Source organism: Pseudopodoces humilis, chromosome 26, assembly GCF_049639895.1.
Source record: "Pseudopodoces humilis isolate 2021_Gansu_Grassland_sample_001 chromosome 26, ASM4963989v1, whole genome shotgun sequence".
NCBI lineage: Eukaryota > Metazoa > Chordata > Aves > Passeriformes > Paridae > Pseudopodoces > Pseudopodoces humilis.
The window spans coordinates 3,892,880-3,953,827 of NC_142225.1; the positions used below are offsets into that span (position 1 = coordinate 3,892,880).

The 60,948-nt window shown below is 56.1% G+C and overlaps 4 protein-coding genes across 7 annotated transcripts in view; 1 reads left to right on the forward strand and 3 right to left on the reverse strand.

Moving 5' to 3' along the window:
• The window catches only part of MDFI (MyoD family inhibitor), a 16,237-nt gene extending 6,320 nt beyond the window's left edge, over positions 1–9,917 (forward strand). Inside the window, exons 2-4 of the mRNA XM_088067184.1 lie at positions 4,495–4,677; positions 8,101–8,355; positions 8,678–9,917. Of these exons, the coding sequence (XP_087923310.1) occupies positions 4,495–4,677; positions 8,101–8,355; positions 8,678–8,934 (695 nt within the window). The 3' untranslated portion in view covers positions 8,935–9,917. The remainder of the gene's footprint in view (positions 1–4,494; positions 4,678–8,100; positions 8,356–8,677) is intronic.
• Positions 9,918–33,616: 23,699 nt separating this feature from the next.
• TFEB (transcription factor EB) lies at positions 33,617–48,698 on the reverse strand. Of its 2 annotated transcripts, none has more exons than XM_005529344.3 (9): positions 48,232–48,698; positions 38,250–38,494; positions 37,925–38,179; positions 37,755–37,835; positions 37,069–37,189; positions 36,874–36,930; positions 36,429–36,504; positions 36,156–36,303; positions 33,617–35,842 (listed from the first exon to the last, which is right to left on the reverse strand). In XM_005529344.3, the coding sequence occupies exons 2-9, from the start codon at positions 38,442–38,444 to the stop codon at positions 35,402–35,404; spliced, it is 1,374 nt and encodes a 457-aa protein (XP_005529401.1). In that variant the 5' UTR covers positions 38,445–38,494; positions 48,232–48,698; the 3' UTR covers positions 33,617–35,401. The 2 variants fall into 2 exon arrangements, with proteins under 2 accessions (XP_005529401.1, XP_087923191.1); XM_088067065.1 differs by lacking the exon at positions 48,232–48,698 and adding an exon at positions 44,838–45,071.
• A 2,087-nt stretch (positions 48,699–50,785) lies between these two features.
• LOC102107560 (pepsin B-like) lies at positions 50,786–55,246 on the reverse strand. Of its 3 annotated transcripts, XM_088067067.1 has the most exons (10): positions 54,964–55,246; positions 54,626–54,730; positions 53,950–54,100; positions 53,431–53,548; positions 53,126–53,244; positions 52,306–52,505; positions 51,931–52,053; positions 51,705–51,849; positions 51,192–51,290; positions 50,787–51,024 (listed from the first exon to the last, which is right to left on the reverse strand). In XM_088067067.1, exons 2-10 carry the CDS (start codon positions 54,679–54,681, stop codon positions 50,872–50,874), a joined length of 1,164 nt encoding a protein of 387 aa, XP_087923193.1. In that variant the 5' UTR covers positions 54,682–54,730; positions 54,964–55,246; the 3' UTR covers positions 50,787–50,871. The 3 variants fall into 3 exon arrangements, with proteins under 3 accessions (XP_087923194.1, XP_087923193.1, XP_005529399.2); XM_088067068.1 differs by lacking the exon at positions 54,626–54,730 and having other exon boundaries at positions 50,786–51,024; XM_005529342.3 differs by having other exon boundaries at positions 54,626–55,246.
• A 768-nt stretch (positions 55,247–56,014) lies between these two features.
• Positions 56,015–60,611, reverse strand: LOC102107379 (pepsin B-like). Its single transcript, XM_088067066.1, has 9 exons — positions 60,532–60,611; positions 59,632–59,785; positions 59,151–59,268; positions 58,133–58,251; positions 57,620–57,819; positions 57,354–57,476; positions 57,076–57,220; positions 56,404–56,502; positions 56,015–56,167 (listed from the first exon to the last, which is right to left on the reverse strand). The coding sequence occupies exons 1-9, from the start codon at positions 60,585–60,587 to the stop codon at positions 56,015–56,017; spliced, it is 1,167 nt and encodes a 388-aa protein (XP_087923192.1). The 5' UTR covers positions 60,588–60,611.
• Between the last annotated feature and the right edge of the window lie 337 nt (positions 60,612–60,948).

Sequence of the window (60,948 nt, forward strand, 5' to 3'; positions counted from 1 at the left end):
AATAGGCCAGGCAGGCACTTGGTTGGGCCAGGAGAAGCAGGAGAGATCTCAGGCTGGTTTTATCTGCATGAAAAGGAGAGCAGAGCGCTCCCAGGGCGAACAGAGCCGAGCTGCCTCCATCCAGCATTCCCTGCTCCCCGTCCAGCCGTTCCCAAGGGATTAAAGGCAGGGAGAAGGAGCTCTCCTGGGTGTCCCCAGGCTGGCAGGAGCTGCACCCCTTGGTTTTGGGTGCTCCCCAAGAGCTCAGATGTGGATCCAGATGTGCTGAGACCCCTTTTGGTCGGCACCCAACACCTGCCTGTCCAAGGGACGGGAATTGTGTCCACATTCCCCAATCCAGCCCCTCTTTAGCTCCTTGTTGGAGAAGTTTTCCTCCCTTTCTGTCCGTCCCTGGGACTGTGGACGTGCCCATCCCTCTCCTGCCACCAGATTCCTCCCCTCAGAGCCAAAGGGACTTGGGAGGAACAGGGACAGGGAAATGAGACCCCAGGATCCGTGAGGATCATCAGCCAGAGCCCAGGAACGCTGAGCAGGAGCCACGGGACACTCTGGGTGGGTTTGATCCCAAACCACGGCTCCAGCTTTGCGTCTTCCCACATCCTCTGGAGCTCTGGGCACCACGGCCAGCTGGGAGAAGGGAATCCGCAGGTTTGGGGGAGCTGTGGCTCGTGTTTGTGCTGCTGGAGAAGCTCTGCCTCATCCCAGCTCCCTCCAGGATGCCGCTCCTGCCTTTTGCTTGTCCAGCCCTTTGGGAATGCTGAGCTCAGCTCATCAGGAACTCCGTGTGCTTCCCACCCAGAGCACAAAGAGCTTTTCCCCCTCATCAGAGCCCCTGAAGCTCCCACATTCCCCAGGGCCTCCCTGCATTCCCAGAGGGATGTTGGTACTTTGGACTTTGCAGGAATTTTACGGGATCCTCAGTTACAGCATGAAACCTTCCAGCTTCTCTGCATCCCTCCTCTTTCCTCTCCTATTTTCCCACCCCCCTGATGGACTTTGGAGCTCACTGACATCTCGGGACTTCCATGACGGATGGATTTGGACCTTGGGATTGGGGAGAATAATCAGAAAACCAGCTCCATGTGCATGTCCTGGGCTTGGCAAAAGAAAGTAGCTTCACATCTATCAATTCCCTGATCTCTGGTACCTTAGGGCAGTGCTGTGATTGATTGAAGCTGAAATTACTGTTTTTGAATGCCTCGTTACCTCTGTTCCCAAAAACCAGAGCTCTGAGCCACCCCCACATCTCCCTTGTGCTTGGGGAGCAGAGGCTTGGACTCACCCCAGGCTCTGAGCAGGATTTGGCCTGGCCAGGAAGAGTCTGGGGCTGCAGGAGTTTGGGAAAAAAGCGAGAGAAGTCCCATCCCAAAGGCCGGCTCACCTTAGGGCTTTTCCTGGGCTCGTGGTTGGTTTTAAACCTGTTGGGTTCAGGCCAGGACTGGTCCCGTTCTGGGGCAGCAGGGGAGGGAAGGAACCGGTCCCTGCTCTGCCGGGAGAAGGGGAGAAGGGATCCAGGGCCCTCAGCTTGGCAGGGCACCCCTGGAGCAGGGATTGGGGCAATTTAAAGGAGAGGGAGCTGGGAGCTGTGGGATGAGCCTGTGCCAGTGATGGAAGGGTCTGTTCACCTCTCCCTGTGCCAGCAGAGCCGCTGCCTCTTCCTGGGGGCATTTTGGGAGCATTTCCCAGGACATTCCCTGAGCATTCCCAGGACATTCCCTCTGCATTCCCTGAGCATTCCCTCTGCACTTCCCAGGACATTCCCTGAGCATTCCCAGGGCATTCCCTCTGCACTTCCCAGGACATTCCCTCTGCATTCCCTGAGCATTCCCTCTGCACTTCCCAGGACATTCCCTGAGCATTCCCAGGACATTCCCTCTGCATTCCCTGAGCATTCCCTCTGCACTTCCCAGGACATTCCCTGAGCATTCCCAGGACATTCCCTCTGCATTCCCTGAGCATTCCCTCTGCACTTCCCAGGACATTCCCTGAGCATTCCCAGGGCATTCCCTCTGCACTTCCCAGGACATTCCCTGAGCATTCCCAGGACATTCCCTGAGCATTCCCAGGACATTCCCTCTGCATTCCCAGGACATTCCCTCTGCATTCCCAGGGCATTCCCTCTGCATTCCCTGAGCATTCCCTCTGCATTCCCAGGACATTCCCTCTGCATTCCCAGGACATTCCCTCTGCATTCCCAGGACATTCCCTCTGCACTTCCCAGGACATTCCCTCTGCATTCCCAGGACATTCCCTCTGCATTCCCAGGACATTCCCTCTGCATTCCCTGTGGATCTTGAGGGGCAGGGGGCTTTGGGCAGGAGCCTGTGGGGTCTGTGCTGAGCCCACTCGTGTCCAGTTTCAGGGGTCAGGCTGTGACCCCTGGGCAGGCAGAGCCTTTCCCACCCCATTCCCAGGGGGAGCTGGGGGTCAGCACCATCCCCACGTTCCCCGTGGCCCTGCAGCAGCTGGGATGTGAGGCTGGGAAGGATCAACTTACCCAAACTTCATTCCTGCCTATTTCTGTCCCTCTCCTGGCCAGCTTGTTCCCGGGGGAGTTAATTTAATTGCCACCTTCCTCGCTGCGTGGCTGTGGTTGTGTGTGAGCCCTTGTGCAGGGTAATTACAAGTGTGGACACGGCAGGAACGAGCCTGGGCTCCATCCCAGCCAGAGCAGCACCCTGGATATCCCTATGGATCCATCCAGCCGGGGCTGCTGCTGTCCCACAGAGCTCCAGACTGGTCTCATCCCCAGGAAAGGGCACAGAGCGGGCAAGGGATGCTCTGGAGGCAGCACAGAGTGGCAGGGACAGGGATCTGCTGGAGCTCTCCCTGTGCCAGCCCTTCTCCTGCTGCTGCACCCGATTTTCCAGCTCTCTTTCCCAATCTCTGACCTGCAGGGAAGGGGAGCTGGTGATGATGTGGCTGTTCTGAGCATTCCTGGGGGGTTTTAAGCCCTGAACATGCTCTGGGCATCTCACAGCAGAAACCAGAACTCCTGTTCCTTCCCAGGGACTCTGTGGGAGCTTCACCCTCTGTGCCGGGCCCTGGACACCTCTGGCTCCACTCAGAGCTCCTCATCCCTCAGGATTTCACGTTTGGCTTTGGATCAGGGCTGGCTTGGGCCAGTCCAGGTTGGGACATGACAGAGGCTGTGGATGCAGCAATGTGTGGATGTTATTCACCCCCACACCCACGGGGAGATGACAGCCTGCTCTCCTCCCCTCTCCATTTTGCTCCAGGCTTTCCAGAGCCATGGGAATGGCTTTTCTCCCATCTGGGGCTTGCACACTCACGCTCCATTGGGATTTGGAGCCAATGCTGGTGTGCAAAATTCAGCTGGAGCTGCTGGATTTCCCCTGGTTGAGCCCCAAAATCTCCTCACCCATGAGAGCTGTGAGCAGGGCTCTGTGCTGGGGTGAATTTTTCTTCCCACAAAATCTCAGGAGCTCCAGCACCCCGGGCTGGATCTGCCCCCTGGGGAGGGCAGAGGGGAAACTGAGGCACATGGATGACTTTGGAAGGTCTTGTGGAGCTGGGAGACCCCTGGAGAGCTTCTCCAGACCGGCTGCAGCCCCTCTGCTGCATTTCCAGGCTCCCACTGATCCCGGGGCGCAGCTGGAACCCCCCAACTTCCCTCCTTAGGCTCCTTTTAGTTATCCGTAATTGCCCTCCTTCCTGCTGGGCTCTGGTGTGCGGGAGCCTGGTTTTATCGAGGATAATGAAGTGTCCCAGGTCTCTTTCCCCCTTCCCCTCCCCTCCCTGCAGGACTCCTGTTACAGCCAGGGCAATTATGGCTCTGCTCTCCCTCCCTCTGCCCAGCCTATAATTTAGTTTTATATAAAGTGCGCTCCAGCCCCTGTTGTGCAAGACGTTGCTATTCCGAGGGCTGGGCAGAGGGCTGGGGTGGCGGGGAGGGGGCTGGGGCAGCGTGGAATCGCACCGAGCCCCACCTCGAGCACCCCAAATTCCCCGTGGGATGGAGCCGCCAGCCCCCAGCAGCGCTGGAGGTGGTCCTGCCTTCTCCCGGCTTTCTGCGGGGGGGTGTTCGGTACCGGGATTTCTCCCGTGGAGAATAACTCGGCTCCTTTCAGGCTTTTCCCGTCCCATCGAGGGGTCCTGCAGGGGTTCCTGCTGCTCCAGAGCGCAGGAGGATGAGGGAAGGTGGCAGCCAGCTCCCGCAGGGAAGACAGTGGCCCTTTCATGGGAAGCGGGATGAAAAATCCAGCTTGAGCTGCTGAGTGTAACCAGATCCCGTGGCTTTTTGGAGAAGGAATGTGAGAGTTTGGGAGGCTTTTCGGGATGGCGCTGCAGCGGGGTGAGCAGCTGCCCAGTGATGCAGCCCCCGCGGTGCTCCAGCTCTTGCCCCGCTCTGTGTGCGATGGGGACGGGAATCAGAGCCCCGACACCCTGCCCGGTGCCAGGGACAGTGCCGGGGCCGGCCTGGGAGCTTGGCTGACCCCGGGGAGCTCAGCTCTAACCCCGTTTCTCTTGCAGAGGTGGCTGAGCCCTCGCTCCCTGTCCCGAGGCCGATCCCAGCGCTGCCCCCGGTGGAGCCCCGGCCGCCCGCCCGCCCCGCGGTGCCGAAGAAGGAGAAACCCCTGGGAGGTGACAAATCCCCAGCGGTGCTGAGGAAAGGCCCCCGGGCCGAGCTCTGCGGCGCTCCCGAAGCTGTGACATGTGAGTGTTTCCCTCGGTGCCAGCTCGGACACGGCCGGACCCTCTCCCTGCGCTGCTGCCGCCGCCTCAGCTGCGGCGGGACTCATCAAAAAGCCGGGCAGAGGTGGGAACCCGGCTCCTCCTCGCTTTGTTCCTCCCCACATCAGAGCTCGAACCCAGCTTGAGTCACCCGCAGAGGCGAAAGTGAAGGGCGGCACCCGAGGTGGCTCCCGGTGCCCTCGGAGGAGGAGCGGGGGCAGCTGGAGCTGCCTTGGGAAGGGTTGGGGTCCCCTGGGAAAGGGATGAGCCTGCTCGGGAAAGGGGCTGGATGGAGCATCCCCCAGAACCCCTGGAAGTAGGAGAGAGGACACCCACAAAGAACGTTTTTGTGGGCACAGCCGTGAGGTATTTCCGTGGGCACTGCCCCGGGATGTCCCCATGGCACAGTCCCGGGATGTCCCCATGGCACAGTCCCGGGATGTCCCCATGGCACAGCCCCGGGATGTCCCCATGGCACAGCCCCGGGATGTCCCGGTGTCACAGCCCCGGGATGTCCCCATGGCACAGCCCCGGGATGTCCCGGTGTCACAGCCCCGGGATGTCCCCATGGCACAGCCCCGGGATGTCCCGGTGTCACAGCCCCGGGATGTCCCCATGGCACAGCCCCGGGATGTCCCCATGTCACAGCCCCGGGATAGGGCTGCAGCAGCCGCTCGCTGGAGCTGGGACAGTTCTCCCCTTGCCGAGTGCAGGCCAGGGCTGAGGCCGAGCCGGGCTGTCCCCTCTGAGCTGTTTCTGCTGCAGGCGGTGGCGGGGCCCGGCAGCGCCTCCCCAAATCCGCTGCCGGTGTCCCCGCCGTGAGAAGGCCGGGCTGGGGCGGGCAGGCTGCGGCCGAGGTGCCCCCGCTCCGTCCCCCGGTGCAGGGCTGGGAGAGCGGAGCCGGCAGATGTGGGAGGCTCTCCTGGAGCCGTCCATCCCTGCCTGGCCGCCAGCCCGGATCCCAGGGTTTCGCTCCCGGGCTGCCATTCCCTTTCTGCTGGATGCGGACCCGCAGCTTCCCCTTCCGAGGGGCGTAAAGGGATGAGGGCGGCTGGGAACGGGGCTGCCCCTGCGGAGAGCGGGCAGGGGAGGGGAGAGGGAGGCGAAATGCGGGCGCTGCGGCGGGGAGAGCGCACGTTTCCTGTGGCGGAGCCCTCGCACAGCATCTGGGAGCTGGGCCGGCTGCCCACAGACATTCTGCACGCCTGAGTCACACCGCAGCCGCTGCACGGACCCTCCCCAGCCCAGCCCAGCCCCCCGGCCGCCCCCCACGGGCCCCGGGCTGGCAGGGATTTGGGCACTCTCCTCTTGCTGCTGGGTGAAGGGACCTTCCCCTCTCCTCGCCGGGAAATGAGCAGCGTCACCTCTGGTGTCCCCCGCTCCTCACTGCACTGCTCTTGCGGGGTTCACCATTGGTTTTTTGGGGTTATTCCCCTTTTGGAAGGACCTGGGGACCACATTTAGGCTCTCCCATGGGATGGTGGCATTGCCGTGCCAGTCTGGCTCGGGAGGGACCGGGCAGAAGGGGCTGTGGGGTGCAAGGTCACTTCCTTGCCCACCAATACCAGGACTGGCCCGCTCCACTCAGCACTGCTGCTCGAATCCAGTTTTCCAGCATTTTGGAACACTGGGATTGTGGCTTTGGGAGTCTGTGTGTTGAGTTTCAGGCAGGAGCAGCAGCAGATGCGGGCGGCCACAACATTCCAAGCCCTGGCAGTGGCTCAGGGAGGGTCCCAGCAGGGGGACCCCGGTGATGCTGCCCTGGGATAGGGTGGGGGGATCCAAACCCAAAGCGAACATCCAGGAGGTTTTGGGGTATTGAAGAGCTGGAGACAGGCAATTTTCCCCAAAATCCTGGTTTTCAAGGGCTGGTCTCCCCACTCCTGCCCAGACTCCCACATTACTGGGGAGCTGGAGGTGCCTCTTTGAGAAGAGCTTTGGCCCCATGTTTTAAAGGCTGTCCTAAGAAAATGGAATCTATTTTCCCTAACTTTGAGGGGGGGGATTCCTGGCTGCCTTTGTCTCCCCCTCGCCGGAGCCAGAGCGTGATTTTGATTTACAAACAGTTTAATCTGAGGAATGCAGCGAAATGGGGAGCGCCAAGTGCATCCTGCTGCAATCCCAGAGAATCCAGCTGCCGTCTGAGGCTGCTGAGCTGCTGCTGGCTCCCTCTGAACTCAGCCCCTGCCCGGCTCCCTGCGGGCTCAGCCCCTTCCCGTCACAGCCCTGGGCACCGTGGTCATCCTCGGAGCCATCTCTGTGCACACACGAGGCAGGAGAGGGCACTGCACAAGGGTACACAGGAATTGAACACTCCATGCGGTTTTTAGGGAGAGGAGACAATTCCTGTTTTATCCAAGACCTGTTTTCTGTCTCCCCAGTCTCCTATCATCCAGCCCACTCTTCCCGCTCAGCTCTGGTTATTTTAAGTTCCCTTCCCAGTGGGTTTCAAGGACCAAGCTCCCAGTTTAACCTTTCTGAGCAGCCCGAGCCTGGGCTTGGTAAAACCAAGCACTGGGACCATCCACTCGTGTCTTTCACGTATTTTATTTTCACCTTCCATCTGTTTTATTTTCGTGGATGCAGGACAGGGACCGCCTGTGCCTGCTCCACCCCTGTGTTCCCCCATGCCCTGCACAGAAAGCAGCTCCTGTTCCCTGGTGCCAAGAGGTGCCTTTGCCCTCGAGCCTCTCTCCTGAATCATCCCTTGTTTACTGCCATGGGAGAGGAAAATCAAAGTTTGGCCAAAGATTTGATTTTATTTGTGGCATTCCTGAGGAGGATGATGGGTGCTGGAGCCCCGTTCCTTGTGCTGGTTCCCAGCCCTCTCCCAGAGCACCACGGACACCGGGCAAGGGGCTGAGCCACCCCTCTGGCTCTGGCAGTGTCCTGGCAGGACATGGGGCTGCAGTGGGAGAGGCTGGAGGGACAGACACAGCACTGAGTTATTTTCCTCCTCCTGCAGAGAAGTTCAGCCAGAGGTTGGGGAGACCTCAAGGAAGTGGCCGGTTCCTGCAGGGCTGGGGAGAGGAGCAGGCTGGCTCTGCAGTGGTGCCTCATCTCTGACTTTACAGAGGGCAGTGGGGACATCCAGGAGCTCTGTCCGGCAGTCTTGGTGGCTTCATCCCTCCTGCCTCTTCCTTCAGGTCCTCTGATGAGTTTCAGCACATCCTTCATAACAAATCTTCATTTCATGCCTTCCACTCTCTGGAGCCTTTGCCTCCTTCCCTCCAGCCACTTTTTCCACATCTCCTGTTCCATCTCCATCCTCTCGATCCATCAGCATCACCTCCTGGCCACCCCATGTCCAGCTGGGGACCGAATTCCCGTTTTTCTCCAGGGTCTGGGCACGCCTTTCTCCCGGCGGAGAGGGCAAGGGGGGTAACACGCTGCTCTCTCCTCCAGGCCAGCCCCAGGTGCGGCCACCCCCGCAGCCCCCCGGGCCCTGCACCCTCCTGCTGCCCAACGGCGCCGGGCGGGGGCCGGACCCGGCCAGTGCCAACGGGGAGACGGGGAACGGGACCTGCCGGGCCGTGCCCAGCGTGCAGAAACCTCACCGAAAGCTGCAGTCACACCACTCTATCAACAGCCAGAGCAGCAAGAAGAGCAAGGGCAGCTCCAAGTCACCCTCTTCCCACATCCCCATTGAGGCGCAGGAAGGTACTGCCTGTCCCCTGGGGGTCTCTTTCCAGTCATTCTCCTCGGGCCCCTCATCCCTTGGGATCCCTTGGGTGGCATCCCCCGAGCCCAGTGGGACCCCCGGACCCTCCTGGCATCCTCTGGCTGAGCGGGGCCATCTCCCATCCTCCAAAATTGGTCTCTCTTGAGGGCTGAGTGTTAAGGGAGATCTCCGGGGCAGTGGCTGCCTCCTGATCCCTTTTCCCCTCCCTTCTGTGGATTCCCGGGGGAGGATTTCCACCTTGTGCTGCTCCCCCAGCATCCCCCGTGCCGGGCGCTGTCTCACCCGCGCGTTCCTCCCCAGACTGCTGCGTCCACTGCATCCTCTCCTGCCTCTTCTGCGAGTTCCTGACCCTCTGCAACATCGTGCTGGACTGTGCCACCTGCGGCTCCTGCACCTCCGAGGACTCCTGCATCTGCTGCTGCTGCTGCAACTCGGGCGAGTGCGCGGACTGCGACCTGCCCTGCGACATGGACTGCGGCATCATCGACGCGTGCTGCGAGTCCGCCGACTGCCTGGAGATCTGCATGGAGTGCTGCGGGCTCTGCTTCTCCTCCTGAGGGGCTCCCCTGGGCCGGGGGACCCGCGCTGGGACCCCCCAGGCTCCCCCGCAGCGGGCGAGGCTCCGGCCAGTCCCTCGGGAAAGCTCACGGAGGAGGAGAGCGAATCCCCCCCTGGAATCCTCGTCCTTGGAGCCGGATCCTGCCCGGGGAAGGGTGAACCCAGGCACGGCGGGGGCTCTGGCAGTGTCCTGTCCTGCTCTACCTCTGCCTGCACCGGGGCACCGCGGGAGCCTCCTGCCACCTGAGCCGAGAGCAGGAGCACCCATCCTGCAGAGCCACCCTGGGGCCTTGGGGACAGCCCTGTCCTACAGAGCCACCCTGGGGTTTTGGGGACAGCCCTGTCCTGCAGAGCCACCCTGGAGCCTTGGGGACAGCCCTGTCCTGCAGAGCCACCCTGAATCAAAGCCTTGGGGACAGCCCCGTCCTGCAGAGCCACCCTGAATCAAAGCCTTGGGGACAGCCCTGTCCTGCAGAGCCATTCCAGGGCCTTGGGGACAGCCCTGTCCTGCAGAGCCACCCTGGGGCCTTGGGGACAGCCCTGTCCTGCAGAGCCACCCTGGGGCCTTGGGGACAGCCCCGTCCCGCTGCCAATGCCCCAGGACTGCTCTGCGGGCAGCACTGCAGGGGGTGGCACAGAGCATCCCCCTCCAGGGACATCACCAAGGACACCTCCAAGGCTGGGTGACCCCCGGGCACCGGGAGATGCTGGAGCCTCCAGCCCGGCTGGGGGACACGTCCTGCCAGGGCCCCCTGCCCTCGGTAGCCAAGTGCAATACCCGCAGCCTGTCCCCCTCCCGGGAGGAAGCTTTACCTGCAGCCGGAGCCGTCACCGAGCTGTCACCCAGCTCCGCGTGTCCCAGGCTCGGCTGGTGCCAAATGACCCCCAGCAGTTGCTGGCCCCGTGCCACCATCCCGAGGACAGAGGTGGTGGCTGGGTTGGGGTGGCAGACACGCCGCTGACGGGCTGGGGAGACGGGAAGTGTCCCGGTATTTGATATTATTTTTGTTCCTTTTTACTGTAAATAAAGGTCTTTCTTCATTTCTGACTGGCGGCTGGCCCGGGACGCGCTGTGCGGGGCACTCCCTGGAGACTGAGGCTCCGTGTCCCCTGTCCCTGCTCCCAGCTGGCTTTGGGGACATGGGACAGGTCAGTGAAAGCCCCAGGGTGCTCCTGTTTGCTCCTTGTGCTGGGAAGGAAAATGCAAGAGCTCTCTCTGTCCTTGGCTCCAGGGAACAGGTGAGGTCCTGAAGTGCCCCGGCTCCCCTGGGACAAACCCTGGCTGCGCTGTCCCACCCCCCCCGCAATGTTCCTTGCTCCGGGCTGCTTCACCAGCCCCAGGAGCAAATTCCCAAAGGAGAAAATTAATTATACCAATTCCTAGCGGAAGGGCCGGGGCTGGTCAGGTTGCAGCCCTTGGAATTTGGGTGGCTTTGGCCACTCCTGCAGCCCCCCAAGCCCTGGGTGAGACCCCCACCCGTGCCAGGGTCAGGGAGCACGACCCCACAGCGGGGTCTCGCTGCCCCTGGAAAGGCTGGGCTGGCCCGGCTCAGCTGCTGCCTGGGCTGGAGCTGAAGGAGGAGGGAAAAACACTTAAAAACCGAGGCCAAATGGGTCAGTTGGTCACGGCGACAAGGGCTGCTTCGGGATCTGGGCTCGCTGCCCTCCGGCGCTGCCGCTCAGCCGGGAATCCTATTTTTAGTGGTGAGCAAGAGCCCGGCACTGTGCAAGTGCACAGAGGGGACGAGGATGGTGCGGGCAGCCTTCCTCCACCCCACACAGCGCAGGGACGGCTGGGGGTGCTGCCTTTGGGTTTTACCCCTCACTAAAGCGGCGAGGACCGGGGGTGGGACGCACATCCCTGCCCAGCCCGGCACAGACGGGATCGGGGCCCCATGCGGCACTCGCAGGGTCGGTCAGAGCTTTTCCACAGGCTCCGGCCGAGGCTCTGCTCCAAACCCTTCGCATCCTTGGCACGGAGGCCCGGAGGCGCTGGCCTTCCCCGGCCTGGCCTCGCTTCTGCTGCTAATTAGGGAGCTTGGAGCTGGCAGGGCTGCTCCCACCAGCCGCAGTCGCTTAATGGGGAACAGATTCCCCCGGTGCGGGAGGGCCCTGAGGGCTGGCCGGGCCCTGTGTGGTTGAGTTTGGGGTGGGCTGGGGGTCACACACACCCCAAACCTCCTCCTGCTGCTGCTCCTCAGTCCTCCAGCCCTTTTAATGCTGCTCCCGAGGGAGCAGGTCCCCATCCAGAGCAGGAGGTGGGGAGCAGGGATGGGATCCTGGCATGTTTTCCTCGATGGATGTGATGTTCAGGCCTGTGAATGGACTTTAGTGACAGCTGCCTTTGAGAAAATACGAGTAAAAGAGCAATAATCAGCTCAGGGCTACCCAGATCTCTACCCTCTGCAAAGCCTCCCTCGGAGAGCTGTTCCCACCTTTGGCAGCGGCTCCTCGGGGCTCGAAGCTGAAGGGGGCGAAGGCAGATTTATTTCAGTCCTGACCCCAAACCTGAGGCACGTTCCCTGCCCTGAGCAGTGCTGGCTGCTCTGCTCATGCCCCAGGAGCTGCTGGAAATCCCAGGGCTGGTTCTGGGATTGATGGATCAGAGCAGGGAATGACAAACCAGAGTGAACTCAAGTCCCTGCAAGGGCTTTGGAAGCCGAATTAAACCCTTCCTCTGGATTCAAGTTGGCACTGGCCATCCCGGTTGCAAAACACTGGGCAAGGCAAGAGTTAAACCCCCCTGCCTGGGAATTAATTAACAACAGATGTGCTTGGTTTTAACTAATTACTCTCCTGCCAGCACTCGGTTTTTATGGTTTTCTCAGAGTTGGAGCACCATGCCCACTCCAGTACTGACCCTGCTGGCTTTTCCTGGGCACCTTGGGCTTCCTTGCCCTCCTTCCCCAGCCTGGCTGGCCCCAAGTTTGATGTTTTAAATGAAACAATTCTGTGAAATTGGCTAAAATCCATTAAAATTCCGGTCACCTAAATCAGCATTGCTGGGATTTTGGTGCAGGATCCCCCCCAGCGCTCCCTGGGGTGGGCAGTGCCTGACCCTGGCCATGGGGGTTTCCTTTTCCTACAATCCCTGCTGGGGATTGATTATTCCTGGGGCATTGGAGGTCTTAATGATGGGAACTCATTGTTTAATTGCTGATGGATTCCAGGGGCTGCTGAGCCTGTTGTGGGTGCAGCCAGGGGGACAGAGGGACAACGGGAGGCTTGGAAGTTCTGCAGGCAGGTGTGAAACCCCTGGGATCTGGAGCTGGCTCATCCCCACTGCCCTGATCTCTCCGGACACCCCATTTTTCCATGGATGGAGCAGCTCGGGATGAGCCCCACATTTGGCTGCTCCTTTGGTGGGGAGGGCTGTCAGCAGCCTGGGCTATTTCTGTCCTCAATCACGATCAATAAAACGGGAGAGGATTTTTTATTTTCCACTCCAAATACTTTCTCCATCCTGTTTCCTCCCAGTTCACACGGCGGACTGGGGAGCGCTCCAGCAAGGAGGCCCACGGAGCCTTTTCCTCCTCCTCCTCCTCTTCATCCTCCTCCTCCTCCTCTTCATCCTCCTCCTCCTCCTCCTCATGCCAACACAACTCCCACTCCTGCTCTGTACCACCCCGAAATTCCCTTGCAATTCCCTGCAAGCCAAGGGGCAGGTTCAGCTGGGGGCCGGCAGCGAGCCCTCGCACACGTGCGTGCGCACACACTCACACGTAAAAGAAAACACCCCCAGAGCCAAAGGGGAAAAAAAAAAAACCCTAAAATAAAATAAACCCGGTTTTTGGAAGGCAGAGCAGCTCATGTAATCCCAGGTTCTGGCAGGATGGGGGACGGGAGACGACTGCAGTCTATTAAACTTCCTTTGAGAACCTGCCAGACTGACAACAGCTGGAAGGAATTAACATTTCGGGTCCACCAGCTCCTCTCCTCGCTTTCACCCTTCCCCAAAAGCCAGCTCCAGGCCAGAGGCCCGGCAGCATCACTTTTTCCCACTCCCTGATGTCCCACAGTCTCTGGCCGGAGCCGATTCCTTTAATCCTGAACCTGCCAGAAGCGTGAGCATCCTCTGAATGAAAAATCCAGCGCCTGTGCTGGCACCAGCCCCCAGGCTGGGTCTGAGGTTCATCCCCAAAAACTGGGACAAACACCAGGATGGGAAGGGTTTGCTGGATGTGTTTGTTGTGGCTTTGGGGTGAAACTTTAGGAGCTGTCCCCAACTCGGGTGTGCTGCCCCTTGGCTCCGTGTGCCGGGAGCTTGGCAGGATTTGGCTGAGGGGAGCAGGGTGGGATGGCCCTGGAGCAGAAATCCCCCAAAATTCCCGAGTTTTGAGGGGAAGGGCAGAGATTCCCCAAAATTCCCAAGTTTCGAGGGGAAGGGCAGAGATTCCCCAAAATTCCCAAGTTTCGAGGGGAGGGGGTGCAGGAGCTGTCTGGAATCTGGCAGATTCCAGAGGCTGGGCTGCCAAAAGGCACCGAGCCCGGAGGCTGCGACCCAAACCAGAGCAGAGATCCCCACGTTGGGCTTTGCTACCAAGTTGGAGGAGGAAAATTCGGGAATGTTCCCATTAACCCTCTCCTGGTTCCTGGGAGAAGTCTCAGCTTCACTCACCGTCAGCTTGGAGAGGGGTCTGCAATCCCAAGGGACACAATGGGAAAATCGGGATGTGCAGAACAGCTGGATCCATGGAGAAATGGGTGTGTGATTATTCCCAAGCACAAAAATCCAGGGATCCCACTGGGTTTGATGCCAAAGGGAGGTCGGAACCCAGGTGTGGGAGATCTGGAGGGACCCACGGATCCCATCCTGCTCCGGTGGGGATTCCCATCATCCAGGAATATCCTGGAGCTCGGTGCCAGCGGGGACCAGGTGGGGAATTCAAGGGAGTTTTCCAGAGGTCAGGAAAACAGGAGGGACAAAGAGGAATTCCAGGAATTAGTGGAGGGCTCGGAGTGCGATCCGGCTGCCCAGGGAATTCCTGACTTGGGAATTCCAGCTCCTGGCCCAGCAGCACCAGTTACACCCACTGGGCTCCCAGTTCCGGGCACTGGGTCCTGCCTGGACTGGGAATCATCACCGAGAAAATCGATGGATTCCAGTTCTGTGTTTATTAAAGAATTCCTTGATTTATTAAGGAATCCCTTGATTTATTAAGGAATTTCTTGATTTATTAAGGAATCCCTTGATTTATTAAGGAATCCCTTGATTTATTAAGGAATTCCTTGATTTATTAAGGAATCCCTTGATTTATTAAGGAATCCCTTGATTTATTAAGGAATTTCTTGATTTATTAAGGAATCCCTTGATTTATTAAGGAATCCCTTGATTTATTAAGGAATTTCTTGATTTATTAAGGAATCCCTTGATTTATTAAGGAATCCCTTGATTTATTAAGGAATCCCTTGATTTATTAAGGAATTCCTTGATTTATTAAGGAATCCCTTGATTTATTAAGGAATTCCTTGATTTATTAAGGAATCCCTTGATTTATTAAGGAATTTCTTGATTTATTAAGGAATTCCTTGATTTATTAAGGAATCCCTTGATTTATTAAGGAATTTCTTGATTTAATAAGGAATCCCTTGATTTATTAAGGAATACCTTGATTTATTAAGGAATCCCTTGATTTATTAAGGAATCCCTTGATTTATTAAGGAATTTCTTGATTTATTAAGGAATTCCTTGTTCTATTAAGACATTCATTATTTTATTAAGGAATTTCTTATTTATTAAGGAATTTCTTGATTTATTAAGCAATTTTTTGTTCTGTGAAGAAATTCCGTGATTTATTACGGAATTTCTTGAGTTATAAAGGACTTTCTTGTTTATTAAAGCATTTCTTGTTTATTAAAGAATTCTTTGATTTATTAAGGAATTTTTGATTCATTAAGGGATTTCTTGTTCTATGAAGACATTCATTATTATATTAAAGAATTTCTTGTTTATTAAGGAATTTCTTAATTTCTTAAAGAATTTCTTGCTTCATTAAGGAATTCCTTAATTTATTAAGAATTTTCTTGAGTTATAAAGGAATTTCTTCTTTATTAAAGCATTTCTTGTTAAGGAATTTCCTGATTCATTTAGAGATTTTTTGATTTATTAAGGAATTTCTTTCCCTGCTGGAAAATCCTTCAGCCGAGTGGCTTTGGAGCATCCCCTCATCCCAGCTTTTTCCAGCTTTTCCAGAGCTTTTTCCAACTTTTCCAGAGCTTTTTCCAGGCAGCCCCTCAGGAAGAGGAGCCTCCCAAACCCAAATAGTGATTTCCTGCCGTGTTGTTTTCCTTGGGAAGTTGGAGAGGGGTTGGGATTTGGGAATATCTGGGAGCTGGATTTGAAGGGAATTAAGGGGAATGTTTTGGGAGGAGGAAAATTTGGTTCTGGTTTTAGCCCTACGCAGGTTAAACTGAGTTATGGGGTGGAAAAAAAATATATTAAAAATAGATATATTCTATTTTAAAAAATATTATATTTAAATATTATTTTAATATTATATTATAATATATAAATTATAATATATAAATATAAATATTATATTTAAATATATTTAAAATAATTATATTGCAAATATTAATATTAATATACAATATAAAATATATAATATATACTATATAATATACAATATAAAATATAAAATATATAATATATAATATAAAATATATAATATTATATATATAATATATAATATATAATATATAATAGATAATATATAATAGATAATATATAACATCTAATACATAATATATAATATATAAAATATAATATATAAATATAATATATAATATATAATATATAATATATAATATATAATATATAATATATAATATATATTTTAAAACAATATAATATTTAAATACTATATTAAAATATTATATTAAATATTATATTAAAACATTGCATTAAATATTATATTAAAATATTGCATTAAAATATATTAAACTCTGATATTAGAACGTTATATCAAAATATTATATTTAAATATTATGGTAAAATATCTTATATTGGACGTGATATTAAAATTTGTTCTCTAAAATATATTCTATCAAAATCTATAGAAATAAATAAGAAAAGAATTATAATAAAAATAAGTATTATGTATACATTATACATATTATACATATGTATATATTATAGACTTATGTAAAAATATAATATTAAATCCAACATATATTAACAATTAAATACATATTTACATTTATACATAGATTGTCTCATATATATATATTTTGCATAAATATGAATTTTTCTATGCTCATCCAGTGATATTTTATATGCATACACACATACATATATATACATATTCTATTTTTTAATTGATATCTTTATGTGTACACAAATATATATAGCTATTTTATATCTATATTTATATGCATATGTATGCATTTATATATTTATGTATATATACATTTTATATCGTTTAAATATATATTTTCATATATTTATATTTATATATATCATTTCATTTCATTTCATTTCTGTTTTTATTTTATTTTATTTTATTTTATTTTGTTTAATTTAATTTAATTTAATTTAATTTTATTTTATTTCATTTAATTTCATTTCTGTTTTTATTTTACTTTATTTTGTTTTATTTTATTTTATTTTGTTTTATTTTATTTTATTTTATTTTATTTTATTTTATTTTATTTTATTTTACTTAATTTCATTTCATTTCATTTCATTTCTATTTTTATTTTATTTTATTTTATTCTCACTCCATTGCTATTATATCTATGACACGTATTATATATTATATATATTTTCTATATTATATCTATGATATAATATATATTATATAGAATATCTTTTTAGATGTGATATCTATTCTGTATCTAATATGCATATATATTATATATAATATAAACTATCTATATTAGATATATTAATTATATTATTTTATATATTATTTATATCTATCTTGTTTGGGATGTTAATATATTATTTTTATTTTTATTCGTATTTATATTTATATTTATATTTATATTTATATTTATATTTATAGTTATAGTTATAGTTATAGTTATATAGTTATATAGTTATATAGTTAAATATTTCTATTTATATCTATATCTATTTATATATTTGTTTTTATTTTTATTTTTATTTTTATTTTTATTTTTATTTTTATTTTTATTTTTATTTTTATTTTTATTTTGTACAACTCCCTCTTTCCCCACCCTGGCTCTCTGCATTCCCTGTTTCCTTCGGCTCCATCCTCTCTGGGATCCCTTTCCTTGTGGATGGGTGGGTTTCCCTCAGCTCTGAAATGCCTGGAAATTTCCATGGAATTTCCATGGAAAGCCGAACCTCCCGTCCCATTCCAGGCTGGGCAATCCTGGAGCTGCCATTTGGGATTTGCTGGAGGCATCCTGGCAGCTCCCATCCCATTCCCATCCCATTCCCATCCCATCCCATTCCCATCCCATCCCATTCCAATCCCATTCCCATCCCATTCCCATCCCATCCCATTCCAATCCCATTCCCATCCCATTCCCATCCCATTCCCATCCCATCCCATTCCAATCCCACCCCATTCCCATCCCATCCCATTCCAATCCCATTCCAATCCCATTCCCACCCCATTGCCATCCCATTCCCATCCCATTCCCATTCCCATTGCCATCCCATTCCCATCCCATTCCCATTCCCATTCCCATCCCATTCCCATTCCCATTGCCATCCCATTGCCATCCCATTCCCATCCCATTCCCATCCCATTCCCATTCCCACCCCATTCCCATCCCATTCCCATTCCCACCCCATTGCCATCCCATTCCCATCCCATTGCCATTCCCATTCCCATCCCATCCCATTCCAATCCCATTCCAATCCCATTCCAATCCCATTCCCACCCCATTCCCATCCCATTCCATTCCAATCCCATTCCCATTCCCGTTCCCACCCCATTGCCATCCCATTCCCATCCCATCCCATTCCAATCCCATTCCAATCCCATTCCCACCCCATTCCCATCCCATTCCAATCCCATTCCCACCCCATTCCCATTCCATTCCCATCCCATTCCAATCCCATTCCAATCCCATTCCCATCCCATTCCCACCGACCCGTGCCCCACCCGGTGAAATCCAAGGAAAGATTTTAATTCCAGGTTCTTTAGGGAGCCTCATCCCCCGATCCCATCAATCCCACATCACACCCCAGAAATTGTCCTTAGGGAATTCCTGTCCCCATCCCAAACCCGGCGCTTTGGGACGCGCTTTTCCCACCTTGGTGCTCCCGCTCCGCCCCGGATTTGGGGTTTTGCTGAGGATTTTGAGGGAATTCTCGGGAATTCCACAGATTTTCCGGCTGTGCTTTTCCACTTTTATCCCTCTTGGAGCTTCCCAAACCTTCCCTGTGCCAGCCAGGAAGAGGAGCTGCTCCCAAAACCCATCCAGAATAAGCGATTTGGGATTTCTGGGGATTTGGGATTTTTGGGGAATAAGCGGCTCCCGCAGGAGCCGTTCCCCAAATATCCCCCAAATCCCAAACTCGTGAATTCATGGATCTCAGCTTCCAACACTGTCACCCTCCGAGGTGCGAAGTCCTTGGGATGCTCCCACCTGGCAGATCCCAAATTCCCGGGATTCCAGGCAGGTTTATTCCAGGCAGGATGCTGCCCTCTAGTGAAGCCGCCACCAGTCCGCCCAGTCCGCCCAGAGCGCTCGGACTGGGACAGAAAAGATCCTTGGAAAAATCAAGGAGGGGAAGGGAAAAAAAGGAAATCCGAGAAAAAATTAAGGGGAAAATGAAAAATAAAGGGGGAAAAAAATCAAGGAGAAAATCAAGGACAAATCAAGGGGAAAAATTAATTAAAAATCAACGAGAAAATCAAGGGGGAAAGCAAGGGAAAAGCAAGGGAAAATCAAGGGAAAATCAAGGGAAAATCAAAGGGAATATCAAGGGGAAATCAAGGGAAAATCAAGGGGGAAATAAAAGGAAATATCAAGGGAAAATCAAGGGAAAATCAAAGGGAAAATCAAGGAAAAATCAAAGGAAATATCAAGGGGAAAACCAAGGGGACAACCAAGGGGAAATCAAGGAAAATTCAAGTGAAAGATCAAGGGAAAATCAAGGGAAAATCAAGGGGGAAATAAAGGAAAAATCAAGGGGGAAATAAATGAAAAATCAAGGAAAAATCAAAGGGAAAATCAAGGAAAAATCAAAGGAAAATCAAAGGGAATATCAAAGGGAAAACCAAGGGGAAATCAAGGAAAATTCAAGTGGAAAATCAAGGCAAAATCAAGGGAAAATCAAGGGAAAATCAAGGGGGAAATAAAGGAAAAATCAAGGGAAAAATCAAGGAAAAATCAAGGGAAAAATAAAAGAAAAATCAAAGAAAAATCAAAGGGAAAGAATCGAGGGAAATGAAGACACGAGGGTCACGTTTTCATTCCAGAGAGCGGCTGCAGCTCCTCTGGAGACACCCCTGGAATGAACATAGATTTCACCCAGCTTGATTTGAAGCAGTTTTTAGCTTTTAAAAACCCAAATAAATGATTTTATGGGAGTTTAAAGGGGCTGAAGTGGGGGCAGTTTGACCCCCAGAATGAGGTTCCCTGGTATTTGAAGTGGGTTGAGCAGCCTTGAAGCTCTAAAACCGTTTAAAAGTTATTTTTAAGTGCTTCATTTTTAATTAAATACATTAAAATTTAATTATCTGGACACTCAGCACCACTCGGGGAGGATGGAAGAGGAGATTGTGGTGCCCACATTGTCCAGGTGGGCAGGGGACAGAAAAACTCCTCAGAAACCCCCAAAAAATTCCTAATCCATGGCAGGAAAATAATCCCTGCACTTGGTTTTTGGCTGATTCCTTCTGGTTTTAGCCCAAACAGGGTGGCAGATTCACAGAGCTGAGCTGGCACCTTAAATATTCCAGAAATCTTGGTTTTTAGGGAAATAAAAAATGAAAGTTGGCTGTTAATCGGTACCAGCCTCGAGAACTCCCTGCAGTGGAATGTGGAGGAATGAATAAAAGTAGTGAGAAACGGGGAGGGGGAGGAGGAAAAAAAGAATAAAAGAATAAAATAAAATCTATCAAGTTCTTCTTTTGCCACCATCCCAGAGTATAAAAGGGGAAAAAAACATAAAAACTCCATCCCTTTGTCCCCTCCCTTGCCCTCTACAAAAAAATTTAATTAAAATTTAGCAAGAGAGAAGGGGGGGGGGGAGGAAAAAAAAAATTAAAAAAAAAAAAATACACGGGGTTTTTAGCTTTAAAAAAAAGCAAGAAGATCCTTAACAAAGGCCATAATATTAGCAGGGCTGATTCGTCAGCTGCTACCTGATAATCTCGAGTTGAGCGAGCTTTATTAACGTTGGAAGCCTCGGCTCTTTGTTAATTACGGGCTTTGCTAATGATTTGGAATATTGGCCGGTTCTGGGGGATGTTGATGAATAGAGACCTCGCCAAGATTTATTCCTAATTATCTCATTTGTCTCCCTCCATTACTTTTTATGGCTGAAATTTATGGAGCTATTACCGGGGACCTCGCTGCGGCTCCGAGATGATTTGGGAGAAGAGAGATGTTTAATAATAATAACAATAATAATAATAATAAAAAGCTGGATTAATAGGAAAGCGATTGCAGAGAGGCAGGAGGTGGGGGCTGCTCCTGGGGCGACCCCAGGGGTGGGTCCTGGGAGGGAGAAATGTCCTTGCTCAGCAGCCAAGGGGTGTCTGGGATGCTGGAAAAGTTGGGAAATTCCTCCTGGCACCTGTAAGAGTTGGGGAACTCCTTTGGAAAGAGAAATCCAGCAGGGTTTTCCCCAAGGCTTTCCTCATCCCGGTCTCCTTCTTCCCCCCCAAATGATGCTCTTGAGCTTCTGGGATGTTCTGGCTCCTGATCCACCCTAAAGCTGAAATTTGTCACCCCAAAAGTGTCCCAGAGTCACACATTTAACCCCAGCGCTGCCATTTCCAACCTCATCCCAATAAAACAATCCAGTGGTTGAATATCTGACACCTCTGGATGTGCATCAGGGAATTTCCTGTGTCCCCATGAGAGATTTTGGTGACCCCCTTGCAGTGACAAGTCCCATCTGCCACATCCAGCCCCAAAAATCCAGAGGTTTTCCCAGCAGTTTTCCCCATCCTGGTCTCCTCCCTCCCCTCCAAGTGATTCTTTCACTCCTGATCCCCCCCAAAGCTGAAATTTGTCACCTCAAAAGTGCCCTGGATTCACTCCTTTAACCTCAGTGCTGCCATTTCCAACCTCATCCCAATAAAACAATCCAGTGGTTGAATATCTGACACCTCTGGATGTGCATCAGGGAATTTCCTGTGTTCCCAAGAGGGATTTTGGTGGCTGTAGAAGTGACAAGTCCCATCCGCCACATCCAGCCCCAAAAACCCAAAGGTTTTCCCAGCAAACCAACCCTTTGCTCCCACCCCATCCTGAACCCCCAGCCCCTTCATTACCCTGCAAAAAGCAATTGGGATTTTTCCTCTCAGCTGTGCTGGGGATTCACTCTCTCCCAGATTTTCCCAGCAGACATTTTGCCAATCCTATGGAATTTGCCGCACAAAGGAGAGCCAGGGCTGCACTGTATCTCCGTGGAGTATTATTCCTCTATCTTCCAGCGTGTAAACCTACTCTCATCCCCATAAGAGGCCTCACACAAAACATCAAAGGCAGCCAGACTTTCATGGAAAGAAGGGTTTTGCTTCTTTATTTTTATTTTTTTTATTTATTCTTTCCCTTTTTTTATTTTTTTTTAATTTGAAATTTGCGGATCCAGAAGGAGAAGCTGCATTCCCGCCCAGGAATGCAGATTAAAATAACTACCCACAGCTGGTTTCATTAGCCAAAAGGGGAGAAATAAAAATCCAAATGAGCCTTAGGGATTTGAGGAACTCCAAATTGCAGAGTTGCTTGTGGTGGGAACGGGGACAGGAGCGTCCCAACACATCCCAGGGATGGGACAAGCACAGGTGACGAGAAATCCAAGGAGGATGAGGGAGCTGTTTCTTCCTCCAGGTTGCTGCTGGATATTCCTGGTTGGGAGCACCGCAGGGATTTGGGTTGGAGTTGGGATTGATGGCTCTGGATGGGGCAGGGATGGACCTGGGGGCACCCAACCCTGCAGAATCCTGTGAATCTGCACCTAAATCCAGTGTCCCAGCACAGGGGGCCACAACAAACCCGGCACCAGGCTCAGATCCCCCATCCCCATTTTCCCCTCCTGCCTGTGGTGATGCCAACGGCACCGGCTGAGGATCGGGATTGGGATGAGGAAAAGGATCAGGATCAGGACAAGGATCAGGACAAGGATCAGGATCGGGCAGGGATTGGGATCAGGATAAGGATGGGGACAAGGATCAGGATGAGGATCAGGATCAGGATTGGGACAAGGACCAGGATGAGGATTGGGATGAGGATCGGGACAAGGATCTAGATGAGGATCAGGATAAGGATCAGGATTGGGATGAGAATAAGGATTTTGATCGCGTGAGGATTGGGATCAGGATAAGGATGGGGACGAGGATCAGGATGAGGATGAGGATCGGGATCAGGCTCAGCCTGGGAGTGAAGCACCCCCTTCCCACCCGAGCTGCAGCCCCATCAACACAGATGGCAAAATCTAAATGTTATGATAAGGTATTTCTCCCAAATTTCCATCTTAATAGAATTACGAGCCTGTAATTACCCTACAAGCCTGAAAACCTGCCGGAATCCCAATTAGGAATCTGAGGACATAATTGGCCCCTAATTAGAAAGATTTGTCAAATGAGCACAATTTGCTCACCTCTTCTTTTTTTTTTTTTTTTTCTCCTTTTTCCTCCCCCCTTTTCTTTCCCTCCCCTTTTCCCCCTGGTGAAAATACAGATATTTTCTTTCCCCCTCCACCTCTTTCCCCATAAACACGGGGCTGCAATCCCAGCTGCACATCCCGTTCCTCCAGGCTCTTGGGAAAGACGGGCTCTGCAGCAGGTGTTGGGCCACTTTTATTTTTTTAAATTTCCTGGAAAACTGCACAATTAAAAAGAAAGAAAAAAATTATTAAAAAATACATTAAGAAAAAACAGAGAGGGAGAGACCTGGAAAACTCCAGGCTTGTTTCCCTGTGAGGATGGGCACCGTGGGCTGCTTGGGGTGGGGAGGGAGAGGCTGGGGCAGATTTTGGGGATGTGGAGAAGGTGGAAAAAGAGAGCATCACCCCATGGCTGCCATTCCCTGTGGGTTTTGGGAAGCAGAGACTGGGATGGAGCACCCCTGGTTACCCCATGGCAGTGGCACAGGTGGATCTGGGTAATTCCTCTCCCAAAATCCAGATTTGGAGGTTAAGCACGGTGGCAGGCACTGAGCCATGCTGATCCACAATCCTGGAATCCTGCGGTGTCCATGGAGGGGTGAAATCCACCCCAGGAGCAAAGCCAGGATGCCCAGGCAGGTCAGAGCACCCAGACACCCCCATGTGCCCATTTGGGGGTGGGATTGACCCTCTCCCCTGCAAAGGAGTGAACAAATGAAAGCCTGAGGGGGTTTGGGGCTCATCCTGGAGGAGCTGGAATGGGGATGGATTTCATCACCAGCAACCCCAAGGAGCCCTCCCAACCCCTCCACAGGTGTGCCTGCACCCCATCCCTATCCCAAATCCCACCTGGAGCCCCTTCCCGTGCCACATGCTGGCAGCACAACCCATCCTCATCCCCATCCTCGTCCTCATCCCCATCTCCATCCTCATCCCCATCTCCATCCCCATCTCCATCCTCATCCCCATCCTCATCCCCATCTCCATCCTCATCCCAATCCCCATCCCCATCCTCATCTCCATCTCCATCCTCATCCCAATGCCCATCCTCATCTTCATCCTCCTCCTCCCCATCCCCATCCTCCTCCTCCTCCCACCAGCACCTCTTTAGTTAAAAGCGACAACAGGAGGGGAGGGATGGGGGGGGCAAAGGGGGAAGCCTGGTTTTCCTAATTAACAATTAGCACAGAGTGTGCTGCTAATTATGTGGTTCCATGTAATTAAGAAGCTAATTAGTGCAGTGTCAATTAAGATTTAATTAGTACCCTTGTCAAAAATACTTGAAAGCGCCGTTTATATGCGAGTACTTCAATATTTCAATGGTCACGATCCCGGCGGCGCGGGGAGCGCCGGCTCCCGAGCCTGGGAACAGCGATCCCGACTTTATTGATATTGTCCTTTAAAACCTGCCACGTGTGTCCTGTCAGCCACCTGGAGCGATTCTGCAGGCAGCTGGGGACACGGCAGGGCTCGGCTCCCCGCCGGGATGGGGGTGTTGGTGTCCCCGGGGATGCTCCAGGTGGGTGTGGAGCATCCCTCACCTGTGGAAGCCGCAGCTGCAGGGCCCTGGTGCTTGGCACATGGGGCTGGCAGGGATTTCTCCACCTCCCAGCAAGCCAAGGCCATCCCCAGGGAGCTTCCTTGGTTCCCAAATCAGCACTGATTTTGGGATGTTGGATTTTGTACATCCAAGTGATTTTATCCTTAAAATCGTTCCTGCTGCTTCTGAAGGTGACAGCAGCAAATCTGTGTTGTTCCAGCCTGGAAAAGAGCGGAGCAGCTGGATCACAGTGTCCCCAAAGGGACACCTCGGGGGGGCTGTGCCTGAAGCTGCTGCTCCTCCAAGCTCTGGGCACAAAGGTGGGACAAGAAAAGTTCCCAAAAATCCTTGGGAACCACAGGCAGAGCAAGGAGGAGGCGAGAAGGGAGGCTGGGAATAACAATCACCCCAGCTGGGAAAAGCCTCCCCTGGTCTGTGCCTGGCCCTGGCCGTGCTCCTCGGGATCACCCAGGAATTCCTCACGTCGGGAATGGCGTGGGCTGAGGCAGGAGGAGGAAAGGAAGAAATATGTGGAGGGCTCTGGAGGCTTCAGGAGGCACATAAAGCAAAACCCCCCTCCACAAACACGCCAAGGGAACCTCGGCAGTTTGTAAATCATCCCCTGCCAGCCCGGAGACGATGGAGCAGAGCCAGAGGTCGGGATTTTTCAAGGGGAAGGTGCAGGGCTGTTTGCAGGGAGTGACTTCGGATGTGCCATGGGATGGGACAAGGCTTCCCAAGCTCCACATTCCCTGGGAGTCATTCCATGGTGGTTCCAGGAGCTGCTGGTGTGTTCTCCTCCAGAAAACCCCCAGGAAATGATCCATGTGTAAATCCAGGAGCACACTGCTGCAAAGCCAGTGTCAGGAAATCAGCCTGGCGCCCTCAGGGAGCTCTTTGCCACCTATTTCGGGTATAAATTCATTTTATTCAGCTTTTTAGCTTGCTTTGGGACCAGGTTGTTGCCCCAAGCAGCCCCAGAGAATATCCAAGCTAGAGCCCTCTCCTCACGCACATCCCAAATCCCCGTATCCCACAAACATCTTTGGCACATTCACCAACCATCCCACCCCTTCCCCAGCAAAAATCACAACAAATTAACAACTCAAGCACAGTCTGGGAGGTTTCTGACCTCAAGGAAGTTCGGGAAGCTCCATCCACCAGAGATGCTCCATTGGGCTCCAGGCTGGACCCTTGGCCTGGCACGGAGCTGTTTCCCGGGGGTAAGGACAGGAGGACAGATTTCCCATCCCAGCAGGAGGAGCTGCTCAGGAGCTGCTGTTTTATGGGATCATTTTGCAGCCGAGCTCTGTTTGTGCACTTTGGGGACTCAACACCACAGCCAGAGCGAGGTCCTGCTCACAAACTGGTTTTCATCTGCCCAAGGACCATGGGCCACATTCCACGAACCACCTCATTCCCAAACCTCCTCGAGGCCAGAAACTTCCCAGTCCACGCTGGACTCCATCATTTCTTGTTGTTTCCTGCTGAGGATGTGGGCAGAGGGGCACGTGTGGGGTCATCAGCTCCTTAAGGGGCAGAAAGGACATGAGGGATGGAGCAGCTCATCCTAAACAGCCACAGCCACCCCGCTGGAGCCAAACCTGGCACAGCCACCGCTCTGCAGTGCCACAGGAGGGGATGGGAGGTCTGGGGAGCACAGAGGACACCCAGGAGAGGCTGGGATGTTTTATTCTCTTTCCCTTTCTCTGTCTCCTCTGCCCTGGATGGAGCAGCTCATCCTCAAAGAGCCACAAGCATCACACCTGGAGCCAAACCTGGCACAGCCACCTCTCTGGAGCGGCACAGGAGGGGATGGGAGGTCTGGGGAGCACAGAGAACGCCCAGGAGGGGCTGAGAATTTTTATTCCGCTTTTCTTTCTCTGTCTCCTCTGCCCTGGATGGAGCAGCTCATCCTCAACCATCACCCATCCTATAGAGCAAAACCTGGCAAAGGCACCGCTCTGGAGAGGCACAGGAGGGGATGGGAGGTCTGGGGAGAACAGAGGACACCCAGGAGGGGCTGAGATTTTTTATTCCCTTTCCCTTTTTCCTCTGCACTGCCCTGGATGGAGCAGCTCATCCTCAAAGAGCCACAAGCATCACACCTGGAGCCAAACCTGGCACAGCCACCACTCTGGAGTGGCACAGGAAGGGATGAGGAGGTCTGGGGAGCACAGAGAACGCCCAGGAGGGGCTGAGATGTTTTATTCCCTTTCCCTTTCTCTGTCTCCTCTGCCCTGGATGGAGCAGCTCATCCTCAAAGAGCCACAACCATCACACCTGGAGCCAAACCTGGCACAGCCACCGCTCTGGAGCGGCACAGGAGGGGATGAGGAGCTTGGGGAGCACTGAGAACACCCAGGAGGGGCTGGGATTTTTTCCCCATTCTCCCTTTTTCCCTCCCCCCTGCCTCGGCCGCGGCTGAGCCGCTGCTCTCCCACAACGGCTGCCAAAATACAGCGAGACAGGGTATAATTACAGACACTTACTGCGGCCATTACACCACCAGCACGGGCTGCGCAAAGTGACACACGACCCGTCAACTCCTTATTCACGCCATTAAGGGGGCTCATTAGCATCTTCGCTCAGAAGCAAAATTACCCTCACTGCTCATTTCAAGATGTCATAAATTTTAATTTAGGACCCAAAGATAGCACAATGGGAGCGGAGCTGGCTCTCTCCCGGCAGCCGCTGGCTGGCTGAGGGAGGTGGAGGTGGTGGGAGGGAGGTGGTGGGGTTGGAGGGGGAGGAAAGAGGAATGAAAGCCTTGGTTTGATAAAAGATGGTGTGGGGTTTTTGAGGAGAGATGGGGAAGGAGGGAAGAGATGTGCCCAAAGGCCTGGGAAGTTCTCCGTCCTCTTGGAAGCAGTGGAGGAGGAGGAGAAGGAGGAGGGATGAGGGATGAGGGATGAACATTTCTGAGAGGAGCGGGAGAGCAGGGGCAGTGCGGGTTTGGAGCACAGCCCTTGTGAATCCCCTTCTTCACGAGGCTGCTCCATCCCTGGAAGTGCCCAAGGCCAGGCTGGGATTGTGGAAGGTGCGAGGTTCCTTCAAACCCAAACAATCCAACCATTCCATGACCCAGCAGCATCACCCAGGGCTGGGCACTGGATTTTTTGGGGAAAATCCCCAAAACCCCTCAGAGGGAGATCAGGAAGGTGGATCCCAGAGGGACAGAAGCCCAGGGCTGTGATGATGCCGCAGCAGCAGAGAGCAAACCCCTGCAGGAAGAGGCTCTTCATGCCCAGGACACTTTGGTTTAGGGGGCACAAACCATCCCTGGCAATCCCAATCCCATCACACTGCTCTGGATGTTCCCAGTCCCCTAGAGAGCAGCACTGGCACCCCCAAACCATCCAGCTTTGGGTCCATCCCCCTCACTGGACTGGGATCCCTGCAGCCCTGAGCTCGGCAGAAGGGTGGGGATGTGCCGTAATTCCCACCAAAAAAAATACAAATATTTGCTTTTTTTTTAGTGCAAAAGCAGCTCCTGGAACGGCAGAGAAACTCCTGCAAAAACCTTTCCCATCTCTGCTCCAGCCAAGCCCTGAGAACCTCCCTGGTGAGTTTTGGGGGGCCCAGCCCATGGGTGCTGCTTTAAACCCCCCCAAGGAAGGAGAGAGGAGACCCCCCATGATCTCCCCCTTCCCTGCAAACTCTGCCAGCAGCAGAGGCAATTACAAACCCCTTAAACTTTACCAGCTACCAGGCTCGTGATTAATGAGTTCAAATGTCCACATCTCTGCAAAACAGGGCGGGGGGGAAAGAATTAGAAGCAAAGCAGCTCCAATTACAGGCAGCCGAGGGACTCCGGCCCACTCCTGCACCATAAGAACATATATCCAGAAAGGTTATGTTAATTTTTAATGTACAAGGCCGTAATTAATTTCTGGGGCTGGCTGGATTAGCAGGGAGTGTAAATTCCAGCCTTGGCTTGGGCTGCAGATAAACCAACAGCGCTCAGGGCTGGGGCCTCAGGGCTCCCCGGGCTGGAGCAAAGCCAAGGCCACGGCTTTTGGTGGCTCCTGGGGACTCTGTGTCCTCCCAGCTGGCCACAACCCCCTGTGGCAGCCCTGGGCACGCTGCTGGTGGCACCAGGGATGGAGCTGCCCACAGAGGTTGGCACCACGTCCGGCCATGGAGATGCTGAAGAGTCCAGAAGCGCTTTGGAAAGGTGAAAATCAGAATAATCCCTCCAGAAAGGCTTTGGAAGGGAAGGGTCTGCACCCTGCAGGCAGGGATCGTGTGGCCTGGAAATACAGTAAGTTTTTAAAGGCAAGAAAAGGCTCCATTATTCTCCCATTAAAGTCTCCCCCTCTCTCCCTTCCCTCTGTCAGTCTCCCCTTCGCTCGCTGACTTCCCCCAGCCTCTCCGAAGACAGATCGTTCCCTTAATCATTCTGGAAAAGAACCCCAAGCTGATATAATATTATAATTAATTAATTCACTAAAAAGGTATTAAATTTCTTTTCCCCCCTGTGGATATTATCTGAATTCATTGACCTTTAGAAAAATCACCCTCTAATTGTAACCAGGTTCAAGTGCATTTCCAGCCTGTCCCTTTTACATTAATAATATCTTCCAGGACTCCACTATGCTGCTTAAATATTGTATAAATTTCACTGCCCCCTCAAAAAAGGAGAGAGAGAAAGGCATGAAATGAAAACTCAGAGCTGATTAAACCAGCTCCAGAGCGTTGGGGGGAAGAGGGGAAAAGAACTCCGGGGTGGGGTGGGAGATGGGCGAACGCAGAGCAGGGCCCTGGAAGGGCTCGGGGTGAGGAATCCCACATTCCCAGCCAGAAGGAGAATCCCAGGATGGGGATGCAGGGTGGCTCCCAGGCAGCGGGAGCAGACTGCCAGGCTTTGGGGTGCAGCCTGCTGGGAGAAGGGGTCTGTGCGTGTCCAAACATCCTCTTTGGGGTGTCTCTGTGAGAGAAGTGAATTCCCGACGGGATCTGCAAACACCGGGACAGTGATGGTGCTGCTCCTCCCGGTCTGGCTCTCCTTGGGGTCCCCCTGAGCCCCGCTGTGCCCTGGGCTCCTGCTGCTGCTCTGCCCATTCCAGGTGCCTGCCATTCCCTCTGTGCATCCAGCCAGGAACTGCTCCAGCCTCCAGGGCTGTAAATCCAGCGGCAGGCACGGAAAATCCAGATGGGCTGGGAGTCTGTGGGGCCAGAGCTGCCCTGGCAGGAATCCCAGCCCTGCCAGGCCTGGTGGAGCGGGGCCATTTGGCTCCGGAGGGGTGCAAATCCCTGCAGATCTACAGGGGAGGCAGGACTGAGCCTCTCCCAGCACCTCAAAACAAAACCTCTGACGCACCCAGAGCCTGCCACGAGCTGGGGTTTGGTCATGGGGGAGTTTGCATCCCATGGGATGCACCCCACAAAGGGCCAGGCCACTTCCCTGTGTCGCCCTCGGCATCCTCACCTTGCTGCTGGGGAAACTGAGGCAGGAACCTTCCCCCTGCACCTCAATTCCCCCTCCCAGGGCTTTTTTTCCCCAGCACATCCATCGCCCTCATCCCAGCTCCACCATCCTTCACCCCACAGTTCTTTGCTTTCCAGCACACGGCCACTTCCAGAAATCCTCCCAGGATTTTAAACCAGGAGTGAGGGCTCCCCAAAAATCCCCAGGGCTCCCCAACTCCGCAGCCTTAAAAAGCTGCTGATGGAAAAGCAGCAGGGAAACACCCAGGGAGAGACCCTCCCCAGCCAGAGACTCACCCAGAGACCCAGTGAGCCCCTTCTCTTTGGAATAAATTTCTGGACAGGCATCAGAGGTTTTCCAGTCTCTTTATTACAAAGATTTCCGTGCTCTGGTTTCTGGGAGCCAAGGCAGCTGTGGCTGTTCTCTCACCTGAAAAAGCCATCCCTTCCTCCTGACCTCATCCCAAACCACAGCAGCCCCGGGAGAGGCCTCGGGCCCGAGGGTTTGGGCTTCAGGTGGGGAAGGAGCAGCAGGAGCAGCTGAAGAGCTCAAATCGCAGGGAGGGCTCCGAGGGAGCCAGAAAGGAAATGGAGATGGTGGGAGAGGGAAAAACTCAGCCAGAGCCCGGCACTGAGGCAAGGAATGGCTCCAGATCACAGGGCTGGGCTGGGGATGCCACGTGGCCACTGGGGATGAGTTCAGAGAGTCCAAGATTTGGGGTGAAGCCCTTTGATTTTCCCCCTCTGCTGCTCCTCTGCTCAGACATCCAGGGCTTGGCCACACAGAGGTGCTGAGGGATGGCTTTGCTCATGCTCATCCCTTCTTCCCTCAGGATCAAGCCCATCCTGTTATTTTTAAGATTTTTTTTTTTTTTCCCTCCCCAAGAAAAGTTTCTGCAGAAAATGCTCCAGGATTTGAGAAACAACTGGAAATGAGGATTTGTGAGGGGGTTGGAGACACATCCAAAGGCTGGTGCTGGGAGGTCCCAGCTCTCCTTCCATGGATCTCTCTTTTCAGACAAGCCCAGTCTGAGCACGAAATGACAGAACTAAACCCAGATCTCAAACCTGTCCCGTGGAGCAGCTCAGGGGATGTGGCTGGTCCTGGAGCATCGTGTGCCCTGCTCCTGCCTGAGGAAGGGTGTCAGCCCCAGACCAGCACGGGAAAATTCCCAACAAATTCCAGCAGCAGCTACCAGGGAGAGCTGGGGGTTCTGTGGTGCAGTTCCCACACAGAACCCTGAAATGGTTTGGCTTGGAAGTGACCAGAAAGCTCACCCAGTGAGGGCAGGGACAGCTTCCACCATTCCAGGCTGCTCCAGCCTGGCCTTGGGCACTGCCAGGGATCCAGGGGCAGCCCCAGCTGCTCTGGGCACCTGTGCCAGGGCCTGCCCACCCTGCCAGGGAACAATTCCTGCCCAAAATCCCATCTGTCCCTGCCCTCTGCCAGTGGTTCAGCCATTCCCTGGGTCCTGTCCCTCCATCCCTTGTCCCCAGTCCCTCTCCAGCTCTCCAGCCTCTTCAGGCCCTGCAAGGGGCTCTGAGCTCTCCCTGGAGCTTTTCCTCTCCAGGTGAACATTCCCAGCTCTCCCAGCCTGGCTCCAGAGGGGCTCCAGCCCTGGAGCATCCTGCTGCCTCCTCTGGATTTGCTCCAGCAGCTCCAGGTCCTGCTGCGGCTGGAGCGCAGGGCTGGGGCAGCTCCGCAGGGCTGGGGCAGCTCCGCAGGCGATGTCTCAGCTGAGCGGGGCTGTGGATCCATGGATTCGGGGGCTGAGAGCCCAAATCACCGGGTCCAGCAGCCGGAGCCCCCCCGAGCCCCGGGGAGCGCCCCTCTGCCGCTCCCGAGCCGCGCAGCCCCGGCTCCTCCGCAACCTTCGGGCTCTCTCTTGTGGCTGCTCAGCCCCGCTGCAGCCTCGCTGCTGCCGTCCCGACCCGCCGGGGTCCCCTCCAGCCGCTCCCGGGGTCCGCATCCTTCCTCCTTCCCACGGGAAAATTCCCAACCCCGAAACTGGGGAGAGCACGGCGGGCAGCGTGGGACAGCGGGCGGGACCCTCCTGCTGCCGTGGCTGCCGGGCTGGCCCCATCCCGCGGCTCTGTCTGTCCATCCCAGTCTGTCCCAGTCTGTCCCAGTCCATCCCAGTCTGTCCCAGTCCATCCCAGTCTGTCCATCCCAGTCTGTCCCAGTCCGTTCCAGTCCATCCCAGTCCATCCCAGTCCATCCCAGTCTGTCCCAGTCTGTCCAAGTCCGTCCCAGTCCATCCCAGTCTGTCCCAGTCTGTCCCAGTCCGTCCCAGTCCATCCCAGCCCATCCCAGTCCATCCCAGTCCATCCCAGTCTGTCCCAGTGCATCTCAGTTCATCCCAGCCCATCCCAGTCCATCCCAGTCCATCCCAGTCCATCCCAGCCCATCCCAGTGCATCTCAGTTCATCCCAGCCCATCCCAGCCCATCCCAGGCCATCCCAGTCCGTCCCAGCCTATCCTAGTCCATGCCAGTCCATCCCAGTCCATCCCAGCCCATCCCCGTCCATCCCCGCTCATCCCAGCCCATCCCAGGCCATCCCAGTCCGTCCCAGCCTATCCTAGTCCATGCCAGTCCATCCCAATCCATCCCAGTCCATCCCAGTCCATCCCATCCCATCCCATCCCATCCCATCCCATCCCATCCCATCCCATCCCATCCCATCCCATCCCATCCCATCCCATCCCATCCCATCCCATCCCATCCCATCCCATCCCAGTCCGTCACCACCTCATCACCCCAAGCACTCCCTCCCTTTTCTGTCCGTTGCCACCGAGTTTCCGTGGGTGGCTCTGGGGCTGTAATTAAGAGCCTCCTCTCCCGTCTCCACGGCCGCTGTGGAAGCTCAGGAAAGCCCCTTTCGTCCTCTCTCTCTCCTTTATAATTTTATTTTTCCCCCCTCCTCCCTGCAGCGCATAAAGGGATGACAGCGCTCCGAGCCGGGGTCTTTTGCATTTCTGAGTTGGTTCTGTTAATTGGAAGGAGGGTTAAGAATCTGCAAGGTCGTTTCAATCTCCATCTGACCTTCAGAGTAATCCTCTATGCCAACACCAGAGCATGTCATTAAAATGAGGCCCCTCTTCCATATCCCGGCATCCCTTTATTCTCTCCTTGTGCACATTAATTGCTCATAAGTTGATTTGATCTCCCTATTCTGCAAGAAGTAAATTGCCCTCTTATTTCGCCATTTTCATCCTGTTTTCTTAATTAGGCCCTTAAAAATCTCTAGGGCCTCAGCCGGGCCGCAGGCCTCATCCTGGGAATAAATTTTGATCTCAGCCTGATAAAGAGTGAGCAAAGCCCGAGCTGGAACAATGTCATTGGCTCCCCTCCCTCCCCGTGTGCTATTCTCCTGACATGAAAAGGCTATCAGTTTTTCTCTGTGTTAATATAGGAAATAATTCACACTTCAGGCGTTGTTCTCTATTTAGTGTTCACACTCCCCTGATAAATCAAATCAGGGATTTTTTTTTTTTTTTTAATTTTTTTTTTTTCTCTCTAAAGTGTCTGGAACCACTCGCTCCTTCTCTTCCCCCTCCTCACCTTCAGCCTCTTCTCGCTCTTTTTTCCCCCCTTTCTCCTTTTAATAAAGTTTCCAAGATAAGCCCCTGTGATTTTCCAGCCTGGGAAGTCTAATTTAAGGTGGATTTTCTTGCTTTTTTTCCCCCTCCAGTGTGTGTTTAACACCGGCACTGAAGGGAGTGGGAACCTGGCACGTGGCTGAGGGGCTGCACACGTGGCTTGGGATAAGTTTTGCCAGGCACAGGCTCAGCAGGACACTTTAAAAGTAGATTTTTTCCCCTTGTACTGTGCAGGAAAGTCCCCAAAACCTGCCTGGACCAGAGGTCCTGGCACCCAGAAGGGTTTTGCAGAACCCCGAGGTGATGCTGATCCAGCCTCCAGGACAAAGAAGCTGCCACGCTCCAGGATGTTGTAAATAAATATATTTTTAATGATTCTTCTTCCATTCCAGTTCATTCTTTTATACATTTATTTATAAAACAGTAGTAAAATTTTTTAATCAGAGCACAGTGCATTAAAAAAAAAAAAAAAGAAAAAAGTAAAACAAACAAAACTCCCAAAAAGATTAAAAAAAAATATTGTAATTATAATCCACAACTGTTTACTCACAGCCAGGGGAGACATCTCGTGCTGAGCAGTGCCCAAGGGCACCCTAAAGCCACAAAAATCCCAATTTCCCGTGGATTTTGTGCTCCTGCCCTGGAGCCCCTCTGGAGGGCACAGATCCGAGGCTCTCCCACACCCACAGGTCCCCAGCCTGGCCCGGGGTGGCCCTGGAGGGGACAATTCTCTTTCCAGGCACTGATGGCAGCACGGAAAGGGTGCCAAGGCCTCCTGTGAACACCCCCAGCCTCCAGCTCAGAGCCCCTTTGGGCTCTGGAAGGGGCTCGGGGGTCTCCTGGATCCTTCTCTTCTCCAGGTGAGCACCTGGAGCTCCTCTCTGCTCGCCCAGTGTCCCTCAGCTCCTGCTCCAACTCCTCCTCCCTCTTCCTCCCCGCCTTCCACACTTCCCCGCACCCTCACGTCCCTCAGGCCCCTCTCCAGGGCTGTCCCCCACCTCCAATCCCAAATCCAGCCCCCCCCAGGACATCCAGGAGCAGGATGGGGGCACAGAGTGACCCCCAGCCCCACAGGAGCACCCACAGCCCAGGGGGACAATGGCCAAGGGGTCTCCTCTCCTCTCCAGCTTCCCTCCCCTCCCTTGATAAATCCCCCGAGGATTTTCCCTGTGATCCCCCTGCCCTTCCCAGCTCCCTCCCAGCCTCCAGCTGGATCGGGAAGTCTGAGGAGCCCAAAGCAGCTCCCCAGTGCAGAGCTGGGGAACAAATTGGTGACACTAGGAAGAGAAACAACCCCCGAATTCCAAGCTGGTAGCAGCAGCTCAGGTTTGGCAGCTGGCACAAACCAATCCCTGGTCACAGCCTGGCAGGACTTGCAAGAAGTATCCCCCAAAAACCCTTTTATCCTCCTGGGGCTCGGTGTCACGGGACACAGACATCTCCAGGAGGCTCAGGGTCACCTGGCAGCCTTGCCCAGAGGTTTTGGGGTGGTGGGTGCTGCCCCACAAGGTGGGGGTGACAACAGGGGGTCGCTGGAGCATCAAACCCCCCATCCCACATGTTCTGGATGCCTTCAACACCCACCTGCAGACAACCGGGTGCCCTGTTAATGAACACGCACTAATTAACACCTTGTCACCCTCCTGTGAGCCCAGAGGCAGCAGGTGCTCCCAGGAAGGAGGAACTGGATGGACTGGGAAGTGTCCAGGGGCTGGGGAAGACTCGGTGGGGGTGAAGGATCCCAGAGCAAGGTGAGGAGACACCAAACCAGACACAAAGCTCGCGGCACCGTCCCTCTGCTCCCGGGGCCTCAAGGCTCCGAGGCATCACCCCAGGGAAGGGGGTGAGGCCAGGAGGGTCCTGCTGAAAGGCAAAGCAGCTGAGATCTCGCTCCCAGGCTGTGGAATCTGCAGTCAGGCCTACGCCACGGCAAAGCCAGGAAGGTCCATTCCCGCTCCCGGCAAAAAGAAGCTGCGAAAGACACGGCGGCACCCGACCCGAGCCCCGTTGCATAGAGAAAGGTACTCCTGGGAAGATTCAAGTGCACGGTGGGACGGGCTCCACCTGCCAGGAGCGTCCTGGGACTTGCCCACCCAAAGCTGGGGCTGCAGCCCCTGCCCCAGCAGCTCCCCATCACAGCATGTCCGCGTCCTCCATGCTGAAGCTGCTCCGGCGACTGCTGGCCTTGGAGGCCTCCGGGGACATGGCCGAGAACAAGGGGTCAGAGGCAAGGGGCAGCATGGTGTCCTGCATCAGCATCAAGTCCAGCTCCTTCTTGGATAGGGATGGGAAGGAAGCGCTGTGCCCGGGCTCCAGGCTGTCCGGGAAGCCCTGGGAGCCATCGTCGAAGCTCAGGCTGTGGGTGAAGTCCAGCTGGTGATAGGGAGACTGGGGCGGCGCGGGCAGCGCCGGCTGCGGCTGCGATTCGGGGTCTGGGGGTGGCAGCAGTGGCTCCAGGGTCCCCTCGTCCCCGCTGGCTTCTTGCTTGACCACCTGCTGAGCCAGCTCGGCCACGTTGACGCCCGAGGGCGAGGAGGTGGGCAGCCCATGGACGCGTGCCTGCATCTCCAGCTCCTGCCAAGGGGACACAGCGGGGCTTTGGTTGGGGTGTCACACTCGAGGACACGGCACAGGGACATTGACGGAGGTGGCAGGGACTGAGCAGCTCCCAGGGAAGGAGCCCCTGGAAGATGCACGGCGATCTGTGCGAAGCTCAATGCGCTGCAGTGAGCCTCAGGCTTCAGGTTTGCCTCAAGGCTCTGCTCCTGGTGACTTCCCAGCCAAAAAAAGGCAGGAGACGCCCTGGCCAAGGCCTCGGTGGGGCAGGAGCGAGGGGCTGGTGGGGCTGGGGTGGAGCAGAGGCAGGGAAGAGCCCAGGGAAGCTCACCTGGATGCGGAGCAGCAGCTGCTTGTTCGTCATCTCCAGGCGCCGCGAGTGATTCTCCAGGTCCCGGGACCTCTGCAGGTCCTTCTGCATCCTCTTGATGTAATCCACGGACGCCTTCAGGATTGTCCCTTTGTTCCAGCGCACGTCCCTGTCACCCAGGAGGGAAAAAGAGATGGACCTGGGTGCCAGCAGTGTGGCCCCTCACCCCTCCTCCACCAGAAAGCCCCCGGTGACCGCAGTGCTCGCAGTGCTGCGGGAGCCATGGGTACGTACAGGTCGTTGGCTTTTGGGATCAGCATTCCCAGCTCCTTGATGCGGTCGTTGATGTTGAACCTTCGCCGCCTCTCGACTGCGGGTGACAGGAGAGGGGTGCAAGTGAGGAGGCAGCAAGAGCAGGAAAGGCTCTGTGTCCTCTCCCACACGTCCTTCATGTCCCTCATGTCCCAAAACCCTCTGTCGTGCCCCAGCCAGAGCCTCTGGAATTGGGGAGCTCAGGATGAGGAACCTCAGGAGCCAACCCTGCTCCATCCCTGGCCCAGCAGGTCTGATCTCCCCCCAGAAGGACAATGGGGTGTCTCCTGTACCCCATTTGGAAAAGAGGGGCTCAGGGGGCCCTTCCTGGAAAGGAGGACCCAGCTCAGAGAAAGTGGGAATGAGGATGAAGAGTGATGGGGAAAGGCTGTGGGCTCAGGAGAAGGAAAGGCAGAGCTGAACTCACTCAGGTTGTGATTGTCCTTCTTCTGGCGCTCCTTGGCCAGGGCTCTGCTCTCAGCATCTGCAAGAGACCCCCGGTGTCACCCAGAGGGGACAAGGCTGCACCTGACCCCACGAGCATCCCGGGCTGGCACTGGAGCCCCTGTACCCCCATGGGGACAGGGCAGCCCCACTTCTGTCACTGGCTCTGGGGCCATACCTGTGAGCTCTCTCTTCTGGGTGAGGTCGGCGGGGCAGGAGCTGCTGGTGACACCAACGAGTGATGCCGTCACCTGTGGGTCCCCACTGTAGACATTCATGTGACTGCTGGACATGGGCAGCTGGAGAGCAGAGGGACAGATGGGTTAGCTCTGTGCAGGGCTGGGGACCGGGATCACACCCAGCTGGGATGGGAGTGCACAGCCTGGGCACGTGGAATTGTCTTCCCAGCTCCTTAAAGCAGCTTTCACCAGAGTAAAAAAGAAAAGAGGACTTCAAAGGGCACAGCTGATCCCCTCCCGTGGCAAACATCTCAAATAGGGCAGGATGAATCCCACTGGGAGCTGCCACACGGATCTGAGCCGGGGGACACTGCTGCTCTGGGGCAGTTCCTGGAAGGGAAACCTCTCCTGGCTCTCCCATCTCCCCACCCTTGCTCCCTTCCCATGCCTCTCTCCCACCTCTCCAGCTTTTTAAAAGGGTTCCCAACTGTCCTCAAGGGGGAAAACAGCTGGAGAACTGAAGCTTGTGGGTGTTGCTGTCTCTGGGGACAAGGCTGGCTTGGGCTGCCACCGTGGCACCGCTGTGGGGACGTGGCAGAAGATCCCCTCTGTGCCACCTGCGTACCTGCGAGGACAGGGCTGTGGGACCCCCAGTTGTGGCCCCTTCCTGTCACCCCTCACTCACCGTGTTGGGCATGTGGACTTCAGGGTTCATGTAGCCCAAAACATCATCCAGGCGCATGATGTCATCGATGACCTCATCGAACTGAAAGGGAAAAGGACCCGATGCCCATGGGCTCCTCTGCCCTTCCCAGCACCCAGCGTGTCCCCAGCAGCCCGGTGACACCTCCTCACCTCCCGCTCGGGGTTGGAGCCGATGTTGAGCATGGCCATGGGGCTGTTGGGAGCGCTGTTGCCCGCCGAGGAGGACAGGACATGGCCGGGCCGGACGCCGGGGGATGCGGCCGGGGGTGGCTTGGGGGAGTGGCTGGCGGGGCTGACGTGGGCGGCGAACTTGTTCCCGTAGGTTTCGGAGAGATAAGCCTGGACCTTCTTGTCCCGAGACTTCTGCAGGTGATAGGTGGTGGGGTTCTCCAGGTAGGACTGGACCTGCGGGGACAAAACCCATCAGGGACCCCGTGGGCTGTCCCAGAGCCGGGCAGGGGGGACACCACGGTACCTTGAGGACCTCTCCGGGCACGGGCGGTGGGGACTGGAAGTGGACGGGGGTGTTGATGGCGGGGCTGGAGGCCACGGGCATGCGCTGCTGCTGCATGTAGCTCATCATCATCTGCTGCTGCACCCGCTCCCGCTCCGCTTCCTGCTGCGCCTGCTGCTTCATCAGCTCCATCCGCAGCCCGATGCGGGACGCCATGGTGGCACACGGGGCTGGGAGCCACGAGCCCGCCTGGCACAGACGTCACCCTGGCAGGAGGACACGGAGCGTCACCGACAGCCTCGCACAGCGGGGAAATTGAGGCACAGGGTGACATCCCAGAGCGCCCGCACTGGCTGGTGACGGATCCTGGAGGATCATCCCAGGGCTGGCTGGATGGCTCTGCCCTCCCGTCACAGAGCAGGAGGACGTGGTCCCACCACCCAGCCTGGCTGTGAGAGCCCCCCCGGCTGCCTCCTTACAGAAAACGGGGCTGAGAAGTGAAAAGCAAGCCCAGGGAGCTCCGGAGAAGGGGAACTGCTGAGGATGACCAAGGGGAAGGGTGGCCAGAGCTGGCATTGACAAGGAGAGGGGGGAATTAGGGTCTGGCAGGAAGGGAACCCCGAAGGAGCAGCCGGAACCCCGCGCTGTGCACTCACCCCAGAGCCACTTCCCAAACACCGCAGGCACGGCAGAACCCAGAGCGAGCCCGGCAGCGAAAGGGAAAGAGAAAGCGAGGCCAGAGCAGGAAGAAAAGGCCGGCGGGTGCCAGGAGCCGGGGGCAGGTTGAACCCCCCGGCCCGGCCGTGCCAAAGCCCGGCTCCGGCGCGGGGCGAACAAGGCGAGCTCTGTGCGGGGCCGGCACGCGAGCGAGGGGACGGGGGGGACGGCAGCGGCCCCCACCCGGCACAGACCGGCCCTTGTTCCCCCGGACAAAGGGGACAGCGGCCCGAGGAGGGTGAAGGATGCCGGGGCACAGGGAGCTTTCCCACGCGGGGCTCGGGGATGCGGGAGGTGCCCTAGAGGGGTCCGGAGCGCAGCATCCCAAGGGAGCGGAGCACGGGGGGCGAAGGAAAAGCTGCGAGGGGAACAGGCAGGAGGGGAAACCAGGCAGATCTGGAGGGTTTTGCTGTTTAAATGCAGAGATGGAGGGGCCACGGCTGTGGCAGCCACCCAGAGCCGGTGCCACGCGTTACCCGGAGGGGAAATTAAATCAAGGCAGTGCGGACGGCAGCGCGATTACACAGCTCAAGAGCAGCTATTGAGCGGCGAGGGGAAGGGAATTAATTAGCCATGGTGGCCTGTCCGAAGGGGGATGGGAGCCCAGAGCTGGGGACAGAGATCCACGGGAGCTTCGTTAACGGGGATGTGCGAGCAGCCTTGGAGGAGGGCACGGGACGGGGGGAGTTGGGATGAGAAACAGCAGAACCCTGGGAAAGACCCCAGCGAGAATCCCCAGAGGATGGAACAAGGCGGAATTAAGGGGGAAACCCGTGGCTGATACCCACGGGGGATGTACAACCCCAAACATGAAGGGAAGGGTGAGAGGCTTTTCTCAGGAAGGGCTGGCACTCGTGGGTGTCACAGGAAGGGTGCCAAGGCACAGCCACCCACAGCACAGCATCCCCAGAGCCCTGCCAACCCCCCAGCCTGGCTGCAGGACCCCCCCAGCCGCCCCCTTACGGAAAACGGGGCTGGGAGAATCAAAAGGGCCCGAGAAGAGCTGCAGAAGATGAGGATGAGGAAGGGTGGCCAGGGTTTGGCTTGGTGAGGAGAGGGGGGAAATTAGGTCAGGGTTAAAATAACACCTTTGGTTCTGCTTGGCTTCCCCCCACCCCCCAAAATGCTGAGCAGCTTCTGCTTTCGCTCTGAGTCAGCCCTGGCAGGAGGGCGGCAGCAGGACAGGATGGGGACCCGGGGCCCACGTCCCACCCTCCCCTGAACCACGGGGACATGGAAGAACACATGGAATGGCAGCTCCATCCTGGTATTCCTGGGAGGGCACCCAGTGGTTCTCCCACTGAGCCAGAGCCATCCCAGCAGCAGCAGGAGCCCCAGACTGGTCCCTACTGAGAGAACTCAAGCCAGCCTTGTCCCTGGAGGCTGCAACACCCACAAGAATCAGCTCTCCAGCTTTTTTCCCCTTGAGGGCACCTGGGAACCCTTTTAAAAAGCTGAAGAGGCAGGAGAGAGGCATGGGGAGGGAGCAAGGGTGAGGAGATAGAAAAATCAGGAGAGGTTTCCCAGGCTCATCCTGGCGCACAGGGAGGCACAGCAGTGCTGGGAGGCCTGCAGTGGGAGATGGAGGAGCTGGGAAGTGGATGGGGGGGCTGAAAGGGAGGGCAGATCTGGATGATCCCAGCCCCTCTCCACAGCCCTACTGGGCTTTTCCTGTCTGGAGGAACGCAGGACACGGGGCATGGAGTTGTGCTCCACCAGCACCCCCCAGCCAGAGCCAGGGAATGCATCTCCCTTCCAAATATCTCCGCTGCTACTCAGCAGCACGGCTATTTCTGGCCCTTCCTCGCCTTCCCTCCGGGGGTGTTATTTCAGCAAGAACCCCATGTCCCGGGATGGCACTCGGGGGTGGCTCCAGCTGGAGGACCCCCAGAGCTGCTCCAACCCTCTCTGGTCCCACCCAGGACTTGCCACAAGCCCGAGTTGTCCCTCAGCCCTGCGGTGACAGCCGGTGGTGACAACAGGGGCGGCTGCTCAGCAACCGCTGGGACGTGCTGGAGGGACATCGGGCGCTGCCCCGCAACGCCGGGGGCCAGGCTGGTGACAGAGCCACTGCCCGAGCTGGCCAGTGCCACCTGAAGGGACACAACACCTGGAAGAGCCACAGCAGTGTCCCCAGGCTCAGGTGTGGGTGAAAAATGCCTGGAGGCATTTCCCAGATTTAGCCAAGGGGGGATCTCGTTCCCCTCCCAGGGGAAGTGGCACAGGGTGGCAGGGCCACAGCACCCCCTGCGAGTGCCACACACCTCCTGCCACCCCTCTGAGCATGGGGAGCGATGCCCTGCCGAGCTGAGAACCCCCAAACTCACTGCACGAGGCCACACTCCTTCCTGTGCTTTATTTCCCGGTCGATCGTGGCCGTTTATGAGCGGAAAAATCCATCAGCAGCTCCGGGCAGGAGCGGGGACCCCCGGGGAAAGGCGGGGGGACAGGGCAGGGACCATCCACCCACCCAAACACCACGCTGCTCTGGGAACTGAGGGGCAGCCAAAAGGAAAAGGAGAAGAAAGAAGTGAAAACAGCTTTGCTGCTCGCCACCCGCCGGGCCAGCCTTCCCTTCCTTCCTTCCTTCCTCGTTTTTCATTTTCAAACAGCGGCAGGTGGGGAGGGACACGGGAGGGAGCACGAGGGACCCCAGCCCGGGCAGGCACAGCTGGGTCCAGGCAGCCCCAAGCCCAAGGTTTGCTCCGATGTCACCGAGCTGTCACCTCCCCACGCACCCACAAAGCCACCCCCAGCCTGGGGACGGGCTCTGCTGTCACCCTGCTGGGTGGGGACAGGGGACAACGAGGCTGGGCTTCCCTGGGTGCGGGGCAGAGGGGCTGGGGGACCCTGCAGGTGCCAGGGCCAGCAGGTCACAGATCCCCTCGCTCCGGGCCAGCCCTGTGTTCCTCATTTTTAGCAGCCACACGGGGTGCAGGGGGGGAAGTTGCAAAAAAACCCCTCCAAAACTGCTTGTTTTTGTCACTGGGGTGAGCAACTGGGCTGAGAAAACACATGGAAAAATTGATGTGGCTGCTGCCACCGGGGACAGGAGACAGGGCTGGGTGTGCCCCGTGGGGGCTGCAGGGACACCTCTGTAAATGCAGAGGGGCAAAAGCTGTCCCTGGTGACTCCAGGGGATGTGGCACACAGGGATCCCTCACCCTCCGTGTGCCCAGAGCAGGTGCAGAGGAAGCACCCGGATTACAGGTGGAAAAGAGGCTGGAAAATATAAAATTTAGGGAGCTGATAAGAAAGATGGAGAAAGAAAAGAGTTAGGAGAGCGAGGACAAGGGGGAATGGCCTCCCACTGCCAGAGGGCAGGGACAGATGGGATATTGGGAAGGAACTGTTCCCTGTGAGGGTGGGGGGGAGCAGGGATGGAATTCCCAGAGAAGCCGTGGCTGCCCCTGGATCCCTGGAAGTGTCCAAGGCCAGGCTGGAGCAGCCTGGGACAGTGGGAAGGTGTTCCTGCCCATGGAGTGAGCTGAGCTTTAAGGTCCCCAACCACTGTGACCCCACAGCCCTGCAGCACCTGGGGTGCCCCCAGCACTCCCAGCTGGTCCCTGGTGCGGCAGTGCCACCAGGACACCTGAGTGACAGTGCCAGGGACACCCCAAGGCTGCTCTGCACCACATCCCTGCGCTCCCTCCAGGCCAGGAATGCAGCTGGACCCCATGGCCACCCCTTGGGGCACCAACCCACCCTTGGCAAGGCCAGCACAGGGGTGATTTATGCCCTGAGGGGACCCCCCCGTGCCAGGGCTCAGCGAGAATCCTTCCTCTCCCTGGGAATGTTTGGGGTGGGCAGCTCCAGGAAGGAGCTGCAGGGACAGGGGGCTCAGGAAAGGATTCCTCCCCACAAACAGGGAAACCTGGCAGTAGGGCCATCCCTGGAAACCCTGAGCCAGCACTGGCCATGAGCTTGGACCAGAGGCTCCAGAGATCCCATCCAGCCCCTGGGATGAGGATGGGTGGGAAAACAGGAGAATAACCCCATTTCCAACCCCAGAGAGCAGCAATGCCCTCCCCATCCACCCACATGGAACCATCCCAGCCCCATCCAGGAGCTGTGTGAGGCAGGGCTCCTGGGATGATTTGGAACCATCCCAGACCCATCCAGGAGCTGTGTGAGGCAGGGCTCCTGGGATCATTGGGAACCATCCCAGACATAGCCAGGAGCTGTGTGAGGCAGGGCTCCTGGGATCATTGGGAACCATCCCAGCCCCATCCAGAGGCTCCTTCCCCGTGCTCCTGAGAGGGAGAAGGAGCAGGCAAAGGAGGGGTTTGGCAGAGCCACGCCGGGGTCAGTTGACAGCAGCAGCGAGGGACTGAGTCACCAGGACTGTTTTTAGCCCCGGCATCTCAGCAACGTGGAGCGGGACGTTGTTAACAGGCGCTGGGTCAGAGGCCAAATGTTTTCCCTGCCCCGCTTTAAACACCGCGCCTGGAAAAGGCTGAGGGATCCGGCACAGGAAAAACATTAACCCCAAACACCCAGGTAAGCCTGGTCCACCCAGGAGGGCTCAGGTAAGCCTGGCCCACCCAGGAGGGCTCAGGGAAGCAGTGAAGGGAGAAGCATCAGGCCCTGATGCCACACAGGGCTGCGTGTCCTTCGTCACTGAATTAACAGGGTCCAGAAAAAAATCCTTTGGAATGGCCAGGAGAGCCCAGCTGGGCGTGGCAGCCATTAAGGGGTTAATAATACACACACACACAACCTTGCTCAACCCAAAAATCCTCTCTTTCAACCCCAAAAAACCCACCCAGCTGAGGGATGGCTGTGGATCATCACCCAGCTGGGCACGGCAGCAGGAGCTTGGCAACTCCAGGCCAGGTTTGGGTGTGGGGAGAGGCAGGGGGACCCCCGGGACCCTCCCAAAGCTGGGCAGGAGCTGCAGAGCCCTGATTGAAACATCACTGTCCAACTGACCGGGCTGGGAATTCACAGCCCCTGCCCCCTCCACGGCCTCCCCCCGCCGGCAGCAATTAAAAATAAAAGTGTGAACAGGCAGGAGGGTGGGTTCAGCCACCACCCCGGGCACGGTGAGTAATCAGGACACAGGAGGGGACCGCGGTGACCTTGGAGGGGACGGGCAGGCTCCAGGTCCTGCTCCACATCCCAGGGAAAGGAGTGAGCCGGGAGCGCAGCCCCGAAGGAAAACCCCGGCTCGGGGTCACTCCGGGCGATTTGGGTGTTGGCTTTTTGAAATAACCGCATAAATGAGCAATCAGGGGAACTGGCAGGACGGCACCGGGATCCAGCCAGGCAGACACTGCTCCAGGGGGCTGGGACAGCACCACCACCCACTCCAAAATTCTAGAAACCATCCTAGAAAGTGCAGAGAAACCATCCCAAAAAGTGGGGAGAGGCCAGGCCATCCCAGAAAGTGGGGAGAAACTATCCCAAAAAGTGGGGAGGAACCATCCCAAGAAGTGAGGAGAGGCCATCCCAAGAAATGGGGAGAAGCCATCCCAAGAAATGGGGAGGAACCATCCCAAGAAATGGGGAGGAACCATCCCAAAAAGTGGCGATGCTCAGCAACACCTGGAGCTCCAGGCGCCCCAAGCTCACTGTGCCACCTGCTACCAGCACACGGTGACAGGGCCACCCCCTGCCCCCCTTGGCAGTGCCAGAGGCACTCCCAGTGCCGCCTCCACCCCTCCTCCCTCCCAGCTCCATGCTGCTGGAAGGAGGTAATATTTATAAATACGCCGTGTCCAGCCCCCAGCACCCAGCCTGGAGGCTCGGTGCAGGCAGAGCTCGTGTAACCAGGGCCGGCAGCCCCAGGAATAAACAAACTGGGGACATCCCCTGCCTTGTCCTCCCAAACCAGCCCGGGGCTCACCAACCCCCTGGCAGCACCTCCCGTGCCCGGCCAGCGCCGCTTACCCGCTCAGGAGAGCTTTGTGCTGTGCCCTCCTTTCTGCCAGGCTCAGCCCGGCACTTTCCTGCTCCGTGAAGGTCAAACTGGTCTCTCGGGAGCCCCCGCTGCCAGCCCAGCCCCTGGCCTGGCACGGTGCCGCCTCTCCCGGGCACGTTGCGCCCGTCGGACCCGTGCAGGAGCCCAGAGGTTTCTTCCCACCAGGCTGGGATTTCTCCTTGGCCTGCCCCGTTTCCCCAAAATGCTCAGCCAAACCCGCTGGCAACTCAGCTCCCTCCTGCCCTGGCAGCAGTGTGGGAGCAGGGAAACGCTCCCCGTGTGTGCCAGGTGGATGCAGCCTTCTCCTCATTTCCTCCAAAATATTCCCACCCCGTGCGGTCACCCCAAAATCCCGAGGGCACAGCCCGGGCAGGAGCCAGCGCTGCTGCCCTCGCGTGTCCCTGAGGCTCCGAGAACTCCCCCAGCGTCCCCACACTGGGAGTTTCAGGTTTATCCGGAATTTGCAGCCATTTAACCAAAGGAGGGGAGCGAGGCAGAGCTCGGGGTGTGGGGAGTTTGTTTGGAGCCGCTCGGAGGAAAGGTGACAAAACCCCGGGGGCAATTCCTAGAAGAGGCTTTAAAGATAAGGTGGCACAACCTGTAGGGACCGTGGGGCACTGGGAGACCTTGAGCCCTTCCCAGGTGATCCCACCCAGCAAATCATCCCACAGTGCCCATCCCCAACGCTCCTGCTCCGGCTCTGCAGCACTCACCTCCCCAGAACACCCCCCAGAACTGCCCCTGCGCCTCCAGAGATGGAGCATCCCCCATTCCCGGTGTTCTCAGCCTCCCGGGAAGGCGAGGAGCAGCACCCGGAGCTCATCCTGGAGCACAGGATTCCCACATTCCTGGGAATTCCACGTCAGGGCAGGCAAATCCGCAGGGAAAACCTGCTCCAACCACAAGCCAAGTGCCAGCAGGAGGGACACGAACTTGGAATGGATTAGGGAAGAGCCACTGGGGCTCTTTCTGGACGTGCCAGCGAGAGGAAAAAAAAGGATGAGCGCATAATCCCTGTGTGGTCAGGGAGAGATCGCCACTGCCACCCTTCCAAGTGTCACAGCACCGGTGACAATGACCACGGAATCACCCCTGTGATCCTGGCTGCCTCCATGCTGGGATCACACAGCTTGGAAAAGCTCATGGAGGTGATGCCACCACGGGAAAGCCACCACGGGGCGGTGACAGCACACCTGGCACCTCCGAGCACCCCCTGCTCTTTTATGGGGTTGTCAAACACCCAACGCCGGCTCCCTGGGATCCTCCTGGGATCGCTGACAGCCAACAGGGCCTCTGGGAAGTTGTCACGGAACAGCCACCAGCAGCAGGGCCACCACAGGGACATGTGGTGGCACTGCCCCACACCCAGGACACCGCTGCTTCCCCCTGTCCGCTTCCTCTTTGTCCGGGATATGGGATAACCCCGCACAGGGCAGTTACAAAACAGCTCCCTTGGGGTGAGTCTGGCATGAGGTGCCCTCTAAAACCACCCCAAAACCTCCAGATGGGAATTTTTGTCCCCACAGAGGGGACAGGGATGTGGCAGCTCCATCCCTGTCTGTGCCCCAGGAAAGGAGCAATCCAGGGATGAGATCCCAACACATCAGACTCCCAGCTCCCCATTCCAACACTCCAAGGGAGGAGCCAGAGGATGTTTTTACCCTCAGCACTGTGGATTTTTGGAGAGGAACACCCCCAGCGTGGCCCCCCAGCCCCATTTCCCTGTTTGTTGTGCTCAAACCACCCCACCCTCAGCCCTGGGAATGTCCCCTCTGCTCTGGTGACCCACCACATCATCCCAAGGGGCTCTTCCCATTCCCAACAGCACTTCCAGGGAAACAGGGAACGCAGGGCAGGGCGGACCAGGAACACACACGTGCTGCAAAGTCGGTGCCGTGAAGCGTGGAAAAAGCAATAAAATCCCTGGCTGGAATCACGGCTCCATCCCAAACACCCGGATGCTGGATGGCCCCGCTGCAGCCAGCTCCACCCCGGCGCAGTTTCCTCCTGATAAGGGCGGGCAGGCAAGGCCAGCATCCCTTGGAAAACACGCCGGGCCAGCATCCCTCGGGAGGCGAACCCAGAATCCCTCAGGAAGCAAACCCAGCATCCCTCGGAAAACACCGGGCTCCCCTCCACGTGCTGGCCTGACCATCCCCACCCGAATCTGGGTTGTTTCCCAACTCCAGCCACCCCAGTCCCAAATTCCCACCGCTCCCCAGCACGGTTTTCCCAGCCGGATCCCTCCTGCAGCAGGTGAGCGAGCTCAGGCTGGGAGAAACCAGCCCCATTCCCAGCTCCGGCCGGAGCAGCCGTGCATGAAGCCAAGCAAACACGGCAGGGAAGTACAGAGAAGAGGTGGGGGTAGAGAAAAAATAACCCCCCAAACCCTCCCTTCGCTGCCTGCCGGACTCTGTTATATAAAAAACACCAACTCCCCCCCGTGCCCCAAGGGCCGGGAACACGCAGGAGCGCCGGGATTCCTGGAAATGGGCCCTGCTTTCCCCGGACTCGCACCGGCTTATTTATTTATCTTACAAGAGCACAATAACCACCAGATTTTCTTTGTGTTTCTAGTTTTTGTTGGGGGTTTTTTTGGGTGGTTTTTTTTTTTAAGGAAATCTCCCCCATCATCTGACTGCCCGAAGCTCTGGGGGCTGCGTAATCCTTTCCTGCCTCGTAATTAATTCATGAATGTAATTAATCGGCGGCTGGAGTCTCGGGGCAGCCCTCTCTATGCCTCCCCCCCCCCCCCCAGATTTCCCGGGGGAGGGGGGGACACACGCTGTGTGTCCTCTCGGTGACCCCCTAAAAGCCGTGTGACACGAGGCATCCCAACTTCTCCCATCTTTTCCAACCCCAAAAAGGGGTCCCCGCTTTGTGTCCCCCAAGCCGGGGGGTGCCCGAGACACCCCCTGGTGTCCTGGAGCATCCGCGCCTCAGTTTCCCCACGCGTGGAGCACCGTGTTCGGGGGGGTTCCCCATGGGAAAGGCGACACGGGCAGGTCCCCCGGGCTGCCGGGGGGTCTGGCAGCCCCCGGGACCGCCGGTTTTGGGGTGGGGACATCGGGATGAGCTGCCGGAGACCCCCAAAACCCCCGCAGCACCAGGAGCAGCCGGGCCGGAGCCTCCCGGGGCCCGCTGCCGGGAGCGAGGGGGAGCGTATTATTTACAGCAAAATAAGGGGAAAAAAAGCAACTACGAGCTCAAAGCGCCCCGGGATGGCGCAGGAGGGGAGGGAGCACCCCAACACCCCCATAGCACCCCCAGAAAGCGGGCTCCCAGCCGAGGGGGCCCCGCTGTGCGGCTGCTGAGCCCCCCCCCTCACCAGGGACCCCCGGGACCCCTCACCCCTGCACTCACCCCTGGGGAACGGCGAGGAAACGAAGTGGTTCGGCTGCGCTCGGCTGCGCTCGGTTCTGTTCGGCCTCGCTCGGCTGCGCTCGGCCCGGCTCGGTTCGGCTTCTCGGCTCTGTTCAGCTCCGCTCGGGTCGGTTCGGGTCTGTTCGGCCTCGCTCGGCTGCGCTCGGCCCGGCTCGGCCCGGTCCCGCTCGGATCGGTTCGGCTGCGCTCGGGCCGGCTCCTCGGCTCAGTTCGGCTCCACTCGGTTCTGCTCGTCCTCGGCTCGGTTCGGCTCCTCGGTTCGGCTCGGTTCGGCTCCTCGGCTCGGTTCGGCTAGGTACGGCTCGGTTCGGCCGCGCTCGGCACGGTCGGGTCGGGCTCCTGGGCTCGGCTCAGCGCAGTCCGGCCCGGTTGGGCTCGGCTCGGCCCGGCTCGGCCCCGTGCCGAGGGAGGGCGGCAGCAGCGCCCGCCCGGCCCGGCGCGGCCCGTTCCGCTGCCCTCGCTCCGCTCCGCCGGCCCCGGGCACGCCGGGAGCTGAGGCCGCGCCTGCCGGGACTTGTAGTCCCCGCCCGGGCCACGGCGGGAGTTTGCGCTCGGCGCTTGCCTTCCCTGAAGTGGGGGGGGCCTCCCCAAAAATGTTTTTTTTCCCCTAAAGCGGGTGTTTCCACCCCAAAAACGGGTCGGGAGAGGAGGGGTGGGGTGGGAGGTGCAGGTAGCACTGTGTTTGGCTTGTGCAGTCCCGTGAACCGGGATCGTGCATCCCTTTCCATCAGGAGCACGGGGGATCATGGAGCTCCTTGCAGCGGGATCCTGCATCCCCTCACACCGGGATCACACCGGGATCACACAGGGATCCTGCATCCCCTCACACCGGGATCACACAGGGATCACACCGGGATCACACCGGGATCACACCGGGATCACACAGGGATCCTGCATCCCCTCACACCGGGATCACACCGGGATCACACAGGGATCCTGCATCCCCTCACACCGGGATCACACCGGGATCACACAGGGATCCTGCATCCCCTCACACCGGGATCACACCGGGATCACACAGGGATCCTGCATCCCCTCACACCGGGATCACACCGGGATCACACAGGGATCCTGCATCCCCTCACACCGGGATCACACTGGGATCACACAGGGATCCTGCATCCCCTCACACCGGGATCACACCGGGATCACACCGGGATCACACCGGGATCACACAGGGATCCTGCATCCCCTCACACCGGGATCACACAGGGATCACACAGGGATCACACAGGGATCCTGCATCCCCTCACACCGGGATCACACCAGGATCACACCAGGATCACACAGGGATCCTGCATCCCCTCACACCGGGATCACACCGGGATCACACCGGGATCACAGAGGGATCCTGCAGTTCCTCACACCAGGATCACACAGGGATCACACAGGGATCCTGCATCTCCTCACACCAGGATCACACAGGGATCACACAGGGATCCTGCAGTTCCTCACACCAGGATCACACAGGGATCACACAGGGATCACACAGGGATCACCCAGGGATCCTGCAGTTCCTCACACCAGGATCACACAGGGATCACACAGGGATCACACAGGGATCCTGCAGTTCCTCACACCAGGATCACACAGGGATCACACAGGGATCACACAGGGATCCTGCAGTTCCTCACACCAGGATCACACAGGGATCACACAGGGATCCTGCAGTTCCTCACACCAGGATTTAGTCACTCCTTGCACCAGGATCCTGCAGCTGGTTGTGCCCATGGAGGGGAGCCATGGCCTCGAGGCACGGGGGGCTTTGTTCCCTCTTTAGGGGCCCTCGGGGTGTGCCAGGGAAGCTGTGCCAGGAGATCTGGGGTGAGATGAATTGGGGACAGGGGGCTGCAGGAGGAGGGGGCGGTGGGGACCCTGTCCAGCTGCAGCCAGGGCACTCCATGGCACCTCGAGTCCCCAGGTGACCCTGTCACCTCCCTGCCTGTGGCCACAGGATGGGGTTTCAGTGGCCAGGGCCATCCTGCTGGCAGATTTGCCTGGAAACAGCGGATTTTTGGGATCTCCTGAGCATCACCCACACTGGACCTCAAGGACAGCTTCAGGTCACCCTGCACCACCCCAATCCATCTGACCCTGCTCCTCTCGGGACCACCCACATCTCAAATCCCTCCTTCTCTCCCTCTTTGGAGGCTGCAGCCATGAGTTTTTCCCCTGGAGAACAAACCCAGGGTGTTTTCCTCAACCTGAGCATCTTTGCTTTAATTCCTGATTTAATCCCTCATTTATTTGCAAATACACGTGGGCAAGTCCCCCTTGGAAACAGAAAAAAACAAACCAAGGAACCTGGAGCTGTTCACACACAGCTGCTCCTGCTCCAAACTGGTTCCTGAAGCCTCTAGCAAGGGCTCAGCCTGAAATTCTCCCACTCATCCCAGTCTCCCAGCCAGCTCCAGCAGGGATCTGGGTGCCATGAAAAATAATTTTCAAAAGACCCCAAATTTGTCATTGCCTCAATCCAGAAACTCAGGGAGCGCCTGGCAACCTCAAGCACGGGTTGGATTCACAGTCCTTTATTCACTGCTCATCACCACACCCGGATCTGAGGGAGGAGAAGGTTATTCCAGGGATAAAATCCCCTGTGGATGGTGCTCAGCATCCCTAGGATGCCGTGGCAAAGCCCACCCTGTTGTTGGCCACGTCGAAGATGGAATAATACTGCCTGAGGAAGAGATTCCCGAGGATCCAGAGGGGCTGGCCACTGGCAGAGGACACATAGGTGCTCTCCACCCCCACGGTGCAAATCCCATCATCCTGGGGAGGAAAAAAAAGCCAATTCCAGCACAGTTCCCAAACCAATTCCCTCCCCACGGCCACAGGCAAGCAGCAGAAGCTCCGGGAAATGGGGTGCTGGAAAGAAACTCTGATTTTCTACTGGGCAGAACTGCAGATTCCTGCTGGGATGGGGAAATCCCACCTACCTGCAGGACATAAACAGCGGGAGGCAGCGGGATCCAGGCTCCAGCGATGGCAAAGTAGAGGGTGGGCATTTCTGGGATGGTGCTGCAGTCAACGAGGAACTGCAGGAGAGGCAGGGAGGGGTCAGGACACCCTGGACTGACACTGGCCTTTGGCCAGTGGTCACCACAGCCACGCTCCCTAAGGGTCAGCACAGCCCTGATGGTGCCAGACCCACATTTACCAAATTATTTCATTTTTCCCCCACTGCAGGGCTGTTCCAGGGCTGTTCCTGAAGCAGCCAGACCCACATTTACCAAATTATTTCATTTTTCCCCCACTGCAGGGCTGTTCTTGATGGAGCCAGAACCATATTTTTTATTTTTTCCCCACTGCAGGGCTGTTCTTGATGGTGCCAGACCCACATTTACCAAATTATTTCATTTTTCCCCCATCTCAGGCCTGTTCCAGGTGGGATATTTTGCTCTTTTGGGAACACTGGGATCTCAGCACCATCCTCACCCTGCCCCACCTACCCCATCGTCGCTCTCCTGGGCGCCCAGAGCCTGCAGCAGGGCTGGCAGGAGGGGACCTGGGACGGTGAGCAGGAAGGTCCCCGTGTCCACAATCCCGTGACAACCTTGGCTGCACCAGCCAGTGACCTCCATCCCCACGGAGAACCTGGAAAAGCAGCAGGAAAAGGCTTGGGAAACCTTCCCAAAGCTTTCCCAAACCCGCTCCGAGCCGTGGCGCAGCGCTCACCCCTCGATGTTGATCTTCCAGTACAATTCCTGGATCACTGGAGCCCATAAAACCTCCCCGGAGAAGAGCTGGGGGTCAACCCCCCCCAGGATGACTTCCCCACCGTAATTGTGTGTTGGGTTGCTGGAAAGACACAAAATCAGCCCCAAAATCTGAATAAAATCAGCCCCAAATGTGAATTTCTGCTCCACAATGACTTCCCCACCATAATTATATGTCAGGATTGCTGGAAAGACACGAAATCAGCCCCAAAATCTGAAATCAGCCCAAAATCTTAATAAAACCAGCCCCAAAATTGGAATTTCTGCCCCACAGAAAGCTGAGGAGCACGGAGAAGGTGCGGATGGAGGGAAGGATGGATCCTGGGGTTCTCACCGGGAGAAGTAGAAGCTGAAGATGGGTTTGCTGAGCTGCTCCTGCCACAGCAAATTCTGCAGCAACGTGGGGAAACCAGGGATGGCAACGCCCGGGTAAGCCAGGCCCAAAATCCCATCGAAATCCAGGTAGTAGAAGGGTCTGCTGGGCTCATCCAGGCTCAGGCCGAATTCCTGGTTGCTGAGGGTGATGTTCTGGATCTGCAGGGAGAGGGAAGGTGCTGGGAGATGTCAGGAATTGGTCCCAAAGGTGAATCTGCCCTGGGAGAGGCTGAGCCCATCGCTGCTGGGGTCAGGAGCAGCCTGACTCGCAGTTCTGTCCCCTCATCCTTTTTGTTCTACAGAAATAAAACACCCACAAACCCAGTTTTGCCTCTTAAATCAGTTTAAAATGGAGTTTTCTCCACCTGCAAGCCTCGCACAGAGCATTCCTTTTTGTCCTGGAAGCACAAAGCTTGGATGGACACAAAGCAAATCCTTGTGGCCAAAGAAATCCTTCCCTTATCCCTGAGCAGGGCTGGAAAGCACAGAGGACTGGGAATGGGTTTGTTTGCAGATCCCAATCTCAGAGTGAATTCATGCTGACACACCTTAAATGAATCAGGAGCCAATCCCCAGAATAAAGAGGCACTTTTAATTTTTACCCCACTTCAGGCCTGTTCCAGGTGGGATATTTTGCTCTTTTAAGGTAAAAAAAGAGAAAGATTTTGGGTTTTTTTCTTAAAAAAAGGTTTTAAGCAGCCTGAATTTTTAAGCAAATTGAGTTTTTAAGCCAGCTGGATTTGTTTTTCCCTGTGTCCAGCCCCTCAGGGCTCACTCACTGTCACAGTGTCACATCCCAACACCACGGACAGGTCCCCAAAGCCGTAGCTCAGGGTGTAGCCGGCGCCGGTGCCCAGGAAGGTGGAGGACAGGCTGTGGTTGAACCTGGCATGATCCTCTGCAGGGACAGAAGGTGACAGCCCCCAGGTCACAGCCCCGACCCCACAGAGACAGGCATCACAGGGAATGGGGCATAAATCCAGTCCCACCGGGTTGGTGGCCCCAAACCCCCTTGGGTGGCCCTGTCCCAGCTGCCAGGGGTGTCCCCAGGGGTGTCCCCAGGGGTGTCCCCAGGGGTGCTCACCACAGGCTGGGCTCTGGCAGTAGGTGGAGGGCACCCACAGGTTGGCAGAGCCGGTGTCGAAGATCACCAGGAAATTTTGGGGAGGGGTCCCGATGCCGATCTCTCCGAAGTAGAAGGTCTGTGAACGAGAGCTTGGGTGGGTTTCTGCTCCTGCCTGCTTTTTTGAATGAGGTTTCTGAACCCCAAAGCGCTGCTTATGGGCCTGCAGGGCACCAAATCACAAAAAGGGACAATGATTTGCCCTGGGCAGGGTCAGGAATGGTGTGGATCCACCCTGGAAACATCAATTCTGCTTTTCTGGAGAAGGGATTTCCCTGTCTCAACTGCAGCTGATGCCTCCTGCCCTCCCAGCCCCACCCAGCCCACGGGGCCAGCCTAAACCCCGCAAAAAACCCTTCCCAAAGCCCTGAACTGGGCAGTGGGAAGGAGCTGAGCCCCCCCAGCAGCCAGGAAAGCCAAGAAGGGCTTCCCAAAGAGCCAAGCCAGCCCAGAGGGGAAAGGAAAAGCTCCAGCTCTCACATCCAGGTGGTTCAGCAGAGGTTCATAAGCCACAGCCCCTCCGAGCTGGTATTTCCTCCCCGGATCCCCTCGCAGGTCGCTCAGGAACTCCTCGGGCAGCCCCTTCTCTCTCATCACCTCCCGCACGGACCTGCCCTTCCTCAGGGTGATCCTGTGGGGCACAGAGATCCAGCTGGGCACCCCGTGCTGGGGCTGAGCCCCTCTCCAGGCAGAGCCCTCATCCTCACCCTCATCCTCGCCTCCAGACCCCTCACCCTGCCTCCAGACCCCTCATCATCATCCTGCCCAGACCCTTCATCATCATCCTGCCCAGACCCCTCATCATCATCCTGCCCAGACCCTTCATCATCATCCTGCCCAGACCCCTCATCATCATCCTCGCCCCCAGACCCCTCACCCTGCCTCCAGACCCCTCATCCTCACCCCATACCCCGCATCCCAACCCCATGCCCCTCATGCTCATCCTTGTCCCCAGACCCCTCATCCTCATCCTTGTCCCCAGACCCTTCATCATCCTTGCCTCCAGACCCCTCACCCTGCCTCCAGATCCCTCATCCTCACCCTCATCCTCACCCCAGACCCCCCATCCTCACCCCAGATCCCTCATCCTCACCCCAGACCCCCCATCCTTACCCCAGACCCCCCATCCTTACCCCATCCTCACCCCCAGACCCACCTGAGCGTTCCCTCCCCGAGTGGGAGGCACAGCAGGGTCAGCAGCAGCCCCCACATGTCCCTGGCGGTGGCGGTGGCTCGGTGGCAGCTCCGGGGCCAGGACAGGCTGGGAATGGGCAGATCCGTGCCCAGCTCCTTCCTCCTGCCCTCGCTCCCTGCTCCCACCCTCGCTTTGGTCACCACATCCACCCTGATTTCCCTCCTCACCCAGCTCAGCGCCTCCCATACCGAGACCAAACACGGGACGTCTGATAAAAAGCGAAATGCTGTCCTTATCACCCAGGTAAAGGCTTTTTCTCTCGAGCTTTCCAGAAAACAAAGGCAAAAAAACACACACACCCTTTCCAGGGAATGGAAATTCCTGCTGCTGGTGTTCTGGGACTGGGCAGGAGCAGCCGTGTTTCAGGTGCCTGCAGACCTGCTGGCCGCTTCCATCCAAGTTTTTGGGCATGGAATGATGCTTGGAATCTTCAGAAGCTCGGAAATCCCCCCGAGTTTCCCTTTCTCCTCCATCGCATCCTGATGGATCTGCCTTGGCCTGGGCAGATCCTGCAGGGAGCAAAGGGGACAGTGAGGAGCAGCAGGGACCAGCAGAGCCTGTCCCCTCCTGCCACCACCACCCTGTTTCCAGCAGAAAATTCCCATTCCAGAGGGAGGAGGAGGAGGAGGAGGAACGTCCTTCCCCACTGTCCACGCCCACTTAATCTCGGTCCCAGCGCACTCAGCCTGTGTCAATATTTTGACACAAAGCTCGGAGCACTCCGTGTCCTTTCCCCCGGGAAGTGACAGAGCCGTGAGCACATCTGGGAACGAGCTCCGGTGATAAAGAACATCCAAGGAACAGCTCTGGATCCTGGGAAAGACCCAACCTCCCCTCGCCCAGGGTGTTCCCCGTCCCCTTCAGCCACACCCTGCAATTCCTGATATTCCCAGGGCAGTTTTCCCAGGCTGGGCAGCCCCACTTCAGGGTTTAGGGGTCATTTGGGTATCGTGACTCACCTCACAGCCTCAGATTCCCGCTTGGATAAACCACAGGGCTTTGGCAAACCTTTTCCAGCCGCAGGGAAGCTCAGGGGGTTCTCCCCTGAGGCTTCCCGAGGGTTGGAGGTGGAATCTGCCCATCCTTGGGGCTTTATCCCCGGGCCTGGAGCTCATCCCAGCGCTTACCTTGCTGGAGAAAGGGATTGTGAGCCACGGAACCCCTCAGGCTCAGGCCAACAAACCCAGGGGCTCAGAGACCATTTGGGATTTTCGGGTTTATTTGTTACAGGAGGCGCTGAGGACACACCCACACACAAATCCCGAGGGATGGGGACGGAAAGGAACAGAAAGGTCCCTGGGAATGCCGTGGCACTCCATGGGCCGGGAGAGGGGCTGGAATTTGCTCCCTCTAGGCCGACAGGGCGAAGCCCACGCGGTTGTTGGCCATGTCGAAGACGGTGTAATATTCCTTCAGGAAAATGTCTCCCAGGATCCAGAGGGGCTGCCCGTCCTGGGAGGGCAGGTAGGTGACCTCGATGCCCAGGGTGCAGTAGCCATTGCTCTGCAGGAGGGGAATAGCGGGGGTCAGCACCTCCAGCAGGCGCAGGGCGAGCGGCGCCGCTGCCCGGGGAGCTCCACGCTCCTCCCAGAGCCGCGGGAATTCTCCGGATGGATCCCAGACCCCTCATCCTCACCCCCATCCTCACCCCAGACCCCTCATCTTCATCCCCAGACCCCTCACCCTGCCTCCAGACCCCTCATCCTCACCCCCATCCTCACCCCAGACCCCTCACGTACATTCAGGACGTAGGCGGAGGGGGAGAGCGGGAGCTGAGCGCCGCCGATGCTGAAGGTGATGGGGGGCATGCTCTGGGTGTCGTTGCAGTCCACTGCGTACTGTGGGGACACGAGGTGGTGGCAGGGAGGGGACAGAGGCCATCGCATGCCAGCGTGACCAATGCTCCCTCCCCTGGCACCGTGGGATCATGGAATGGTTGGGGTGGGAAGGGAACTTAAACATCACCCAGAGCCTCTCCACACTTTCCACCATCCCAGGCTGCTCCAGCCTGGCCTTGGACGCTCCCAGGGATCCAGGGGCAGCCACAGCTTCTCTGGGAAATCCATTCCAGGGCCTCCCCACCCTCACTGAGAGGAATTCCTCCCTGTATCAAACCTAAATTTCCTCTTGTTCAATCTGAACCCATTTCCCCTTGTCCTGTCACTCCAGGCCCTTGTCCCAAGTCCCTCTCCAGCTTCCCCGTAGCCCCTTCAGATCCTGGAACGTGCTGTGAGGTTTCCACACCATGTTCTCCTCTCCAGGCTGAACATCCCCACCTTTCTCAGCCTGATGTCCCCTCATCCTGTCACGCCTGCAGTCCCTTGTCCTGCAGCTGCCACATGACTTTTGTGGGCTCTGATTCCCGTGCAGGCTCCCCACTGCTCCAGACCCCCCAAAATCCCCACACTCACTCCATAGCTGGTCTCCTGGGCTCCCAGGGCCTCCAGGATGCTCTGTATGTACTCCTGGGGCACGGTCAGCAGGAATGTCCCCGTGTCCACAATGGCCTGGCAGCCCTGGCTGCACCAGCCGGTCACTGACTGCCCGATGGCAAACCTGGCAGGGGAACGGGGACAAGGGCATGGCTTTGGGCACCTGCTGGCCCCTAAACCCAAAACATCGAGTCCCAAACCCTGCAAAGCTGCAGCTGAGCCACGGCATGGTGGCCAGAGGTACAAACACCACTCACTCCTCAAGTGCCACCTGCCAGTAAAGCTCCTGTGTCACCGGCACCCACGTGATGTCCCCCTGGAAGAGCTGAGGGTCGACACCCCCAAGGATGAGCTCTCCCCCATACTCATAGGTGGGCTGGCTGCAAAAAAGAAACAGTCACAGCAGCAGAGATCAGGAAATCTGTGTGGTAATCATGGGCTAGAGAGGGATAAATCCCCAGGGAACCCTCATGGGGACAGGCAGGGCACACCAGGACCTGCAGAATGCCCTGAAAGGTTTTACCGTGAGAAGTAAAAGCTGAAGATGGGCTCAGCGAGCTGGTTCTGCTCCAGCATCCCCTCCAGAGCCGTGGCCAGCCCTCCCACTGCCAGAGAGGGGTAGGCCATGCCCAGGATGCCATCGAAATCCGCAAAGTAGAAAGGCTGGGTGGGCTCGTCCTGGCTGAGCCCAAACGCCTGGTTTGTGACAGTGATGCTCTGGATCTGCAAGGGAAGGGGATCCGAGGTCAGCCAGGCAAAGCCAAGGGGGGGCTGCTGCTCTGAAAGCGCTGCAGGGTCACAGCTGCTGCCAACAGCGCCAGGCAGAGGGGAAAATTGGGAAAAAACCCCAGGAATTGGGTTAAAACCCAGCCCAAGGCCAGCTGGGTGACTGAGGGTGGCAGGAAAGGCTTCGTGTCTGCCCAGGGTTTGTCCAAGTCCAACACAGGACATGAGATCGGCCCTTAGGCTGCTCCAGGGCTCATCCCATGGGGCAGGACACGGCAGGGGAGGCAGGGATGGCACGGGCAGCACTCACCCTGAGCGTGTCAGAGCCCAGCACGATGGTGACGGAGCCGCTGCCGTATGACACGGTGGAGGACTGGCCACTGGGGGTGAAGGTGGCCGAGTCACTGGCCTTGAACTTGGCGTGGTTGACTGGGGGAGAGAGGAGAGAGGAAAGCCCTGGGCATGGGCTGCAGTGGGATTTCACTGCTGGATATTCCCCTGGGATAATTCCCAAGGAGCAGTTCCTGTGCTGCAGTGGGATTTCACTGCTGGATATTCCCCTGGGATAATTCCCAAGGAGCAGTTCCTGTGCTGCAGTGGGATTTCACTGCTGGATATTCCCCTGGGATAATTCCCAAGGAGCAGTTCCTGTGCTGCAGTGGGATTTCACTGCTGGATATTCCCCTGGGATAATTCCCAAGGAGCAGTTCCTGGGGATGGGGACAGGCTGCTCCTCTGTCCCGTGGTTCTCTTTCAGGTTGTGGGCTTTGAATCCCAGTTTTGCCCGGATCCCTCTCCAGGCATTTTAGCTTTTCTGTTTTTCATACATTTGTAATCCTGCAGTTCTTTAGTGCAGACTGAACTCCACGGACAGCGCTGGCTGCTCTCTTCACATCACAGGGGGCAAAAGGGCAAAGCCCTCACAGTGAAATCCCCATCGCTCTCCCGCAGTTCCCAGTTTTCCTCTTCCCTCTCCCCGGCCAGGAAGCACCCCTGAGATTCCTGAGATGGCTGTGGGAGTTCAGCCATCGAGCTCTGAGCTTCCCCAGGAAGGCAGCAGCTATCCCAGATCAGCATCAGGGTCATTTTTGGTCTGGCATCGTGATATCCCCACCGTGACAGGGGAAGGATGTGGAAGAACAGGGACAACGACGTGGCTTTGGGCACCCTCTGGCACCTAAACCCATCTTGGCTTGGTCAGTCTGGGATGCTCTAAAACACAGGGAGCCTGGAGCCCTGCAGTGCCGGGACAGTGGGTACTAATTAGTGAGTGCTAATTACTCCTAGGAGCAGTAACAGCTCCGCTCACAGCACCCCGGGGTACTCACAGCAAGCAGGACTCTTGCAGTCCGTGGAGGGCACCCACAGGTTGGAGGAGCCGGTGTCGAAGAGCACCAAAAACTTTTGGGGGGGCTCCCCGATGCTGATCTCCCCAAAATAGGAGGACTGGGGAAAAAAACAGAATCTCCATTGGCCACAGGCTCAGGGACAGACCAGGATTCCCCCTGGCATCTTAAACCCACCCAGGCAGGAGCAGACTGAGCTCTCATCCTGCTTTTACTCCCCCTCAAAATTAAATATTAAATCATTATTGTGGGTTTGTTTCATACAGAAAAGCTTCGCTCTTTGTGGCTGGGGATCAACTTCCTTGAGGTTTAAACCAGAAGCTTAAAAGAGTGGGGAAAAAAGCAATTTAAGAGTGGGGGGGAACAGCAATTTGTCAGTCCTGGAGGCTCAGGGGTGTCCAGATTGCTGTGGCAGCTGGGAAGGAGGAAGGGCAGGCAGGGAGGGGGAGTGTGGGGCACTCACATCCAGGTGGTTGGTGATGGGCTCCCTCACCACCGAGCCCTGGCTGGGCTGGTATTTCTTCACCGAATCGTATTTAATGTGCTTCAGGAAATCATCCAGCACCCCAGCTGCCCTCATCTTGTCCCGGATGGACAGGCCTTTCTTCAGACTGATCCTGCACCCAGAGAGGCAAAACACAACAAACACAGCAGGAAAAAAGATTTGGGCATTTTCAAAGGCTCAGTTCTGTGGGCTCCTTTGAGCCACGAGAGGAGCTCTCCGTGTTCCAGGAGCTCCCCATGCCCCAGGAGCTTTCCAGATCCCAGGAGCTGCTCCCCAGATCCCAGGAGCTGCTCCCCAGATCCCAGGAGCTCTCCATGTCCCAGGAGCTCCCCATGTCCCAGGAGCTCCCCATGTCCCAGGAGCTCCCCATGTCTCAGGAGCTCTCTGGAGCTCTCCACATCCCAAAAGCTGCTCCCCATGCCCCAGGAGATCTCCAGGAGCTTCTCTCCAGATCCCAGGAGCTCTCCATGCCCCTCGAGATCTCCACACCCCAGGAGCTCTCTAGATCACAGGAGATCTCCAGATCCCAGGAGCTCTCCAGATCCCAGGAGTTCTCCATGTCTCAGGAGCTCTCCAGATCCCAGGATCTGCTCCCCAGATCCCAGGAGCTCTCTAGATCCCAGGAGCTCTCCAGATCCCAGGAGCTCTCCATGCCCCAGGAGCTCTCTAGATCCCAGGAGATCTCCAGATCCCAGGAGCTCTCCATGCCCCAGGAGCTCTCTAGATCCCAGGAGATCTCCAGATCCCAGGAGCTCTCCACTCCCCAGGAGCTGCCCGGGGCTGTGACCAGCATGTGGAGCTGCAGGACACCGCGGTCCCAGAGCATCCTCACGCTCCGCTCCCCGCCCTCTCACCCACCTCACCGCCCCCTCCGCCAGCTGCAGACACGCCAGGACCACCGGGAGCCACTTCATGGTGCCGAAGCCGTCCGCGTTCAGCCCTCAGGAGGCGGCAGCAGCCGGGCAGGACCGCCCGGGCTCCCGCTTTTATCCCGGGAGGCAGCGTCGGCTCTTATCTGCTGACCTCCGCTTTCCATTAGCGCCTCTCGCAGCCCGGCCTCAAGGGCTGCTTTGTGCTTCGGGCCACGAGGATTCTGCGGCATCGCCCCCGGGGGCGAGATCAAAGGGAGCGATCCGATAAGGGGGCAGCGCTTATCGGGGACGAGCGAGCCGACGTCACCGCTCCGGCCGTGGCTGCGCTCGCCAAAACCTGCGCCAACCTTGCCCCAGGACAAAGGGACTCGAGGCTCCTGGCGAGGGAGAGAAACGCTTTTGG

What these genes read in the sequence shown, in the direction of transcription:
- LOC102107379 (XM_088067066.1), bottom strand. Translation starts at nt 60,587, where the DNA reads ATGAAGTGGCTCCCGGTGGTCCTGGCGTGTCTGCAGCTGGCGGAGGGG. An exon ending in TGGGCTCTGACACGCTCAGG is followed by an intron (nt 57,820 to 58,132) that starts GTGAGTGCTGCC and finishes CTTCCCTTGCAG; the next exon opens with ATCCAGAGCATCACTGTCAC. An exon ending in CCCAGGAGACCAGCTATGGA is followed by an intron (nt 56,503 to 57,075) that starts GTGAGTGTGGGG and finishes GTGTCCCCACAG; the next exon opens with TACGCAGTGGACTGCAACGA.
- LOC102107560 (XM_088067067.1), bottom strand. Translation starts at nt 54,681, where the DNA reads ATGTGGGGGCTGCTGCTGACCCTGCTGTGCCTCCCACTCGGGGAGGGA. An exon ending in CTCGGGGAGGGAACGCTCAG is followed by an intron (nt 54,101 to 54,625) that starts GTGGGTCTGGGG and finishes TGTGCCCCACAG; the next exon opens with GATCACCCTGAGGAAGGGCA. An exon ending in CTCTGCTGAACCACCTGGAT is followed by an intron (nt 53,549 to 53,949) that starts GTGAGAGCTGGA and finishes TCTCGTTCACAG; the next exon opens with ACCTTCTACTTCGGAGAGAT.
- TFEB (XM_005529344.3), bottom strand. Translation starts at nt 38,444, where the DNA reads ATGGCGTCCCGCATCGGGCTGCGGATGGAGCTGATGAAGCAGCAGGCG. An exon ending in AAGTCCACATGCCCAACACG is followed by an intron (nt 37,190 to 37,754) that starts GTGAGTGAGGGG and finishes TCTGCTCTCCAG; the next exon opens with CTGCCCATGTCCAGCAGTCA. An exon ending in GAAGGACAATCACAACCTGA is followed by an intron (nt 36,505 to 36,873) that starts GTGAGTTCAGCT and finishes TGTCACCCGCAG; the next exon opens with TCGAGAGGCGGCGAAGGTTC.